This window comes from Poecile atricapillus, chromosome 8 (assembly GCF_030490865.1).
Source record: "Poecile atricapillus isolate bPoeAtr1 chromosome 8, bPoeAtr1.hap1, whole genome shotgun sequence".
Classification (NCBI taxonomy): domain Eukaryota; kingdom Metazoa; phylum Chordata; class Aves; order Passeriformes; family Paridae; genus Poecile; species Poecile atricapillus.
This window is the reverse complement of record NC_081256.1, coordinates 26,620,364-26,691,406: the sequence shown is the minus strand read 5'-3', so window position 1 is coordinate 26,691,406 and position 71,043 is coordinate 26,620,364. Positions and strand designations below refer to the sequence as shown.

Below are 71,043 nucleotides of genomic sequence, written 5' to 3'. Positions count from 1 at the left end.
CGGGTATGTTTGGGAATCTTCTAACTACAAATCATTCTCTTAAGACAGCACGAAGTTTGAAGTAAACAGTTATTTAGAGCTTAATGTTTGCCAGACCCACACCAGCACCAATTCTCATTCATGAGAATGCTTCCTGCAGCTTATGGGTTAATGTTTTTTCCCATTTATGCCCAGTAACTCTTACATATCTTTAACACAAGGTGAAGTCAGTGTGAAAGCCACAGGTGAACTGCAGTCAGTTTGTACATTTACAGAACACAGCACCATGGACTGTTCTGTTTTAACCCGCTTCACACAGCACCAAATAACTGATCTCCTGGGCAGGGTGGGGAAGGAGCAGCAGCTGGCCCTGCTGTGGGCAGCGAGGTGCCCTGGGTGCCCTGGGAGTGCTGCTGAGCCCCTGCCCAGCCCTGCCCTGCGTGGAAGGGGCTGGGGAAGCTGCAGGGCTGCTCTGGTGGCTGCCAGCCCTGTGCCAGTGCTGCCTCTGCACCCCCAGAGGCCAAAGCTCGGCACTGGGCTGTGGGAGCCCAGGAGGGGTCACGGGGAGCTTCCCTGAGCCTGCTCTCCTCTTTTGGGTGAGGAAGAACGTGGGCTCCAGGCATTCCTGGGGCGTCTGGAGCCCGACTGCACGGGCACAGCAATTGCAAACACCCTGAAGGCACGGGACTGTGGCATGTGGCTGTGAATTATTGTGTGTTCCAAGGAAGTATGTGAAAATGCTTATTTTTCTGGTATGCTGTGATTTTAATATTGTTATGCTCAATTTTTTTGTAAACGCTGCTGAAATCTGACTGCAACATCTGCAGGGACAGTGCTACCTTTGATTTGCACTTAGGTTATGTAGCTGCTTTAATTAAAGAGTAATTAATGTAACAAAAATATATTTGGGTTTGAAGTTGCAACTATTTTTAGTGGCAGCAAAAGTGTGGCCCCAGCACTGCTGGCACTGCACCACTGCGCCGAGCAACTCGTGTTGGAGCCACCCCAGTCATTATGAAACACTCCTTCTGCCTTTTGTGTTGTTAATTCATGTTTCCAGGAGATTCTTCCGGCTGTGATATGTCTTTAAAAATAGGTAATAAAAGGCTTGCAAAATATATGCAATTTAAAACCTTGAGAGGAAGCAGGCAGGCCAAATGAGAATCAAAATAAGTGAATAAATGAGTGATGCTTAGCCTTCAAAGACAAAGGAGACATGTCGAGATGTGGTGACAGAACAAGAGGGAATGGTTTTAGGCTGAGGGAAGGTAGATAGAGATCAGATATTAGAAGAAAGTTGTTCCCTGTGAGGGTGGGCAGTGCCTGGCACAGGTGCCCAGAGCAGCTGTGGCTCCCCTGGATCCCTGGCAGTGCCCAAGGCCAGGCTGGACATTGGGGCTGGAGCAGCCTGGGACAGTGGGAGGTGTCCCTGCCATGGCAGGGGTGACACTGGGTGGGATTTAAGGTCTGTTCCAACCCAAGCCATTCCATGATTCTGTGACATCTGGGGTCAGCGTTTCCACAGGTGGCACCAACAGGGGTCACACCTGTGGAGTTCCAGAGGCAGGAGCCTGACTTGCTGCCCCTTTCCCACCCACTCCAAACCCTCTCCCATTCCCAGTGTTCAGCCAGAGATGAAGCTGCTCCCAGCCCCTCTCCCTGTACAGATCAAAGCTTGATGTGTCCTGCAGAAACTGCCTTTTTCCCTCTGGCAACAGCTGCTGGGTCTCGGTTTATTGCAGGATGTTGAGGGACTCTTCCCGAACAGCTCAACGTGCCAAGCGCTGCCCTCGCTCCCTGGAGCCGCCTGCGGCTGTGCCAGCACCAGCGAGAGGCCAGTGCAGGGCTGGGTGTGTTTTATCCCCTGGGACACAGCTCACACCGTGCTCTATGCAGGGCTGGGTGTGTTTTATCCCTTGGGACAGAGCTCACACCACACTCCCTGAGGTGCTGGGTGTGTTTTATCCCTTGGGACACAGCTCACACCGTGCTCTATTCAGGGCTGGGTGTGTTTTATCCCCTGGGACACAGCTCACACCGTGCTCCATGCAGGGCTGGGTGTGTTTTATCCCTTGGGACAGAACTCACACCACACTCCCTGAGGTGCTGGGTGTGTTTTATCCCCTGGGACAGAACTCACACCACACTCCCTGAGGTGCTGGGTGTGTTTTATCCCTTCGGACAGAGCTCACACCACACTCCCTGAGGTGCTGGGTGTGTTTTATCCCCTGGGACACAGCTCACACCGTGCTCCATGCAGTGCTGGGTGTGTTTTATCCCCTGGGACACAGCTCACACCGTGCTCTATGCAGGGCTGGGTGTGTTTTATCCCTTGGGACAGAGCTCACACCACACTCCCTGAGGTGCTGGCTGTGTTTTATCCCTTGGGACACAGCTCACACCATGCTCCATGCAGGGCTGGGTGTGTTTTATCCCCCTGCACACAGCTCACACTGCAGTCCCTGTGGTGCTGGGTGTGTTTTATCCCCTGGGACAGAGCTCACACCGTGCTCCATGCAGGGCTGGGTGTGTTTTATCCCCTGGGACACAGCTCACACCACACTCCCTGTGAACAGCGCTGTCCCTGTGCCAGTGACCCACGGGTGCAGTGTCCTGCAGCCCCAGCAGCGGGGGATCCCAAGCCAGAACCGGGCAGAGACTCCCAGCAGTGGGGGATCCTGTTGTAGTGCATCGCAAGCCAGAACCGGGCAGAGACTCCCAGCAGAGGGGGATCCTGTTGTAGTGCATCCCAAGCCAGAACCGGGCAGAGACTCCCAGCAGTGGGGGATCCTGTTGTAGTGCATCCCAAGCCAGAACCGGGCAGAGACTCCCAGCAGCAAACCCATTCCCAGGGCCCCGAGTGCCTGCTGCCTACCCGTGGGAGCCTCCTTGTGTCAGAAAATCTGCTCTTTAAAGAGCTGGAAACACCATTTACCCTTCCTGGCATTCCCCTACAGCCACAGAACAGCAGAGCTGTTTATGTTAATAATTCATAAATGGCTTCTCCCTTCAGTTTCTGGCTCTTCCACACAGCAGCAGCAGCAGGATCTGCCCCGCACCCTCCTCCCTGAGCTGGGCACAGACCTGGGACGGACTGACATCCATCCAGCCCTGCTGCTCCCAGGGACCTTCCCAGCAGGGTGAGAGCCTCACTCTGCCTCGGTCCCTAACCAAAGCCAGGTCCTAACTCTATGATGAGGGTGGTATAAACCTGGCCCAGGTTTCTCAGGGGGCTGTGATGTGCTCAAGGCCAGGTTGGCTCCTGGTGGGTGGCAGGGCTGTGCCCCATGCTGTGCTGGCATTCAGGCATGTACTGACAGAGATTTCCCTGTGGAAGCCAGGCTGCTTGGTCAAAAATGCACTTCCTTCCACTGGCAGTAATGGCCTTTTGTGGGGAACGGATTTTTCTCCAAGACAGAGACTGAGAAATGAGCCAGCTGTGGAGCCAGGGCTGGCTCCGTGGGCTGGGGTGGCTGTCAGGTGCTGGGGCTGGGCAGAGCTCTGGAGGAGCTGTGCACAGGAACCCAGCCTTGCTATCTCCCAAACAGACCCAAGAGACTGGCAGAGGAGGGGAAGGGATGCTCCTGCACACAGCCAAGTATCCCAAATGCCCATGCCAGAGGCTTAGGGCACAGCCCTGGGAACAACGGATGACGATTTGCCCACTTGGTCTCTCTGGGACCCAGCTGGGAGAAGCTCTTGGGGATTATAAAACAGGTTTTGCACCAAATATTCTGTTATTGCTGATTTTGGAATTAAAAAGTACTTTTAAGACTCCACAGAAGTTAAATTCTTAGCAGATTATTGAGTTTTAATATCCTCAGTAAAAACACCAGAGTAGTTAGTCATACATTGAAGAGAATAAAGCTTTGCACTGTAGAGGGCAAATTATTTATTTGTTTGGTATTACTGGCCTGTCACTATCCCCATCCCTACTGTGGGCTCTGTACAGGGCCCCAGGACCCAGATGGGTGCAGCAGGATGGGTTTCACCTCTCCCTGCTCCCCCCACTGCAACTGGGCCAATCCAACAGGAAAAATGGCCTTGCAGGGCTTGGGAGGGGTTCCAGTGCAGGGACAGCAGCCAGGCCAGAGGGAAGCAGGTCCCGGTGCTGCCTGAGCTCCCTTGGCACTGCAGCTCTCCTCCTCCTCCTCAGCAATGTGTCAGGACACGTTTGGCACAAATAAAAAGTTGTTGTTTAACATTCTTGTGTATTTGTGAGCGGTGGCAGTGATGCTTCCTGTAAAACAGAGCTGCGAGCGTGGCAAAGCTGTTTGATGTTACAGCCTTATTTAAACAGCATTTAGATAGTAAAAGCAGTCATTCCCCTCATCCCCACATACCAGCTACCCATTAAAATTCCTTCTCATGCTCTTGCACAAAGACTAATTTTGGCAGAAGGCTGACTTGCCCTAGATTTTTAAAAGACTACTTGTTTTAAAACAAAGTCCTGTGGGGAAGGGAGAGAGCTGGGAGAGGATTGCTTCCTCCCCCTGCCCTCCCCAGTCTCATCACCTCGATCACCCCCCATCCCATCACCCCTGGTCACCCCTATCCCACCACCCCCACTGAATCACTTTCTGGCCCCAGAGGCTGCAGCATCCTCCTCCTCCTCCTCCTCCTCTCCCATGGAGAGGCTCCTGGCCCCTCCGAGGGTGATGGAGGGGAGCTTTGAGCATGGAGCAGGAGGAGACAAGGGAAGATTGAAAATCTGTCATTCACCTTGACATTGACACACTAAAAATAAAGCTAAACACTTTTAAAAACAAATTATGCCAATATTCAGGTATTACTTGAGGGACTCGACTCAGAATAAAATTCTGGGTTTTCACGCCAGCTCTCGCTACCATCAGAACAGCTTTACACCAAGATATTCCTTTGTTTCTGAGTTGTATCCTCTCCTTCAGGCTCTGGGCAAAGTGTCACTTGAGACGGCTGAGAACAGTGAAAAACCAGAAGAAACCTGACCCACAGGTGTCTTGTGGAATGCAGAGTGAGCAGGTCCAGAGAGACCCACAGAGGCAAATCAACAGGCAAACCCTCGTGGGGAGCAGATGGAGGAGCTGACTTGTCTCTTTGGCTGTGATTCAATGAAAATGTTTTCTACCCTTCCCTTTCTGCATGGGGATAAATCTGCAAAGGAAAACATTTCTTGGTGCTGTGTGCTGGCAGGGCTGGTGCCACACCAGCGGGATCCAGCACTGCCACGGCCCTCGGGCACGATCCTTACTGAGCTCTGAAAGCTGCTTTGGCTCCGGGGTCACCAACAGGCTGCTAAAACCAAGAGAGGTTAAATGCCAGTGAGTCCCAGGGAGCCCCATTCCCCAGTAAATGGCTCCAGAAGCAGCTGCCCTTAGTGCACGTACAGAAGGAAGCAGACCTGAATTTTTGGCTGAATTTGGCAGCTCTCTGCAACATGCCAGGCCATGGTGGCATCAAGGAATGGCTCCACAGAGGGATGTTGCCTTTACAGCCCCCGTGGGGACTCCTGGGTGCCCTGCCCGCAGCAGGGATGGAGCTGGGCAGTGGCAGCACCCACCCCTGGGCTGGCAGCTGCAGTTCAGCCCCTGGCTGGGCTCAGGAGGGAGCAGAGGCAGGGCTGCTGCTGTCCCCAGCCACCAGAGAGGTTCCGGCTCGGCGGCCCCCATCCCTCGCCACCAGCTTTGGCCACCAGCTCTGCTCATTTCAGCTCTCCTGTAACTGATACTGGAAGGGATGACTCAGCCCTAAGTATAGTTACCTGCACCCAAAATAGAGCCAAGCCCTGCAGCAGCTCTGGCTGCAGGTCAGCCAGGAATGTCTCCTAAACCGCTGGGAGCTGGTGGTGACACAGGGTGGCACCACAGGTGCCCTGGCTTTTCACCTGCTTTCACCCTCAGTCCAGGAGGGGATCCCAAAGAAAACCCTCAGACATCAATCCCCTCTATCGAATGTATAGAAACACAAATTCCAGTTGTTCCTTTTCTTGATCAATTCATGCTGACCAGAGCTCATGAACAGGATCAATTTACACCACATCTAAAAATACACCATCGGCTACACACAGATGGATGTGTGTGTGTGTGTAACTGTGTGCATGTGCACATGTCCCTAAAACTCTAAGATACACTTGTAATTTACACAAATCCCTGATTCTTTCCTGTAAAAGATGTGGAGGCAGAAAACACAATGCCCTGGGAGCGCACAAATGGGGCTGCTATCCCTTGCAGTGGAGAGCCTGTGCCCGTAAGACTCAGGAGCAGATCCAGAAGCATTGGAAAGTTCACACTGCTGGGAAACCTCCAGAAGGAAAGAGCAGCCAGAGCCACTCTGACCCATTGTCCTTGTCAGCATCCAAGAGTTGAGGGGTTGCATTCAGGGCTTTGCTTCGCCTCTTTGGCTGAATTGTTTGAAACAGCAAACAGAAGAATTTGCCTCTCAGACTAAGACAAACTGCAGTTAACTCATGACAGGATGTGCACAGCAAACCTCAAGAGCAATGTGCACGCTGTGAAACACTCTCAGATCTCAAGGTGTGAGCTGTGTGCCTCGGCAGCCTGGTCCTGCCCCTGCAGCCAGTGAGAACAAAGCCTGGAGCTCCCCCAGCCCAACATCTGCAGCTACACAGGTCACAGGGCAGGAGCAGAGCCTGCCCAGAGGAGCCTTGCTGGGCCATGGAGCTTCCCAGATGGATTTTGGAGCCAGGGCGCTTCCAGCAGCAGCCACAGCTCCCCTCTTCTTGCACCACGGGCGTGAGGCTGGCTGCACCCCCTGCTCTGCATTCCCTGGGGCTGAGCAGGGCTGTGTGCCCCAGAACCGCCCATGGGAACAGGGACACGCCAGACTGGGGCTCCTCCAGAGGCTTCTGCTCTCCTTCAGTATCATTGGAAGGGTATAAACATCCACAAGGAGTCACTGAAAATGAGTCATATTTCAGTGCCATCTAATTATTAGATACTGTACATGATATTTGTCAGCTCGTGCTGTGAACAGTTACTTTACATAACCCCTGGAGAGGTGTGTCAGGCTCCAGTGGTTTCCAAGGTCTCTGCTTTGAGAGGGATTAAAGTGTGGTGCTCATTTTCATCAACTCCAAACCGTAGAGCTGCTCACATGTTGTATCCAGTTGAACAAGGTGCTTTTTTGGGCAGGTGGCAGTGACACCTCTGAGAGGGCATGAGGCTCTGGCACTGCCACTTTGCTCTGCAGGATGCCCTGAGCCTGGCTGGGCACTCCCTGCCCCTCCTAAGGGTCACCAAACCACCACAAGTGTCTCAGTCCCTCTGGTCACTGGTATCTAAGCCTCGGTGCCTTTAGGATCTGCTTCATCCCCCAGGCTTGGAGGATGGTGCCATCAGGACAGAAGGGTGGCAGGGAATGGTGTGGATACCCCAAACCACGTGGGAAGTGTGGAGCAGCAAAGCACCGAGTCAGAAGCACTGACTCCATCAGCTCTCTGTGAAAGCCACTTAAGAGGGATAAAACTTTCCCAGACAAATCTAATACATTTGCCTTGCTGCCAAGTGATCATGAAGCAAACGCGATCCAAGAACCCCATTACCCCGAGGTGTGGGTGCCAGGGATGCCCAGGGGCTGCCAGCTCCAGCTCAGAGACAGGGGCTGCTGGTGGACAGAGCAGGTTCATCCCGTGGGAGCAGGGACTCCCCTCATGAGCAGCAGCCCCAGGATGATGCCGTGAGACCTGATGTGGTCCCAAACCCGGGGCACCGGCGCAGCCCCCGATTCTCCTGTGCCCGCAGTAGGAGCAGCGATGCCCACGGTGCCTGCTGCCGCTGCTGGAGGCACCAGAGGCTTTGGACAAAGCCCTCCCCAGCCTCGGGACAGGGAGCAGAGAGGAGCCGAGGAGAGGAGCTGCCGGAGCACCCTGGGCACGGCTGGGATCCCTGCCCGCTCCCGGCTGGCACCGGCCCTCGCCCTTCCCCACCAGGGTTCCTGGTGCCAGCAGCCCCCAGGCAGCCGGGAGAGACAGGGGCTGAGGGGCAGGAGAGGGGATGAGGGGCAGGAGAGGGGATGAGGGGCAGGAGAGGGGATGAGGGGCAGGAGAGGGGATGAGGGGCAGGAGAGGGGATGAGGGGCAGGAGAGGGGATGAGGGGAAGGAGAGGGGCTGAGGGGAAGGAGAGGGGGCAGGAGAGGGGGAAGGAGAGGAAGGAGAGGGGCTGAGAGGAAGAAGAGGGGCTGAGAGGAAGGAGAGGGGCTGAGAGGAAGAAGAGGGGCTGAGAGGAAGGAGAGGGGCTCAGAGGAAGGAGAGGGGCTGAGGGGCAGGAGAGGGGATGAGGGGAAGGAGAGGGGCTGAGAGAAAGGAGAGGAGCTGAGAGGAAGGAGAGGGGCTGAGGGGCAGGAAAGGGGCTGAGGGGCAGGAGAGGGGCTGAGAGGAAGGAGAGGGGCTGAGGGGCAGGAGAGGGGATGAGGGGCAGGAGAGGGGATGAGGGGCAGGAGAGGGGCTGAGGGGCAGGAGAGGGGATGAGGGGCAGGAGAGGGGGAAGGAGAGGGGCTGAGGGGAAGGAGAGGGGCTCAGAGGAAGGAGAGGGGCTGAGGGGCAGGAAAGGGGCTGAGGAGCAGGAGAGGGGCTCAGAGGAAGGAGAGGGGGCTGCGAGCGGTCCCAGCCGGCAGCGAGGGAGGAGCTGCGCTGCCTTTCCTGGATGCACTTTCAGCTCCGGCAGCCAAGTGTGAACTGGCGGCCGCCCCCTCTCCAGCACTCCCAGTTCCCAGCCTCCCTTCCAAACCTCTTCCCAAGCCCTGCTGCTGTCGCTGCTCCAGGACTATATTTAGGCGCTGCTCTCTCTCCGAGCCGCCTGGGCTAAGGGCTGTGAGGTTTCACAGGTAGCTGTGAACGCCTCCGGCGCTGTGGCTCGCTCGGAGCCCCAGCAGCGGTGGCAGAGCTGGCACAGCCGTGCCCGTCTCTGCCCGCGGTGGCACCCGGTGCTGCCGGTCCCCCGGGCATGCAGCATGGCCCCAGCCAGGAAAAAACAGGATTTTCCTTCCTGGGCTTGCCCTGGGGGCAAGAGCTGTGCGGGGCTGAGAACTGCCCTGTGGGAGACACCCAGGGGCAGAGACCGTGTGCGGTGGAAGCCAGAGCTCCCTCTGCAGCTCCAACATGTGCCATTCCTCCCGAGTCTCCTGGCATTCCTGCTCTCAGGGAGCACAGCCACAAACACAGCAGGGATTGCCCTGGAAAACACAAAAGCACGGCTGTCCTGTGGCCATGGTCATTGATTCCGAGGCTCATGGTGGAAAGGGTGTATAAATAAATACTGGTGCGTGAGCCCCCTTTTCAAAGCCACTTGAAAGACCTTTTTTTGAAAAAATGAACAGCCAAAACAGCAAACAAGTCCTAAAGGTATTGCTGATGAAGTGCAATCCACCTGTCTTTCCACCTACTTAATTAGAAACAGGACACTGCAGGAAATTATCATACTACTTAATTTCAGTAAAAAGCTTTTCAATAAAAAGATTAAACATGTCTCTAATGTGTGAAGATATGAGCAGGTTATAATTACTATTGACCTCACCTCATCAGCAGTATTTAATTGATGTCAGGGTCTTTGTCTGCCTGTGAAAGTTAATCAGCATCCCTGGGCCTCCAAAGACTGCATTTATAACCTCCTAAGGAAGGAGGAATCTTGCTGGGTTTATTCTCACTTGGTTTTTTTCTCCCTTCCCTTCCACATGTCTCTGAGCTGCTGCATCTCAGTTCTGCCGGGGCATTCACTGCCTGCGGCTTGAAATCCAACTCGGAGAGAGCTCCTGCACCTCATGCTCCCCTGACACTTGCAGCAGGATCCCTTTTTCTGGAAATGTGATTTCTCACTTTGGGAGAGAGCTGTTCCCGAGTGGGATGTGGGGTCTAGCAGGGTCTGTGGGAGCTGCACTGACCCTGGCAGGGTCTCTCCAGGTCAGTCCCCAGCCCTGCTGCCCCCAGCAGTGTGCCAGCGAGGGGCTGCCACTGACCTCCTGCTTTCCTGGGGATGCACACATCCAGGGGTTAGAAATACTCCAGGAGCCGGGAATGCAGATGGAAGGGCTGGAGCAGTGCGGGAGGGGGGCGGGTGCTGCTCCATTGCAATATCCACATTAATCTGCAGGTTTATTTAAGCATCGGGGTGGTTTTTTCCCCCTGCCGGCCACCAAGGAGCTGCTGCAGTGCACAGGCTGCTCCCAGAGCGATGCTGCAGCCAAGGACAGGATCCATGCCGAGATCCAGGGCAGGGAGCTGGAAGCACACAGAAGGTCATGTCCAGACTTCGGGAAGGAATAATTATGGGTAAACTTTCTTTAAATGAAACAGATTATCTGTATATAGCAGAACCAGACAGGACCAGGACACATCCCTTTTTGCACTGATGTGCCTTTACCATTAAACCTGCTCTGGAGAAGCCCCAAACACAGCAGTGAAAGTTCCTTGGCTGTGAGCAGGGAACCCAGCTCCAATGGAACCTCCTGTTCTGGGGGGACACCCCAGGACACTGGATGCTACCCTGGGGTCCCCACGTCCATCCCAGGTGCATTGGATCCACAGGGACTCCCACCCAGGGAATGGCCAGCAGAGACTGGGGAGGACAATGTGTCCCTCTACATCCCCTTCCCCTCCCACAGCTTTGGAGATGGCACCCTGGGGTAATTCCACGGTGAGGTCAGGATTCCAAGGTTTTCTAAAATTACAAAGCAACTTCTCCATGGTGTCTTTCATGGTGTTAAGCTGATTAGTACCACTTAAAAAGAAGAAAAAAAAAAGTAGCTTAATTTTATATCTTAGCAAAGCTTCTTTGACAAATGCATTGAGGATAAGAATCCCTCTTCCCACAGGAGCTGAAACCATTAGGGGAGATTTGCTGCTAGAGCCAGTTCCCTACAACCACTGTGTGTTCTACACTTGTTATTTATAAAAGCTCAGGGAAGATATGTCAGCGCTGTTAAGGAGCTGAAGCAAGGAGATGTCAAAGTATTTCTGTGTCACCTTCACAGACACAAACCCACTGCTGTTTTAGGCAAGTCCCACTTAGCACAACTGAAGGGTTTGAGTCTCTCCTGCTTAGAAACCTTCTGGATTTTGCTGATCTCCAGCTGGACTTCATGAGAAGCAGCAGCTCTGCCAGGAAACCTCCTGGGCTGGGATCAAACCTCGGTGCTGGATGTCAGACACCACGAGCAGTGTGTGTGGGACGGGCTGGGCATGGCTCTGGCAGCTGCTCCTCACCTCTGCTCTCCTCACTCAGCCTGACCCGGCCCAGCGCAGAACGGCTACGAGCTGGGGGCTGGCAGGGGCTGTGGGCATCAGCTCCCGTGGCAGCAGAGGGAAGAAACCCTCGGGGGTGTGGGGGATAACACGGTGTGACAGAAAGGGCAGGGACACCAACGTGTGCCCGAGACAGCGGGAAGCGGCACAGGGAAAAGCACAGAACCTGCACAGCAGGATGAGCACCCCCAAACGAGGTGGGTGGAACGGGGCTGAGAAAGGAGTCGTGATGTTTGGGAAGTACAAATTAGAGCTCTAGCAGCACACTCAGCAAACAGCCATCCCATGTGAAAGGAAATCCACTGGGATGGAGCAGGGTAAATGTCACGTTCTCCAAGAGCCTCGGCAGGGTAAGGGAGGGGCTCTGCTATCACGGGCTGTTCACGTGTGTCAGTAACAAGAAGTCACATTAAAATCATGAGGTGTTTTATTTTTGGAAAGATGATGTATTGCTCCTCCTGATCTTAACAATTTCCTAATCCCTCTAAAAGAATGATGGTCTTATGATGTGAGCTCCTAAATAATGTATCACAAATCAATTTACAAATACACGACAAAGCATCGTTTAGTGTGGAGGGGTTTTACTCCCTGTGGGAATGGTGATGCATCCCTTGGCTTGCAGTGCCTCAGGTACTGCGAGTGCCTGCTGCCTCTGCCCACCACTCACAGATGCTTGGCAACCGCTGGGTTTGTTGTTTTTGATGGCCTGTGCCTTCCAAAGCTGATCTGTCTTTTGCAGTGAGGGAGCTGTGGAACAACAGGTTATTTTATGAGTGCCACTTGCACTCTCATTCCCCTCAGGATGTCAGGAGCAGCACAGGAACTGTGTCAGGCAGTTCAAGGCAGCATTATCTCCTTTCAAGTGTGGACAGAGAGTGACACCCGTCCCTATTCCATGAAGCTGGTCTCATCCTGACTCAGATTTTCCCTGTGTTTAGCACAACACAGAGTAGTGTGCTCCTTTTCTACCGCCCAGTATCCCATGGGTAGGCACCACGGCACTGGAGACCTGGCTGAATCCCAGGATGAGCTCCCTCACCGAAACACCTTGGAATGGGGTGGCTCAGGGGGGGGTGTGAAAGCCCCTGACAAAACTTTCCAAACAGAGGCAATTGCTGTGAACCTGTTTTAGAGATTCACCCCCTTTATGGGAAGCATTACCTCGTGCAAAGCCTGTGAGGGAGCTCTCTCTGGCTGGCCCTGGCTGCTGCCCCTCCTGAGCAGCCCCGGTGGAGCCTGCGAGGGCAGGGACGGGCAGAGCTGCCTCAGGGCCCGGGGGCACAACCGTGCCGAGCTCAGCTCTGAGTCCCTGGCACAGCTGCCGATGTCCCGAGCTGCAGGGGAGCCAGCCCCGCCTCAGTGGCCAACACGCTGGGTCTGTGCAGGGCAGGGCAGAGCCCGCGCCGGGAGGGATATCCACCAGCATCTACAAAGAGCAAGAAGGGGATGAATTAAAATAATAATTTAAATAGAAATAAAAATTATAGCTAATAATTTTACTGCAAAGCAGCCTTTCCGTTCCGCTGCACTCCCCCGAAGGATGGACCCAGAGCTGCCGGTATCTCCATGGTGACTGCGCAGCGCCGGCTCCCGCGGGGTGCTCGGGGGGCTCCGAGAGCCGGGCACCTCCCGAAAGCAGCACGTGGGAAGATGGGGTTCCCTTCCCAAAGGGCTGCCCTGCACATCCCCAGCCTCAGCACCCAGCAGGGCTCGGTGCCAGCCCAGGTGTGCGAGGCCAGAGGTGGCTTTGGCCTTGGCTCTGGCACTGGTCCATGGTGGTAGCACAGCAGCGCTGCCCTGCCCGCTGGCTGAGCACAGCCACGGCCCCTCCTGTGCACCCCAGAGCCTTCATGAGAGCTGCAGCCTCGTTTATACCTATTTTTAAGTTGATGATATTGTCTCTGCACTGGCTAAATATAAAAACCTTGTAGCGTGTGGTGAGTAACGTTTGGCGAGGAGCCACGGCGAGGCAGCAGCGGCCGGGCTCCGAGGGCTGCAAACGTGGTGTGGGGGGAGAAAAATCACCCAGCAGCCAGACTGCTGCTCGTCACACCCTGGACAGACACGCGAGAGCCAGGGCTGTGCCCAGGGACACGGGGGGATGGAGCAGGACAGCTCCAAAGGGGTGTCCGTGTCCGCAGGGCCCGAGGCATTGCCGGGCTGCTGGTTCAGCGCTGCGCTCGCAGCTGCCCTGTGTGTCCGCGCTCCATCCCATCCAATATCCCATCTAATCCCCCTCCTTCCTGGGCTCTCCGTGGAGCCAGGGTGGGGTGTGGCCCATGGGGACAGACCCGTGGGGTGTCTCCGGACAGGGCCCGTGGCTGTGGATCCATGGCCGGAGCGGAGCAGAGTGTCCCTGGTGTCACCCCCTGCCCAGCGGGGTCAGTGACTCCTGCAGGGATGCGGCATCCGAGGGAGGCAAGGGACACAAAAGCCGCTCTTCCCTGGCCGGCTTCCTGCCACTTACGGGGAAATTCTCAGCCTGAAGGAATTAAATGCCACTAAATTTAATTCCATCGCAAAGGAATTAAATGCCATCGGTTTGTGGGATTAGGAAAGAACCCTCAAATTTTGGAGTTCCTGGTTTCGTTTTGAAGAGTCCCGGCTGCTCCCGCGCCGTGGGACAGATTCCCGGAGGGACGCGTGGAGGTGTCCCGGGGGAAGTGGGAGTCCCTTGGCCGAGGATTTGCCCCCAAAGGGAGCCTGCGGCACCGTCCCTGCCCCGCTCCCGCCGGCCCCGGCAGCAGCAGATGGCGCCCGCGGCGCCCGCAGCTCCTTCCCGGCCGGAGAAAGCGGAGCGGAGCGGGAGGGTGGGAGAGGAGGGATGGGGACGGGGAGGGTGGGAACGGGGAGGATGGGAACGGGAGGGATGAGAACGGCGGGATGGGAACGGCAGGATGGGAACCGAGAGGATAGGAACGGCGGGATGGGAACCGAGAGGATAGGAACGGCGGGATGGGAACGGGGAGGATGGGAACGGCGGGATGGGAACGGGGAGGATGGGAACGGGGAGGGTGGGAACGGGGAGGATGGGAACGGGAGGGATGAGAACGGCGGGATGGGAACGGCGGGATGGGAACGGGGAGGATGGGAACGGGGAGGACGGGAACGGGGAGGATGGGAACGGCGGGATGGGAACGGCGGGATGGGAACCGAGAGGATAGGAACGGCGGGATGGGAACGGGAGGGATGGGAACGGGGAGGATGGGAACGGGAGGGATGGGAACGGGGAGGATGGGAACGGGAGGGATGGGAACGGGAGGGATGGGAACGGGAGGGATGGGAACGGGGAGGATGGGAACGGCGGGATGGGAAGGGGCAGGAACGGAACAGGGGGTGCTTCTGGGGGCCCCCCGCGCTGCGGGACAGGGACAGGGGCTGGGGACAGAGCTGCGGGTCCGGTCAGAGTGTGACTCTGACCCCGCCATCACCTCCAGTGCTGCCCGAGCCCACCCACCGGCTGTGGGAGGTATCAGGAGAAAAAAAGGCTCCAGGGAGAGCTCAGAGCCCCTTCCAGTGCCTCTAGTGCTCCTGGCAGTGTCCAAGGTCAGGCCAGGCAGGGCTTGGAGCTACCTGGGACAGTGGGAGGTAGCATGGCAGAGGCTGGGATGGGATGGGCTTTAAGGCCCCTTACAACACGAACCAGTGTGGGATTCGGATATTCCTTGGATTTCAATGTCTTTTCTGCCACAGGTAGTCGATGTACTCGAGGATTTGTCGCTGGTTCAAACGTGCTTTCTCCCCTCCTGGCCCAGGATGTGATTCATCCCATCTTGCACAAGATGGAGCGAGGCTGATGAGCCCTGCCCGCCAGGGTGGGGCTGTTCAGTGCCTTATCTCTGCAACAAAGAGCACGAGACGCTGAGCCCTGCACCTTCCAACGATGGCTGGGTTAATCACCTTTGCTGTGCTGCCCTGGTACCCTGCTCTGCACTTCTGCTTGCTGTGGATTGTAAGTTTACACTCAAGGAATCCAAACCCAGAAGAAATCACTGAAGGTTTCCAGTCTGACCTTCTCCATACCACAAACTGCAGCACTTGTCCAGTGCATCCCTGCCCACCTGCAGCAGCTCCTGCAAGGAAAACCCCCCTGGTCTCACAAACACAGAAGGCCAGGAGGCTCCTTCCCGTTTTCAGGACACTGTTCCATGCTGGGTTATCTTGGCTGTCCCACTCTGGAGCCCAGCTGCTGTCACTGGCTCCTAACTCACACCCGTCTGCCAGGTCAGGCCAACCTGAAGCCTCACATGCTCCTTACTGGTGTAAGCTGTAATCTAATTACAGGAATGATCTATCTGTTAAACACAACAGGTTAAGCTCTTTAGCTCAGGGTGTTGAATGCTGTTGAAAACCAAACCCTCATTTTCGATTCCCTGACTACCAGTTCTGAGTGCGGAGCAGCAGCTTGCTTGTGGGGTCTTGTTCTTTTCATTTTTAAATATAACTGAATCTAAAACCCATTCCAGACTCAAATTAAAGGCAGAGATTTTATAACACAAACAAAAATACACGCATGGCATTACTGTGCTAAAAATGTTCAGAGGCTCCACGTAGGCTGTTTGTGCTGCCCTGCCAGAGAGCACCACGCCAGCCACCCTCACACTGAGGCTCCATCCCACAGGCAACCAGGAGCTGGACCTGATGGTCCTTTTGGGTCCCTTCCAGCTCAGGATTCCATGGTATCACTGGATCTAACACAGCTTTTTGTGCTCAGCAGCAGCACAGGGGAATTGAATCAATTAGTGCCACAATAGGTGGCTCTGGAACCTTTATGCATTTGGCGGGAAAAAAATCTGCATTTATTCCTTGCTTAAGAAAGTAAAGCTACCTCTGGCTTCCTTTCCTAATGATTATTTTTTCCGTTTGGTTCCGTACGAATGAACAAAGCTCTGGCTCCTCATGCAGGCAGAACCTGGCCCGCCCATTTATCTCTCCTGTAGCAGCCAAATGGCATTTGCTGTCTCGAGCAGGAAATGAGCAATTAAAAGGCAACAAGAGGTTATTTTTTTATTTCCCTCTCTTGCCTCCAGAATAATAAACATCTCCAAGTGAATGTGTCGTGTGCGCCGATTGCTTGGACAATTTGGTGTGAGGCAAATTGTTCTTAAATAGGATGGCAATAAATGTGTCCATTACAATTTGAAAATTCCCATTAGTTTTTCAAAATAATTGGCTTTATATCTCTTGCAGAGCACAGGGTAAGCAAAAACCTTTTATACTAATCAATAAGAAGCAAAATAAATTAATTTTCCCAGACTGCTTCAACACGAAGGGACACAACAATGTAAATGTGTGCAGTGTGTGGTTCAGGCAGGCTAAAGCTAACAGCTATAATCACAGTGTTCATCACATTCACTCCAGCCTGTTCAAAACTCCAGTCAAAAGCACTTAGGTGGAAAGACTGCACTTATTTGGCTTGGAAAGGGCAGTGGCACAATGGAGGCCATATGCAATAAAATCTCATGGTCCTGGCAGCACCTCTGGAAGGGCAGGGGCTGATCTAGGAAACAAACTTCAAGAAGAAAAGCACAGCCCAAAGAACAGCTGTCCAGCTTCGTGCTGTCCTGCCTGGCACATGGTTTGGGGCTGGGGGAGATCCCTGGCTCCAAGGGCTGCTGCTGCTGCTGCCTTCGGTGCCTGTGCCCGGCTGGGGTCCCAGCCCTGCACCCAGCAGCCCAGGCAGGGCCCTCCCACAGGCAGCCCTGCCCTGGCCACAGCCCGAGGCAGGGAGAGAGAAGGGCCCAGGGCTTATCCCAGCAGCAGTTCTGGTGTCTGTGTGAGCAGAGCAAGGGCCTGGCCCCAGTGCTGTGCTCCCATGTCCTCAGCCTGGTGACAGCTCCAGGAGCAGTTCTGGTGTCTGTGTGAGCAGAGCAAGGGCCTGGCCCCAGCTCCAGGAGCAGCTCTGGTGTCTGTGTGAGCAGAGCAAGGGCCTGGCCCCAGCTCCAGGAGCAGCTCTGGTGTCTGTGTGAGCAGAGCAAGGGCCTGGCCCCAGCTCCAGGAGCAGTTCTGGTGTCTGTGTGAGCAGAACAAGGGCCTGGCCCCAGCTCCAGGAGCAGCTCTGGTGTCTGTGTGAGCAGAACAAGGGCCTGGTCCCAGTTCTGGGAGCAGTTCTGGTGTCTGTGTGAGCAGATCAAGGGCCTGCCCCAGTGCTGTGCTCCCGTGTCCTCAGCCTGGTGACAGGTCCAGGAGCAGCTCTGGTGTCTGTGTGAGCAGAACAAAGGCCTGGTCCCAGTTCTGGGAGCAGTTCTGGTGTCTGTGTGAGCAGAACAAGGGCCTGGTCCCAGTTCTGGGAGCAGTTCTGGTGTCTGTGTGAGCAGAGCAAGGGCCTGGCCCCAGCTCCAGGAGCAGCTCTGGTGTCTGTGTGAGCAGAGCAAGGGCCTGGCCCCAGCTCCAGGAGCAGCTCTGGTGTCTGTGTGAGCAGAACAAAGGCCTGGTCCCAGTTCTGGGAGCAGTTCTGGTGTCTGTGTGAGCAGAGCAAGGGCCTGGTCCCAGCTCCAGGAGCAGTTCTGGTGTCTGTGTGAGCAGAACAAGGGCTTGGCCCCAGCTCCAGGAGCAGTTCTGGTGTCTGTGTGAGCAGAACAAAGGCCTGGCCCCAGCTCCAGGAGCAGTTCTGGTGTCTGTGTGAGCAGAGCAAGGGCCTGGCCCCGGTACCGCTGCTCCAGTGTCCTCAGCCCAGCTCTGGCAGCAGCTCTGGGCACTGCAGCGCTGTGTGGGTGTCTGAGGAGCACACACCTGCCTGGGGCAAAGGCAGAGGAACAGGCCAGGTCTGAGGAAGGAATAACCCTTGTACACTGCCGGATGCGGCTCTGTCTTGAGAGCCCAACTTCATTGTGAATCAACACTGCAGATGGAATAATGCACAAATTCCCAGCAGAAAACCAGGTTTTACTGAAACAGCTTCCTCCCATAATGGTATCAGATGGCAATCCCTGGGTTATCCCTGCTAACTCCACTCCCCAGGGAGTGTTCAGCAGACCTGCCACCTGCCCAGAGCTCTGCTGGCAGCGAGGGCCCCGTGGGGCTCCGCACTCTGCCTGGGTGAGCAGGGGATGGCGGCTCGGGGGACCTGGCCTGATGGCCTCTGGGGACCCGATGGCCTCTGGGGACCCGATGGTCTCTGAGGGACCGATGGCCTCTGGGGGCCCAATGGCCTCTGAGGGACCGATGGCCTCTGGGGGCTTGATGGACTCTGGGGTCCCGATGGCCTCTGGGGGCCCGATGGACTCTGGGAGCCCGATGGTCTCTGAGGGACTGATGGCCTCTGAGGGCCCAATGGCCTCTGAGGGACTGATGGCCTCTGGGGGCCCGATGGACTCTGAGGGACTGATGGCCTCTGGGGGCCCAATGGCCTCTGGGGACCCGATGGTCTCTGAGGGACTGATGGCCTCTGGGGGCCCAATGGCCTCTGGGGACCCGATGGACTCTGAGGGACCGATGGCCTCTGGGGGCCCAATGGCCTCTGGGGACCCGATGGTCTCTGAGGGACTGATGGCCTCTGGGGGCCCAATGGCCTCTGGGGGCCCGATGGCCTCTGAGGGACCGATGGCCTCTGGGGGCCCGATGGCCTCTGAGGGACTAATGGCCTCTGGGGGCCCAATGGCCTCTGGGGGCCCAATGGCCTCTGAGGGACTGATGGCCTCTGGGGGCCCGATGGCCTCTGGGGGCCCGATGGCCTCTGAGGGACCGATGGCCTCTGAGGGCCTGATGGACTCTGGGGGCCCGATGGCCTCTGGGGGCCTGATGGACTCTGAGGGACCGATGGCCTCTGGGGACCCGATGGCCCCTGGGGACCCGATGGCCTCTGAGGGACCGATGGCCTGACTGCTCCCTGCCCTCTGAGGGCCCAGCTGCTCTGAGGGCCTGGCCTCCCTCTGAGGGCCCGGCTGCTCTGAGGGCCCGGCTGCTCTGAGGGCCTGGCCTCCCTCTGAGGGCCCGGCTGCTCTGAGGGCCCGGCTGCTCTGAGGGCCCGGCCGCAGAGCTGTTCCCCACAGCCATCTCCCCATGGCCCCGCCGGCTCTGGCCCAGCTGCAGCAGGAGGACAGCAGCTCCCGGCCGTGCCTTGGGATGTCCTCCTGAGCTGGCAAAGATGGACAGGGGAGAAATTCTTCCCTGTGAGGGAGTGAGGCTCTGACACAGGTTGCCCAGAGAAGCTGCCCCATCCCAGCTATTGGAAAGTATTAACATAAGCGCTAACAAAAAAGAGATTCATCATATCTAATAGACCATTGTTAAAAAATATATGAATAAAATTACAACTTTTCTCAGAGCAAGTTATTCAAATACAATACTGAAATGTCAGCTCAGGCATTAATTAATAGATATTCATGGGATCTAACCAATCAAGCTGCTTTCCAGCTGGGTTCCAGACAGCAGTTCTGTTGTTTCTGTTTCGGCTGCAGTCGCTGAAAATCTCCCCCTCTCTCATTTGTGTCCCCAAGCAAACCCATTCCCCTGCTCCTGGCGCAGCCGGAGCTGCAGCCGTGCCTAATGACAGGGAGGGAGGGCAGGAAAGCCTGTCAAACAGGATTATTCACAAAAAACCCAGCTAAGTGGATTTAAAATTGCAACCTGTCACTGCCTTCTGCAAATCATTTAGGAAGAGCTGGAAACTGGAATAACAATTTTATCAGGAACAGAAAACCTAAGAAAGAAAGAAAAAGAGGATTTGTGGGAGGAGGCAGCCAGCCTGGCTGTGGGCTGAACTGTGGGTGGTGGGCTCAGGTCACAGAATCCCTGGGAAATAAGGTGGGGGGGAATGATGCCTGTAATTCCCAGGGCAGAACAGCAAGAACTGTAGCGAATACAGAATTTTAGTATTAGAATTAAATTAAAATTTAGAATTTTTAATGTGGAATAATTCTATTCTATTAAAGAGAGAAGTATGTATATCATGTATTACATATAAAAACATAATCTATATTTATGTGTTTAAATATATATTCAAAATTTGTGTATATAAATGCACAATACCACGGTTTATTATTTTTATATACAAATAAATATATGTGACTTCCTTAAACTCAGTTATTCCTGCGCCAGGAGAAATAGTGATGCTTCATTCCTTGCTGTCTCCTTCCTTTGCACCCTAAAGATCACTCTCAGGCAGGTACAAGAAATAACTAATTGAAGAGAAACAGTTTAATTCTCCAGTGTTCAGCTCCCTCCACAGCCTCTTGCAGCCCAAGCTGTGCTGTGCTGGGCCAACAGCAGAGGTCAGAGCGTGGGTGAGGAATTTTGCCCCATCCAAGGCTGTGGCTGGGTGAGTGCTGTCCCTCCAAGGTCTCAGAACCAGGCTGTGGATGGGTAAAATCCAGCAGAGTGGGTCTGTTAAATACCAAATCCCCCAAATGCTGCTGGAGCAGGAGCAGGAACAGGAACAGGAGCAGAAACAGGAGCAGAAACAGAACAGGAGCAGGAGCAGGAGCAGGAGCAGGAACAGGAACAGGAGCAGGGACAGGAGCAGGAGCAGGAGCAGGAGCAGGAGCAGGAGCAGGGACAGGAACAGGAGCAGGAACAGGAGCAGAAACAGAACAGGAACAGGAGCAGGGACAGGAGCAGGGACAGGAGCAGGAGCAGGAGCAGGAGCAGGAGCAGGAGCAGGAGCAGAAACAGGAGCAGAAACAGGAGCAGAAACAGAACAGGAACAGGAGCAGGAGCAGGGACAGGAGCAGGAGCAGGACCAGGAACAGGAACAGGAGCAGAAACAGGAGCAGAAACAGAACAGGAACAGGAGCAGGGACAGGAGCAGGGACAGGAGCAGGAGCAGGAGCAGGACCAGGAACAGGAACAGGAGCAGAAACAGGAGCAGAAACAGAACAGGAACAGGAGCAGGGACAGGAGCAGGGACAGGAGCAGGAGCAGGAGCAGGAGCAGGAGCAGGAACAGGAGCAGGAACAGGAGCAGGAGCAGGAGCAGGAGCAGGAGCAGGAGCAGGAGCAGGGACAGGAGCAGGGACAGGAGCAGGAGCAGGAGCAGGAACAGGAACAGGAGCAGGAACAGGAGCAGGAGCAGGAGCAGGGACAGGAGCAGGAACAGGAACAGGAGCAGGAGCAGGAGCAGGAGCAGAAACAGAACAGGAGCAGGAGCAGGAGCAGGAGCAGGAGCAGGAGCAGGAACAGGAGCAGGAACAGGAGCAGGAACAGGAGCAGGAGCAGGAGCAGGAGCAGGAGCAGGAACAGGAACAGGAGCAGGAGCAGGAGCAGGAACAGGAACAGGAGCAGGAACAGGAGCAGGAGCAGGAGCAGGAACAGGGCAGCTCTTTGTCCCTGCACCCCTGGAAAGGCTCTGCTTGCTTAGCGAGGAGAGCCAGCAGGGAGAGCCTGAGCTGGGAAGGGCACCAGGAGCACACACAATGACCAACCCCAGCGCTCTGGGCAGGGTGTCTGTCCCACAGAACCCACAGAACCCACAGGGATCAGGGCACTGACAGCCCTGAGCCAGTGACCAACCCCATGAGCAGCCCCTGAGCCACCCAGCCCCAGCCCCAGCTGCAGCACTTGGCTATTTGGAGTTTAAGGAGAGCACAGGCAGGGGCTGGGACACCCTGGTTATCTCTGTAGATGTGATGATAGCAGGGAGAGGCTGCAGACCTCTCTTGCTCAATTTGAAGATCTAAGAGCAGCATAAACAGCTGAGGCTGCTGGTCCTCCATGGGACCTGGCCCCAGCCTGGGATCCTCTCTGGGCACTCTGGTGCTGAGATGTTTCACTCACACCAGGATGTCTGACCAGCTCCCTCGGTGCTCTGAGAGAGCTCCAGGGGATCTGCCCCAAGGAAGCACGAAAAAAGAGGGAAAACAGGAAACAGCAATTAACCAGTACCAGGAGCCCTTGGGTCTGGTTTTACCTCTTTCTGAGTGAGATTTCATGGATTTTATCCAAAGCAATGGACAAGGAGAGCTTGTTCTGTTACTATGTGTATTGCAATAGTTTTCTCCATGAGCTCAAACTGTCACCTTCTGGTGACAAACACCCAGAGCATTGTTACCAAGTTGTAAGACACTCAGAGAAAAAAAGGCAATTTATTGAAGTATTTAGCTATTTGAGTATTGACAATACTTCATAAAATAGCAGCAAAAAGAAATTTTCTGCTGTTAGAAATTTCTATATGAGTCAGTTTTAGACAGTATCAGGCAATTATTTCATCCTAATTTGTCACTTTTCATTGGTAATTGCTGTGCTAAGACTATACTCCACAATGGCCCTCCAGTATTAGGCTCTAAGAACTCTGACATCATCAAAAGCAGAAAAGAAAACCCAGAAACAATAAGCACTGTCTCACTTTGATGGAATGTCAGAAAAAATTACTGTGACAGTTTGGATCTGGCAGGGCCACTCAGGCCTGGCTGTATCACACAGCTCCTCGTGGCAGGATCAGCTCTAGGACAGGATCAGTTCTGGGGTAGGATCAGCTCTGGGGCAGGATCAGCTCCCAGGACAGGAGCAGCTCTGGGGCAGGATCAGCTCTGGGGCAGGATCAGTTCTGGGGTAGGATCAGCTCTGGGACAGGATCAGCTCTGGGGCAGGATCAGCTCTGGGACAGGATCAGCTCTAGGACAGGATCAGCTCTGGGACAGGATCAGCTCTAGGACAGGAGCAGCCCTAGGACAGGATCAGCTCCCAGGACAGGATCAGCTCCCAGGACAGGATCAGCTCCCAGGACAGGAGCAGCTCTGGGGCAGGATCAGCTCCCAGGACAGGAGCAGCTCTGGGGCAGGATCAGCTCTGGGGCAGGATCAGCTCTGGGGCAGGATCAGATCTGGGGCAGGATCAGCTCTGGGGCAGGATCAGCTCCCAGGACAGGATCAGCTCCCAGGACAGGAGCAGCTCTGGGGCAGGATCAGCTCCGGGGCAGGATCAGCTCTGGGACAGGAGCAGCTCTGGGACAGGAGCAGCTCTGGGGCAGGATCAGCTCCCAGAACAGGATCAGCTCCGGGGCAGATCAGATCTGGGGCAGGATCAGCTCTGGGGCAGGATCAGCTCTGGGGCAGGATCAGCTCCCAGAACAGGATCAGCTCTGGGACAGGATCAGCTCTGGGACAGGAGCAGCTCTGGGGCAGGATCAGCTCTGGGGCTGGAGCAGCTCTGGGACAGGATCAGCTCTGGGACAGGATCAGCTCCCAGAACAGGATCAGCTCTGGGACAGGATCAGCTCCCAGAACAGGATCAGCTCCGGGGCAGATCAGATCTGGGGCAGGAGCAGCTCTGGGGCAGAATCATCTCTGGGGCAGGATCAGCTCTGGGGCTGGAGCAGGTCTTGGGTTTTACTGCTCAGCTCCAAGTGGTCACTTCCACTCCCTGACTGTGCTGTGGGCACAGTGGACAGTGTCCCCTCTGTCCTCTGAAACGTTCCTTTGTCATTAATCGAATTCAGCTGGATGCCTCAGCTGCTCCCTTACATTCTCATCCGTGAACTATGAAGCAGCAGTGGTTATCTGCTGAATTAAGTAGTTCAACTAAAAGAATCCCATATATTGTTTCCAGTCAATGGGCACTATGAATAGATTTTATGTAAAATTACTGGGAATGCATAAGCCATTTTGCCTAATGTTATGGAATTTCTTCTCCCAAACCCTGTGTGAAATGTAATTCATGTTCAGATACTGACAACTGAATCATACTCAGCATTCATATATAGTGCTTTATATATGCAAACTGCCATAAAACATTAATTAAGCAATAGATTTCCTAATGCTAAGAAAGCGTACTCACACCAGGCTCGGTGAGTTAAATGTTTAAATACTGTCAACGCTTAAATACTATTTACAGAGTTTCATTGTGCTGTGAGCTCAGTTATTGGCAGGGCTGTAACAGTCAGTGGCTTCTCCATACGGTAAGTAGGAGTAGGAATGGTGGCTTGGTCTTTATCTACACCAAACTTTACTTTGAAACTGTACTTTTGCTACCAGTATGCTATTTTAAAAGTGAAGTAACTGTAGTAAGAACACAGGCTGTCTGTTTGCAGACTCCTGGTACAGCTACAGTGCAGAGGCAACACTACCATTTATCGAGGTTTTTAATGTTCTGGGCGACTTTTGCTCCTTTTTCCCAATCCAGGCTGTCCAAAGCCACAGGACACGTTCATCAGGGTGCTGGGACATCCTCTCAAGCAGCTGAGTGCCCGTGGTGTCCCAACCCCGACAGCTCCCAGCTGGCTGCTGAGGTGGATGCAGGGCTTGGTGCTCTCCTGGGACGGCAGAAGGACGCTCGGTGAGGTTTAAGTCGTGGGGTTTTGTTGGGTTGCCACTGATTCATTCTGTTCATTGGTCAGGAAAAAGGTGAGATTTGGCTGCAGCTGCCCTGAGTCAGCACCACACCTTGTCAAACGTGGCAGCTCTGGCGTGCTCTCGTGCTCTCCCATTGCCTGCACTGCCCAGAGTGGCAGGAGAGGCTTTGGGTGCCAGCGAGCTGTGACTCACGCTGCGGGGTATTTGTAGCTGCCAGGTACTGGTACAGGTAGAGCAGATCCCACACACTGCCTGTGTCCCCGTGTGCCAAGCCTTCCCAGCTGGAAGCTTGGCAGGAGCAGCAGACAGCCCTTCCCCAAAGGACAGGGACCCTCCCTGCTCAGCCCCGAGCCTTTTCACAGGAGAGTCTGTTGTCAGGAAGAATAACAGGAGCCTTAAAATCATTATTTAAGCAATGACAGTGCAGGCTGAGGTCATGACAGAAAAGTGATACATTTCTTCCAGGTCCCAGGAGTCATGAGATCCCAAACCTCTTCCAAACACTTCTCCAGGCTGTGCAGACCCCAAACGCTTCTTGCTTCAGGTGCCCTGCACTACAGAGCTGGGTGCTTTGATTTAAATAGTCAGCAATAAAAAGACTTAAACTGATTAGTCACTGCTGCCATGAGTGTCACAGAGTTTACTTTCTTGTTCCATGAATGTATTTGTTTATATTTGCAGAAGGATTCAATCTGATGTAAACTATGAAATATGTTGTTTACTGAACAAAGACAGGTTCCAAGGCACTTGTTAACACTGAAATCAAACCCGACTCTCAGATATCTATTTGCATTATTCAGTCACCTCAGAGCCCACAAACCTGGCTGAACACTACAGCACTTCATCAGTCTGGGAAAACACCTAGAAGATAAACAACCTGTTTAAAAAACTTCTGACATGTCAGTAGTTTGCCATGAAACTGGAAGACATACCAGAGCTTTGTCTATGGTTTGTATTAGTGCCTTGAAAACCAGAGTGTAAACCCAAAATTTGCTGATGCTATCAAGTTTTCTGTCAGCACCCTGGAGAACAGAATTAGAATTTTCAGTGATTTTGATAAACTGGTTTTTGACAGACATTTGTGCCTGGATGCCATCTGTGACGGTGCATGGAGTTTTCACTTTAGTTCACCATTACCCAGAAAGGATCTGCTGGCAGGGGAAGCAGTCTACAGGCTTTGCTCCTGGGGGAAAACCAGGCAAAAATCCTTCAAGAAGGAAAACTGAAACTCTGACCATCCTGACATTTTATCTTGCTGACAGTGTTAAAATGCCACATCTGTCTCAGTGATACTGAGAGAGCCTCAAAGTTCATCTCTGCTTGAGCAGTCAAAAATAAAATGAACGGCAGCATTAGCAGGATTAATTGGAACAGGTCCTAGGATCAGGGATCTTGTTGGCTGTTTGCAAGTGGAACAAATGAGTTCAACTCTGTCCTGGGAAATATGCTTATTGTAATAAAATAACTTCTGTTTTCTTCCCCAGCCACTATGGAGCAGCTCCTGATTGCACACGGATCTTCTTCCAATCAGCCACGACTGCCAGGTCAGCTCCATCCACTTGAGGTGCAGGTCCCTCCACCTTGTGATGGACCACAAACTGAATCAATTCATGCTTGAAGTCATTTTTACCCTGTTTTTTCTGGTACATGACAAGACAGCACTTCTCCCATGACAGGACTGGTTTGGGTGTGTTTTGCTGGGAGCAGTTGGGTGCCACCAGTGGAGGTCACTACACTTAATGGAAATATTTATGACAAAATAAAGTATACAGGAATGGCAACGTATCTCCATTCAGGGAGAGCTAATATTTCATACTCACTGCTGCAGCTGTGGACCGTGGCACACAGACAGGAACCTGAGCAGCGAGCTCCACGGTGTGAGGAGCCCGCAGGGACACGGCCCTCGGGGAGCCGCTGTGTCCTGACAGGCTGTGACAACAAACAGCCCTCACACAAATCCTCTGGGGGCTCGTGGTCACATCAGCATTCCTGACTGCCCTGCCTGACAATATGGAACATGGCTCACAGATCAAGTGGTGTCCACATCACTGAGCCTTATCTGCTCATTCTCAGAGCTCAGTAGTGCTGTCCGAACCCGCTTATCTGCAGGGCCCGTGCTGCAAGACTCAGTTTGCTCCCATGCTCACCTTGATCTGGCCCAGCAGCTGAAGGCCTGGAAGATGAAACAGTCTTTAGGCTGGTGACACAATCAGTGGCCAGTCACAATGATCCCTTCAGCCTTGAGCAGCCAGAAACAGCAGCAACCCTTGCAAAACAATCAGAAAGCATAGCTTTGTGTTAAAGGATTGCAAGAGATTTGGAAGCTATTGAGGCTACAAACTACTGACATCAGACCGAGCCTAACATGGGCCTCAAAAATCCTTATCTCCTTCATTGATATGTTTACCCCCAGATTACTTTAAAATGGTCAAATACAATCAATATTTACACCTGGATGCTTTGGAGGACCCAAGGCAGCAGAGCTGGGTACAGCGGGGGCTGTTCTGTGCACTATATGCAGCACAGCCCATGTCTCAGAGCTGAAACAATGCCACCCTCCCCAAAACCTGGTTTTGGTATCCTCAGCTGACTGAAGAGTAGGGAAATTCCCCAGCCCTCGCTACCTACCAATACCCCCAAGCCCAGGTGCACAGCACTGACCCCAGACCAAAGGCAGATTGTTGCAGTGATTCCTCACAGGAGGCAAAGTCCAACACCTGCTGACCCACGTGCTGGTTCTTTGGGACCTCTGGAACACTCCCATCTCATCCCCACAGATCCCAGCTGGAAGCACTCCTCCCACCCTGCCCTGACAGAAGACTCTGTCAGTAAAACTCTTTGCTCCTGGTCAGGAGACTGAGGAATTTAACAAACTCAAGGGTGAAAATTCCAAATGATAATTATCTGCTGTATCTGAGCACTCCCAGCAGCAGAGTTAAGGCTGCAATGTGACACAGTGCCACGGGGCAGTGAAGAAAAGACATTTTTCTCCAGAAGGGCTTTTGCTGCAGACAGGAAGTTTGATTTTGAATTAGTCACCAGTTTCACTCCAGGCTGATTACACTGGTTTCATTACCACACAATAGCACTGTTTCCATGCAAGTGCTATCAAGATTACGTTTATGGTTCCAAAAGTTGTTTCACCACACCTACACACAACCTGAGTGCTGCACACAGGAACAGAGAAGGGCTCTCCCTGCTCTGTGCACTTGCCCAAACCCCATAATCTTTCAGGTAAACTGCTCCTGGGGTAGATAGAAGGGAGTTGACAACAAATAATGAACACAGAAATAGACCTGAACTTTGCCAATTATGCATATTTTGAATATAAACATCACGTCTAGGAGTGGGATAGAAGCACGCCATGGAATACATTCTTTATAAAGAAACATAAAGTGGCATTATGACACTGATTCAAGGGAAACATCTGATAAGTTCTGGCAGCACAGGCTACTTTAGCAATAGTGATAAGATCTCTGGCAGGACTTTTGATAGAAATAATGAACTCTTTTTCTGTGTATGTGTGTCACTTTTTTCTTTTTTTCTTTTTTTCTTTTTTTTTTTCTTTTATTTTATACTTTATTTACACCCACCAGCAGCTGTGATTATTTCTTGAAAAAAACACAAGTTTGGTATTTTGCATTTGAGGATCTTTTGGCAGAGGAAAGTCCCCATGGGGCTGCACTTCCCCAAGCCAGGACAGGAGCTGAGTCACCTGCAGCCTGTGACACCAGGGCCTCTGGGGCTGCCCCAGAACAGCCTCACCTGTATGAAACCTGCCCAGGAAATCACCCTGGCTGTCTCCTTTTACTCCCTGTGAGCACACCCTGATTCTGGAATGAGAATTGTTAATGCCACTGGATTAAGATAAACACACATTAGGCAGTCTTACTGCAGATATGCATTCACATATGGAATTACCGAGAATTACTCAAGGTGCAGATAAGTTAAATATTGTATTTAAATGCTGTTGGGTGCCAGGTTATTTTTGTCATCTTCTCCTTCCTCAACCCCTCCAAAGCAACCTAAATCACCCTGCTGCCAAATCCAAAATAAAGGCTTCTTTGTACACCACTGCACTAAAAACCAATTCAGACCCCAAAATCTTGCTTAATTTCATACATTCAAAAGGAGTAAACATTGAAAAAATTCTCCATTTGTTCAATGCCAGAAAACATTTGGTGCAATTCTGCTCTTTGAACTCTGAATGATTATTTCATCTTAGTTTCCCTTGGTAATTATTCTCCCTTTACCATTAGATTTACTATTAATATTAATGTCACATACTGACAGCATGGGAGTGACAGAACAGCAACTCTTCCCCAAATGATTTTGAATCTTCTCAGTTTAACTGTTTTATATTGGGTTGTGAGCCAGCTAAGTCATTTAATCTTAAGTGAGTGGTGAGGTATATCTGTTATATCCAGGGAACATTGCCATCTTAGGAATGAAATGATGTGCAGTATCCTTAGCCCATGACTTCCCTTGGGATTTTCTCAGCAGCAGAGCTGAGAAATTAAAATACATCATTTAGTGTGATTTGTAGCTTTACAATTCAATTACCACCCTGCCTAGCTAGTACCTGGCAAAGCACTATGGTCTCAGAAGTCTCTTTCACAGTCCCAAGAACTTCCCACTATTAATAAACCTTATTTCAACATGTGGTCACTAACAGGGGCAGAGAAACTGACTGAAGGCAAGCAGCTCTTTCTGCCCAAGAGCTGCAGCTTCAGATTTCAGACAGGCACATCCTCACCCTTTACTCTGAGCACGTTCTCAGGGTCCTTTTTACCCAGGGCCCTGCATTTCCCAGATTGCAGCTCAGTTTCTCTTCCAGAGCTCGGGCCTTCCGAGATCCAGCAGCAAACGCTGTGCAGAAACACAAATACCTCAAAACTCAGCCCACTCCTCACAGCATTCTCTGTTCCTCAGGTGGAGCACAGCTTTTCTGTAAAATCTCTTCCAAACTAAGCTCAGTGGGACTCGCTCAGGTCTCTGGAGGTGACACATCCCTTGCTGCCACTGTGCATCTTTAAAAAGAGCTGCTTAGAAGGTCCCTGCAGGAACACCAGCACGTTTTCACTTTTTGTACCATTAAATCTTCTTGTCATCAGGCACTGACAAACTTTCAGGGTACTCAAACTTTACATATTGCATCTGTTACTGATCTAAACTACCCTTGTTTAATCTCTGCCTGCAAAGTACAATACATTAAAAAGCCCACCCAAGGCCACTGCTTAACTTGCACAAAGTATCTCTACCAGCAGCAGCTCACGACTCGCTCTAACTATGCACAGAAATAACCTCAGCCTGTATGAGCAGTTTTACTGAACAAGCAGGGTTACTCAGCACACTCAAAGCTGGTTATACATGTAAATATTGTATGGTGAGCTGCTTAGTAACCAAATTTATGCTTTTCAGCTGATTTTTATTTTGGCATTTTTAAGATAGCATCAAATCATCCTAAAATTGTTTTTAAAATATGCTTGATCATTTTGAAAATCAAATTAATACAGCCAACTCTGATGATTATATTTTGCCTAGACCCTGCTGCATTGTCATGCCTTCATGTTGCCCAAGCAGAGCTTGTTTCAGGAAAACATTAATTTTTTTCCTGAGAAGCTAAACCACTACCATTCATGAAGCACAACCACCCAGTGCAATGCACGCTTCATAATTCAAATATTATGTGCTGCATCATCTCATGATTTATTTAACTTCTTCTGTGTCTGAACCCTCAGCCAGGGATTTTCAAACTTTCCAACCCACAGATCCCTCAGTGGTCTGTAGCCATGCACCAGAATTCATTTCTAAGAAAACCAGACTTGATTCTTTCAGTTACTTCCCACAGACTCCTTGCACTGCAGACTGACTAATTACCTAGAGCTGGCTGGTAATGAGAGATTCAATTAATACATGTAGTAGGGCACTGGCACTTGAGAAATCATATTCCATATTTAAACTAACAGCATAAAGATCATTCGTTACTTTGAACGCTATACATTTCCTTCTTCAGAAACAGCAGCAATTAATAGCATAGTGTAGAATTAAAAATGGAGAGTAATTTTATTCTGTCACTGAAAAAAACAACACACACCACAATCCAGCAGTGAATTGGGATTAAATAGACAGGATTTAAACCAGGATTACAGTCTGGTCTTTATAGAATTGGCTACTGGCATGTTGGGGAGAAAGTGTAACGTGAATAATTTAGGTGTGGGTTTGCTACAGAAGTGATGAAGGTGAGCAAGCCCACATCATACCCAAAACCTGAGCACAGAACAAGAAAATAAAAATATTTCTGCATTTACACTGTGGCCTTTCAGCAATTCTTACAGCTGGTTTTGAAGAGAACTTTGCCAGCCCTTGCTAGCAGGTGACTGATTTAGGCTGGCTCACAGCAAGCTGGGTGATGTGGAAGCTCTGCTCCCAGAGTACTGCCAGGAGGGGGAAAATCAGATGGACAGCAACAGGAATGAGAACAAGTGGAGAAATGGCTTAAAAGCTCACAAGGGAGCTCAGTTACTCAGTTTCCAAAGGATGGGCTAAGCAGCCATGGGCAGACAACTCACAGAACAATGGGTGTGAGTGCTCAGGTCTTGCTCAGTGTTTCTGGAACGGCTCTGGGAAACCACGGCCCACGAGCCTGGCACAAGGAAAGGCTTCCATGGGCAGCAGGCAGAGCCCAGAACAGACAGGGGACCAAAGGCCAGCCCTGGGGCTGCCACAGGAGATAGAATACCTGCTGCATCCCAGGCTGACCTGCACAGCACCTGCAGCAGCTCAGGAGCAGCCGGCAGCCCACGGCTTTTGTAGGTGCTTGAGAAAAATGTGCAGCTGGGAGCCTGACAGACCAGAATCCTTCCTGGGGACACTCAGCTGCCAGGAACAGGACAAGGCTGCAGCCACACAGCACACACGGGCACACGGGTGGGTCTCACACAGAGAGCACACGGGTGGGTCCCACACACGGCTCTGTCCCACACATGTGACATTTCACACCGTTCCTCCAGCCACTGCCCACCCCACAGCAGGGCTGCTGGAACACGCTTGTGCTCCTCAGGAGAGGTTTTATTTGCAAAGACTTACATGGCAGCAGCAGAGGGGTTCAGTTTGGGCTCCAGGGGATCACCACGGGCACAGTACTCACCAGAGGATCAGTGAGCACGGGGGTGAATGCTCCCCCCAGCATTTGAATGCTGCAAAAATAATTTCAGTAGAATTTAGCCTCTGTGAAAATTGTTCAGGAATAAGAGAACATTATTTACAAAACTTATGTTAAATCCTTTAGACTTTGCCTGCCCCAGCTGCTGTGTTTAGATTAGGCTTGAAAACAAGGTGTGGTAGAAAGGATCTAAATGTCACTATTATGTGAATAAATACTGAGAATTGTAAAGAACTGAGTAAGATGCAACAGCAAAGACTGGAGTGTGCCAAAACAACTAATGACACTTTCTTGAAAGGAATGTCTCATAGAAAGTCCAAGGGACGACTTCTACAAACAGTGGCCCGTAGCCAGTCCCTGTGACTCAGCCCTGCCAGGCCACGGGCCACCGAGTGCCAGCAGCGGCAACATCTGGCAGCGGCCACATCTGCCCCCGGAGCCATCAGCCGCTGCCGCTCCGCAGCACGGGAAACCGGGAGCGGGGCCCGCGGAGCCTCCGGGGCCAGCGGGGCGAGCTGCGGGCACCCCGAGCCCGGCTCCCCGCGGCCCGGAACGGGCGGGGGTACCGGGCAGGGCACCGGAACGGCGGCACCGGGGTGGGGCACCCTCACTGCCCGTCCCACCCCGGCACCACGGCAGCGCTGGCTGCGGGAGCCCCGGGCCGGGAGGGGACCCGCGGTGATCCCGATCCCGATCCCGGTTCCGGGCCAGGAGGGCACGCGCGGTGATCCCGATCCCGATCCCGATCCTGGTTCCGGGCCAGGAGGGCACGCGCGGTGATCCCGATCCCGATCCCGATCCCGGTTCCGGGCCAGGAGGGTCACACATGCAGGGCGGGGCGCGGGCGGCTGCCGCTCGCCGCCGGCAGCCAATGGGAGCGGGCGGCGCCACACCGCAGCCAATGGGCGGAGGCGGGCCGCGCGCCGCAGCCAATGGGAACAGGGCGGGCCGCGCGCCGCAGCCAATGGGCGGGGCGGGCCGCCATGGGCCGCGGCAGCGCTGTCCCGCCGCCGCGCCGGGGCCGGGGCCGGTAACGGCAGCGCTGCCGTCCTCTCTCCCGCCTTCCTCCTCCTCATCCCCTTCCTCCTGCTCCTCGGCGCTGCCCGGCGCCGGGGCTGTCCCGGCGCCGCTCCGCAAGGCGCGGCCGCCGCTTCCCCGCCCCGGCGCGGGGCCGTCCCTCGTCCCCTCCCTCCCTCCGCCCCGTCCCCGCCCGCCGCGGCAGCCCCGAGCGGGAGGCGGCGGAGGGAGGCGGGAGCCATGCGGGAGTACAAGGTGGTGGTGCTGGGCTCGGGCGGCGTGGGCAAGTCCGCCCTTACGGTGCAGTTCGTGACCGGCTCGTTCATCGAGAAGTATGACCCCACCATCGAGGACTTCTACCGCAAGGAGATCGAGGTGGACTCGTCCCCGTCCGTGCTGGAGATCCTGGACACGGCGGGCACCGAGCAGTTCGCCTCCATGCGGGACCTCTACATCAAGAACGGGCAGGGCTTCATCCTGGTGTACAGCCTGGTGAACCAGCAGAGCTTCCAGGACATCAAGCCCATGCGGGACCAGATCATCCGCGTCAAGAGGTACGAGCGGGTGCCCATGATCCTGGTGGGCAACAAGGTGGACCTGGAAGGCGAGCGCGAGGTTTCCTTCGGGGAGGGCAAAGCGCTGGCCGAGGAGTGGAGCTGCCCCTTCATGGAGACCTCGGCCAAAAACAAAGCCTCGGTGGACGAGCTGTTCGCCGAGATCGTCAGGCAGATGAACTACGCGGCGCAGCCCAACGGGGACGAGCCGTGCTGCGCCTCCTGCGCCATCCTCTGAGGGCGGCGGCGGCCCCGCGCCCCGGCGGACACGCTCGGGGACAAAACATCGGGGAAAAAATTTCATCGTGGTGGAAATGTGGCTTTTCTCGGCATGTACGTTTCGTCCAGTCTTGGTCATGGCATATTTCCTGTCAGTGTCGGCGGCGGGCGCGAGAGCAGCCGGTCCCGCCGCCCGGGGAGCGGAGCCACGCGGGGAACCCGCCCGGGACAGCCCCGGGGAGCCCGGCCAGGAGCGGGGCCCTCAGCCCGGACAGCCCCGGGGAGCGGTGCCCTCAGCCCGGACAGCCCCGGGGAGCGGGGCCCTCAGCCCGGGGAGCGGTGCCCTCAGCCCCGGGGGGCGGTGCCCTCAGCTCGGACAGCCCCGGGGAGCGGTGCCCTCAGCCCCGGGGAGCGGTGCCCTCAGCCCGGGGAGCGGTGCCCTCAGCCCGGACAGCCCCGGGGAGCGGTGCCCTCAGCCCGGGGAGCCCCGGGGAGCGGTGCCCTCAGCCCGGGGAGCGGTGCCCTCAGCCCGGACAGCCCCGGGGAGCGGTGCCCTCAGCCCGGGGAGCCCCGGGGAGCGGTGCCCTCAGCCCGGGGAGCCCCGGGGAGCGGTGCCCTCAGCCCGGGGAGCGGTGCCCTCAGCCCGGGGAGCGGTGCCCTCAGCTCGGACAGCCCCGGGGAGCGGTGCCCTCAGCCCCGGACAGCCCCGGGGAGCGGTGCCCTCAGCCCGGGGAGCGGTGCCCTCAGCCCGGACAGCCCCGGGGAGCGGGGCCCTCAGCCCCGGGGAGCCCCGGGGAGCGGGGCCCTCAGCCCCGGGGAGCCCCGGGGAGCGGTGCCCTCAGCCCGGGGAGCGGTGCCCTCAGCCCGGGGAGCGGTGCCCTCAGCCCGGGGAGCGGTGCCCTCAGCCCCGGGGAGCGGTGCCCTCAGCCCGGGGAGCGGTGCCCTCAGCCCGGGGAGCGGTGCCCTCAGCCCGGGGAGCGGTGCCCTCAGCCCCGGGGAGCGGTGCCCTCAGCCCGGAGAGCGGTGCCCTCAGCCCGGGGAGCCCCGGGGAGCGGTGCCCTCAGCCCGGGGAGCCCCGGGGAGCGGTGCCCTCAGCCCGGGGAGCCCGGCCAGGAGCGGTGCCCTCAGCCCGGACAGCCCCGGGGAGCGGTGCCCTCAGCCCGGGGAGCGGTGCCCTCAGCCCCGGGGAGCCGGGCCCGTCCCGGCACCGCTCCCCGCGGTCTCTATGCAAGCGGGCGGCGGTGCGGGGCCGTCCCGCCCGGAGAGTTGCACATGGAACTGGGACTGTGACCCGATCGGTGCTGCCAGGCACGGGGCGCCGGGCAGCGCCGCCGATATCCCTGGAATAATGCTCTATTTTGTTTACCTGCTGTATCGGATGGGAGTTTGCAGGAGAGTGGTAGCGTGGTGGTTTTTCTCCTGGTTTTGTTTGTTTTGTTTTGGTTATTATTTTTTTTTCTTAATCAGCTGTGAAAATGTTACAAATCTGCACAATTTTTTAGGTGTGCGTGTGTGTGTGATTTCGTTGTGGTTTTGTTTTTGCCTTTGGCGGGGAGGGGGGGCGGTGGTGCTTTTTGTGCCGAGGGGTTTTGGGTTTGGGTTGGCAATACCTGATTTTGATGACTAGCTCTCTCAAGTGCAAAGACTTCCCATGAGCGATGCAGGGCCAAGAGCAGCCCTGTGTCTGTAGAGTGCCTTCAAAACTCAGCTGTTCCAGCCGGTGCCAACCTGTGAAAGCTCCACAGAATCCCATTATCTACTACTCCAAAAACTACTTAACAGTTTCCTTGCAGTAATCACACCGAGCAAGCCAGGACAAAAGGGCCTATTGTTAGTGGAATTTATTTCTTACTTCCATCTGAGCCTTTTAACTGTTATTTCCATGTCTTGCAAGTTCGGGCTTCATTTACTTCAAATTTACAAGAATTTAGCCTTTTGGGATTTTGGGGGTGAGGGCTTTATTTTTTTGTTCTATTTCCCTTTGATTTTGTCGTGGGATGTGCCTCCAGTCAGCAAAGAAGGAAATCTTATCGTTGTTATGTACCAAGAAAATTCAAACAACTGTCATTTTAATTGCGGACATGCATTGAAGAGATGTCTATCCATTTTAAGAATTTTAATACAGATGCTGTTTTTTAGAAAACAACTTTGTGCATTGTTATGTATCACATGAAACACTGACTTTTACACAGGCTCTTAATCCAGATTTATATCTCAACAGCAGTGGAAGCTGGAGGGGTCGATTTAGCTAAGAGCAATGGTTAAAAAAGGCAAACCACAAGATTGCTGTTTTACCTAATATTCAGTCATTTTTGATGCAGGTTTTTGCTTGTGTTCAGGCCCTGGCCCAGTGTGATGCCAAGCTGTGAGAAGAAGGCTGTGCTCAGAGGCAGCTTTAAGCAGGTAGTGTGGGCTTACTGCAACAGGCCCCATAAGATTAGGCCATTTTTCCCTCCTGGAAGCAGCATGGTTTATTGGGGTGAAGTTCTAAAGGTCAATTATTTATGAAATTTAAGCTTTTAGTCTCATTGCATTATCACTTTAAAATGATAAACCAGACCTTTTTGTTTTCTGGTTTGCAGAGGGGCTGGGGTGGGAGGAGACCTGTGCCTCCCATCAGCTGGAAGATCCAAGGAGCTTGTTCACCTGCTTCCTTCCTCTCTTTGCCCCTTCTGTAAAGGTCTGCACACAAAACCTGCAACACTCTTTTTCCTTCCCCCCATATCCCAAGAAGTCTTGAAATTATCTTACATCTCAAACACAAAGGTTGAGCGATGATGTGTAATGTAAAGGGGTTTTTAATCGGGCCAACTGAAAAGTAACTGCCATGATTCCTCTGGGAATCTGGTAATTTCTTCTATTTTAAATGGGAAAACTTTGTGCCTCAGCCCTGGAAGATGAGTGTGTAGTGTCAGTTTGATGCTACCTTTTGAAATCCCACTGATTGAAATGAAATTGCCATTTGTGCTTTAGTCAGACTTGGATACTTTTTGTAACCTCAAGTATCTACTGAAAATTTGTAGCAGGCTGTGTGCTGGAGGGGTGTTTCTGCTCCTGAGCTCAGGTGTGTCCTTCCAGCAGGGACCAGTCAGTGGGGCTGTGTCAGTCTGGGTGATACAACTCAGAGAAAAACCGAGAGGGCTGGAGAAGCAGCCCCAGTGCTGGCTCCCTCGCTGCTGCCTGGGCTCTCCCTGTAACACACACGTTAATTTACCCCCGTTTTTAAGACCTTGTTGCAGCTCATCCTCCAGAAATTCCTAAAAATTCATTAGAAGCCAGGGGACTCCCATGCTGGGAGGACAGGGGACTAACACTGACAGAAGGGGTTCCTTTTAACCCAAGTACTGCATTGAAAGCTAAGGAAGCTTGACTGCTGCCACAATCTGCAGCTTACAAACTGCATGTCTGATGTTAAAAAGAAATAAATTTACATCTCAGTTACTGCCATGGTTCAATTTTGCCTTAAATTCAATTGGAATGTGCAGTTTTAGCACCCAGCAGGCCTCGCTGTAGATCAGTGCCCTGACAGCAGCTTGCTCTGGTTGATAAAAGCAGGTATTTATTTATTTATTGTGCCAGGAGCCAGCAGATCCCTCACATTCCCCAGTGCCTCTTTCCCCACTGCCTGAGCTGTGCTTGAGGAATAAAGCAAAAGTGGGTGTTTGTAGCACACAAAGGCCAGCTTTGCTCAGCCTGGCAGAGGCAGCCAGCTGAGCTCTGTGCTGTGCTGGGCCTTTCTGTGGTACATTCTAGTTCTGGCCAAAAAGGTGTATTTGTTAAACAGTGAAGCATTCATTTAAGCAGCCATGGCACTGTCTGATCAGGGTTTTGAATGTATTTAGGCATTCCATGTTCTCTGTGACTGGTGAGGACAGTACAAAGTGTAGAGCTCAGTAGTCTGATCTTCCAAATACTCTGAAGTGTTTTGGTGCTTGTTAAACATAGGCCTTGTCTATAAAAAGTCTGAAAAAAATCATCCTGCTTTAACTTGACTGAGTGATGAAAGCTATATTAGCTTCGACACTTGAGGGAAATGTTGTATCAATATAAAGGTACTCTTTATTCCTTTTCCCTGTGGGAATATGTTACACCCGTGTCAATACAGAGGTGGTATATCACTCTTTTCACAGTGAGACTTGCAAATATTTACTTGTTTTGGAAGAAAAATTACATTCCCGGCCAAAATACTTCCTGACATTGCAGAAATTGTGTAAACAAGGCCTTGGTTTAAGGCTGGTCTTGTGACCACATATTTTGCTGTATATAATGATTGTATTTTTAAAACTCCAAGCTTGTTCTATTGCAAGAAAGCGTGTCTGGCATCCCGGTGTCTGTGACTGTAATGTGTGCTCAGCCCCAGGCCCAAAGCAATGTGCTTCTGCTCGACACGATGCTCAGGATTCGCTGATCTGATGGTGCTGGAGCTGATGTGGAACTGTGGCTGTGGGATCCTGGTGGTTCTGCTTCTCTCAAAAGAATGTACGGCAAGTTGTTTGCAAAGGGCATTTTAAATAAAGGGCAGCTGGCTCTTTATGACTTCCTCACTTGGGTACTCATTGTGTGCAGGTGTTGTTCGGGGTCAGATTTCCTCGAGGAGTGACAAAATGCAGAAACTTGCATGTTCTTTCAGAATTTTGTGCTAAAAGGAGTGGCACACGTGCACGGAGTGCATGGATGGCTCCCACGAGGTAAATGGAAACCAGCTGGAGCTCTGCTGCCATCGGAAGCTCTGTCCCCATCCAGGTTTGTACAGCAACCCAGGCGCCTTCTGAGTGAGCCCTCGCTCTCCCCTCGGGCAGAGCTGTTCCTGTTCTGGTCAGATCTGAGACCTGCTCGAGAAGCAAACGTGTGTGAGCTCAGTTCCAAGGGGAAATGGTTTTAAATATCGATATTCACAGCTTACAGCCTGTTCCTACAGTGTTTACAGCCTTGTGCAAAATGTGTGTGTCAAAGACTCTCCTTCCTGTCACATTGCTACAACAAGGTTTGAGAACCTCCTCTTTGCAGGAATCCAGCATCTGCCCAAACTGTACAACTTTGTGTTTGGGGCTGACAGTCTTTGGTAACCGTGTGTGCAGCAGATGAGAGGGATTTGAAAGCAAACTTGTAGTGCAAAAAGCCAAAGATATTCAAGTGAGCTGTAGTGATGAGAAATGGAGTGCAAGTGTGTTGCTGGGGCTGCATGTATTGGGGTTTCAGGGGGTTTTTTGTTGATTTTGTGTTTTAATTTGTGTAGACTTTGTTAGTCCGTAATCAAAATTCTTGCTGTGTTTCCCAAGGGAGAGTGTGTGTGTCTGTGTGTGTGTCTGTGTGTGTGTGTGTGTGTGTGAGATCTGACTTCACTGGGGGTGGAATCAGAATTCCTCCCTTTCCACAGATGATCTCAGTGATCTCAGTTCTGGACCCTTCCTTATGGGACAGTCCTTATGGAACAGTCATTATGGTGCTGAAGGAGCCCCCAGCAAATCCTGGTCAATGATGATGAGCAGGGATGTTTGTGCAGAAAGCTCCAGAACAGCCATCACATTTTCTCTGTGGCTGTTCTAAATTTCTGAAGGGTCCAAGTGCTCCAGCCAGCTGAGGCTGCTTTGCTGCTGTCCATGCCAGAGGTGCATATGGTGCATAAAGCAAGAACTCAAATCCTTAATCTGCACTATCCAACAAGTCCCAGGTCCTGCATAAACCATTGTAAAATTACAAGTCAGTTAACTAGAACTTGCAAGTTGTTCAAGTAAGTCTTAAAATATTGAAAGCAGCTGTTCTGTATTGACTCTATTTTTAGTTTTGGCAGTCTTGGGTCTTTTGGAGGTTTGTGTGAAGAGCAGACTGATCAAGAAGCCATAGCTTTGTTTTGTAGTCCTTGACAGAGAGAGATTTTTAGGAAAATGGTGCCTGACATGTAATTTCAGCTTCAGTTATTTAAACCCCATTTATTTCTACAAAGTTCTGTAAGGGAACATTATAAAAAGTGCTAAGTTAATAGATTTGATGTCCAGGTACAGACAGATCCCAGATGTTTCTCCTCTGCTTGACAGACCAATAATGATTGTGCAAGAAATGCTGCAGCAATGAGACTGGACAGAATGATCAAAAAATTGCTACAGTTTTTGCCTTTTGATACAATCATGTTAATTTATTACACTAGTGTGAAAGGGGATGTTTTAGGTTGCTTTTGAGGATGATTCTAATTGGACTTCTGGGTGAAAACTAATCTGAAATTAAGTTGGCTGTTCTTCCCTCTGAATCAGGATTGCAAAAGGTACAGGTCAGTATTTATAGCAGATGTGCCTTCCCAGTTTCCCATTTGTGGGTACATTCATCTAATTCTTTGTCTCTATAGTGTTCCTACAGTTATCCCAATTTCAGCAATCCAGGGGACAGGTATTGTATCCACTCCTGTCCAGAGACGTAGCTTGGAAGAGAAATCTCTGCAGATATTCCAAAAACACTTTCTGTGGAAGCATAAAATGAGTACATTCTGGAGATCAAGACTGCATGTTTCCATGCTCCTTAAAAACACAAAATGTGCCTTGTGTTTCCCTTCCTCTGCTGGGTGCTGCTGGTGCCTTCCCCAGCGGTGCTGCCTGCGGCTCCTGAGCTGGGGCTGGAGGAGCAAGCTCAGATGATGAAATCCTGGCTGGGCAGGGTGGGGATCTGCTAAGGAGGACTGGGGGGTGGTTTGTGGGGTGATGTGTGGCAGGGCAGGGAGTGGGATGTCTCGCTGGGAGCTGGGGAGATGGGCTCCATTCTTCTGTTTTGGGTAGAAAACATCCTTTTGTGTGTGTCTTATGGATTTACTGGGTTTTTTCCCTCCTTACATTGCTAAGCTGATTCCAAAGTGCAAAAAACATTTGTCCAACGTGTTCTCTCCACCAGGGATGAGTTTGATGTTTAGACTGAGCTTCCCTACACCACTAATCAGCAAAATCTCTTTTAAGCTGTGTGGAACTTTCTGGTGATGATTGTTGCAATGTGACTCGGGGGACTTGGGAGCTGTGTGTGCTGAAGGATGAGATTAGAGATAATTTTATCCCCTGAATGAACTACAGCAGTATCACGTACCCCCATTTCATATGGGGAGTTGGCCAAGTTTACTGATGATTACCAAAGTTAAGATGAAAGCATGCTAACAAAGTGCTTGAGTAATTGTGTTTCTAATGTTTGCAATCTTGATTTCCCTTCTTCTTGGGATACTCTGCTGCATCCCAGATCGGCTGTCTATTTTCTGCTGGGTTTTTTGTTTCAAATGTTATGTTTGCTTTAGTGTGGGTTTTGCTTTCCCTTGGTTGTTGGATCTTTTGGTTTCTCCTTTAATTAAAGGGAAAAATAGAGAGGAGAGTCACATCTGAGTTGCTGTATAGCACAGGCTGCACAGATTCCAGAAATACATGCCATGTCTCCACATATTTTTGCAATAAAGTTTAAGGAGAGCACTGTATGTTTAAGGTATTTCTAAGGCCTGGACTCTCAGCAGAGAAACAGCTTGGAAAAGATTATTACCAAAAGAACTGGGTCAGCCTGGAGTGAATTAGAGTTCACAGATACTGAGGCATTTATTCCCTTACAGAATTACTGTACTTCAGCCTGTGCAGTGACAGTTACAGATTGCTGAGCATAAATATTTATGCATATGTACAAAGTTGTATCTGGTATCCACAACTTGGGAAACATCCACGTTTTTCTACTTCTAGCACAGAAAATTAGGAATTGTGTGCCTGCACTCACTGAATATCAGGCCAGTAGCATAAGAAAATGAGGTGTTTATTTAGCCAATAATAAGCACCTAAAAAGAGTTTTCTGGGTTCTCTTCAAGCACTTTTGACCTGGCACAGATTAGTTCAGCATTGCTAAACCAGAAGGTCCCCATGGTGATTAAAGGTGAGGCCTTGACCTGTCCGACCCGTCGGGTTTGTGGCAGCTCGGTCTGCGAGGAAGCCAGGCTTGTGTCACCTCTGTGTCCTTGTGACGGGGACAGGGAGCCAAACCTGTCTGATGAACTGCTGAGAGCCCAGGGACAGAATATTCCTGGACTCCTTACAGGCTTTAGGAGGCTGGGGTTGCTCGATGTGCAGCTGTTCCAGGTGTGCTGAGACACTGAGGCATCGCTCCTGTTTTCAGCACTCACTAGTTAACAGCAATTAACTGATGAGGAACTGGAGTTCATTTGGCAAACATGTTTGTGCATACTCACTTGGAGACATAAACTGTGTTATTCCAGGATGTAAACACACCTAAGCAAATGTGTTTGGTGTCCCCACTGCCAACAATAGAATTGTTAATATAAATTCATGACTGAAGTTCTGTTTGTGCACTGACTTAACACTGTTTGAATTAGAACTTGACATATTCTCTCATTCTGTGGATGTGTGTCCCTAATCAGAGATTTCTAATTGAAATCAGAGCCTTATTTAGGCAAATTTATCCACAGCCTCAATTTAAATATTTCACATGCACCTGGTAGTGTGATTTTTTTTTCCAAAAGGTTGTAATTTCATTATAAAAGGAAGCTTTCTTCCCCTGTGCCTGTAGCTGAATTCTCAGTTGTCTGCAGTGTAAACTTCAACTTATTTTTATCCCTTTCTATGGGTGATTTTACCCTGAGGTGACACTGGGTTCATGTAAATTGTGACTCTATCTTGAAATGCCAACAAGGTGTATTAGATTTTTTTTTTCATGTGTTTGTTTCAAAAGGCAGAGATCGTGTGGAGCAGTGGCAGTGGTGGCCAGGCAGGAAGAGAAGGGTTTGGAGCCTGGTGGGGTGAGCAGCTCTGAGGAACATCCCCTCGGAGCAGGGATGGGGGCTGCATCCCAAACGCTGCCTCTGCAGCTGCTCGCTGCTCAATCAAAGAGCACAAGTTACACAGAGCCGTCACTTGATTTTTTTTTGATTTTTCAGTGGCTGCCAAGAGCTACATAAGCCCCTGAACTATGTCAGAACTGGAGGGAGAACAAAGGTGCCCTGAGTTTGCCTTTCCCTCCTGCCCTGCTGCCTCCTCTGCACCCGGGAGCTTTGTGAGCCTCTGTGGGTCACTGCAGGGGTGTGTGGTCACATAGATGAAAACATACATGTTTCTAAACTAAAAAAAACCACAATTTTCAGCTCTATGCTTCAGGAAGCAAGACTGCTGCGTTGCCTTGGTGTAAGTACTAAACTGTAGAAACTTCTCAGAAGGAAAGATGAGTTTCTTTGGGTGGCCTCACCCTCCCCTCTGAATAAAACTGGATATACTCTCTGGGATCCAGAGGTGGGATGGAAAATGTATGATGTGAGTAGGCTCAAAATTGAATTAATTAGAAACTCTTACAATTTTTAGTCACTTGAAACGGGGTCAATTTCAAATCAATCTCTTTGCAAGATGAAACACACTGACTTGAAAATGGGCTTTTGTGGTAGTACATCACAGCACTTACCAAATTAACAAAGGGCTGAGCCAGCAGGTAACGAGGTACTCAGCTGGGGCTGAACTTTCTTCCAAGGGCAGGTATTATTTTTAAGTCTAATAACTACCCTCGTGGAAAAAGCAAATGATTTTTTTTAAACCCTCAGGAAAGGTTCAATGTGAAAAACAGTGATTGCAGGACTCAGGGAGGATTATGGTAATTTATTACAATTAATTCAATGCAAAACAGATTATAGATCACTGTGCTTCACCATCTTGTGGAAAATCTAGCATTCAAAATGTAGCATAATCAGATTTTGATTTATGCAAACTCTCTAGGAGACACTATGCCGGTCTCTTGTTTTGCAGCGATGGGAAGCCGATGTTTCCCTGAGGATGTTTCCAGCGAGGCTGGGCTGTGGGAGGGCAGAGCTGCGCCCACCGAGCAGGGCAGTTCTGGCAGGGCAGTTCTGGGAGGGCAGCTCCGGGAGGGCAGTTCTGGGAGGGCAGCTCCGGGAGGGCAGCTCTGGCAGGGCAGTTCTGGGAGGGCAGTTCTGGCAGGGCAGCTCCGGGAGGGCAGTTCTGGCAGGGCAGCTCTGGCAGGGCAGTTCCTGCAGGGCAGCTCTGGCAGGGCAGTTCTGGGAGGGCAGTTCTGGGAGGGCAGTTCTGGGAGGGCAGTTCTGGGAGGGCAGCTCTGGCAGGGCAGTTCTGGGAGGGCAGTTCTGGGAGGGCAGTTCTGGGAGGGCAGCTCTGGCAGGGCAGTTCCTGCAGGGCAGTTCCTGCAGGGCAGCTCTGGCAGGGCAGTTCCTGCAGGGCAGTTCTGGGAGGGCAGCTCTGGCAGGGCAGTTCTGGCAGGGCAGCTCTGGGAGGGCAGCTCTGGCAGGGCAGCTCTGGCAGGGCAGTTCTGGCAGGGCAGTTCTGGCAGGGCAGCTCTGGCAGGGCAGTTCCGGCAGGGCAGTTCTGGCAGGGCAGTTCTGGCAGGGCAGCTCTGGCAGGGCAGCTCTGGCAGGGCAGTTCTGGCAGGGCAGTTCCTGCAGGGCAGCTCTGGCAGGGCAGTTCTGGCAGGGCAGTTCCTGCAGGGCAGCTCTGGCAGGGCAGCTCTGGCAGGGCAGTTCCGGCAGGGCAGTTCTGGCAGGGCAGCTCTAGCAGGGCAGCTCTGGGAGGGCAGTTCTGGGAGGGCAATCCCTGCAGGGCAGCTCTGGCAGGGCAGCTCTGGCAGGGCAGCTCTGGCAGGGCAGCTCCGGCAGCCCCTCCCGGGATGTCCCCCAGAGCCCGGGGCTGTGCTCAGCAGCCGCTGCTGGGCACGGGGAAGTTCTCACCTTCTCCAGCTCGGTGCTTTCCAGCGGCAGCTCGGGGGGCCGAGGGCACAGCAGCGCTGCTCTGTGTCCCCTGCTCTGCTCTCCACTCCCTGCTCCTGCCCCCTCCCTGCGGCTCTGCAGGGGGAGAGACTGAAGAACTCGGGACACTGCTCTGATCTCGGCTGCCTCAGATCTCCCACTTCACACACACAGACAGGACAGACAGACAGACACACGCACACTCACACAGACACACCCACACATGTACACACCCACCCAGAGTGCACAGATACACACACAGTGCACACATACAAACACATAGGGTGTGTCACACACACACACACACACACACACACACACACCTACACACACACACACCTACACACACACACACACACACATACCCACCCACACACACACAGTGCACACATACAAACACATAGGGTGTGTCACACACACACACACACACACACACCCACACACACACCCACACCCACACACACACACCTACACACACACACACCTACACACACACACACACACCCACCCACACCCACCCACACACACACAGCCACGCACACATTTCTGCTCCCTCCAGTCCTCCCCCAGCAGGAACACATGCAAGGTTCGCGGTGCCATTTGGGGGTGCTGGAAGGAGCGCACGGTGTCGGTGCCCTGGGGGTGTGTCCGGAGCCCCGGGTCCCTGTGGCACACCGGGGTATCCCGGAGCGGGGACACAGCCTGCCCAGGCACACCGGGGTGTCCCGGAGCGGGGGCACAGCCTGCCCAGGCACACCGGGCACAGCCTGCCCAGGCACACCGGGGTATCCCGGAGCGGGGGCACAGCCTGCCCAGGCACACCGGGCACAGCCTGCCCAGGCACACCGGGGTGCCCCGGAGCGGGGGCCGGGGCTCAGGGACTCGGGCTCTACACAAGGCTATGAACAATGTGTATTTCCCATCACCGCCGCTGCAGTCCCCGCTGGTTTCACGGGTGTGGAACAGGTGCTGTGTGACAGCAGCTCTGCCTGCTCTGAAACACAACCCGCTGCATGAACCGCTGTGCCCCCGCCTGGCTGGGACCTGCGAGCCTCAGCCTTTGTGCCGTGCCGAGGGATCTTACAAACGCTAATATTAAGTAATAAATGCTGATTAATAATCAGGCTTTAAGCTATTAAAAGGGTTTGTTCTGATGAGAAGCAGTCACCAGGCTGCTGACTTCCCTTTGGCTGTTAAAGTGTTTATGGTTATTGAATTATTTGTAACATAATGATAGATAACTTTATATATTTATTGTTTATGGGCTACTAATTTCTACTCTTTGTTGATCGTGTTGAATACGTGTTTCTTCTGCGTGTTTCTAGGCACAGCTGGGGGAGCAGGGCTGGCGCTGGGGTTTCACTCGGAGCTCCCAGGTTTCCCGGAGGAGATTTCCTGCGCTCGGGTGTCCGCAGGGTGTTCTGCTGCTCCGGCCCCGTAACATCCCGAGTGCGCTCCGCAGCCGAGCTGCCCGCAGAGCTGCATCAGAGCTGTGCCGGGAGCTGCCGGCTCTTTGTCAGCCTCGCTGGGCAGCAAAGAGCAGCCAGGCGGGCGGTGCGGTGCCCCCGGAGCCGGCCCGCTGCTCCTGCCAACATCTGCTTCTGCCAACATCTGCTTCTGCCAACATCTGCTACTCCTGCCCTCCTGTGCTCCTGTCCACCTCTGCTTCTCCCAACCTCTGCTGCTCCTGCCCTCCTCTGCTCCTGTCCACCTCTGCTCCTCCCAACCTCTGCTCCTGTCCACCTCTGCTCCTGTCCACCTCTGCTCCTGTCCACCTCTGCTCCTCCCAACCTCTGCTCCTGCCCTCCTGTGCTCCTGTCCACCTCTGCTTCTGTCCTCCGCTGCTCCTGCCAACCTCTGCTCCTGCCCGACGCGGAGCCGTGCTGGGCTATCAATGCTGCCAGTGCTGCCAGGGCTCCCGGTGCCGTGCTGCCAGCGCATCACCTGGCCCAGGAGCGCTCCCAGGGACAGGGACAGGGACAGGGACAGGGACAGGGACAGGGACAGCCCAGGCCAGGCCGGGTTCATGCTCAGGGTGGCCCCAGCCCCTGCCCGGGCACAGCCTCCCGGGGCTCACGGAGCAGCTGCTTTCAGGAGGTTTGCAGCTGCTGCATTCGGCCTGGGGAGCTGCAGTAATTGCCTTTGGAAAAGAAAATCATTGTGTGTATTCTGTCCTTGTTCTCAGCCACACTAGTTCCCTAATATGTTTAGGAACTGGCATTTATGTTTCTCCATTTATGTTTCACCAAACTGGCTGGCTTTTCTGAGCCTGTTTGGGTAACAACCGAGAGTAAACATGTCTTTTAAAATGTTTTTTTATTTTTTAAACTTAGATCAGTGTCTGCTCTCAGTTGTACTTGACAGGTTCCAGGTTTGATTCCTAAAGGGAGTAGGTGCATTAACTCGTGTCCTCAGCCCATCACCTTCCCCGACAGCCGCAGGGGAAGGTTTTCAAGAGGAAGGTACTTGATGTTTCTCAGCTGGAAAATGCCAGCCAGTGGCTTCGTCTGGATCGATTAACGAGGTTTGTCCTCTTGCCAGGGCTCATTTTTATTATCCAGACTTCCCTTCTGGGAATAGCCTAAATAGATGGAATCAGTGCTTCTGCCTTAAGTGTGTGGCAGTTGGGATTTGAGGTTGTTTCTTCACCAAGCCTCCCTCCCTCACTTTCTGATTTACAGGTTTGTAAGGAACTAACACTTTTATAGAGAGACAAGGATTTGTGCTATAGCTCATGAGGACAGTGAACATGAACTTCTACACGGGTTACACAATCAGCAGTTATCAAGTACAGAAACTGAATCCCTTTCTTTTCTTGGCAGATGTGCCTTTGGCAGGGGGCTCAGCCTGGAGAAAAGGAGGCTCAGAGAGGACCTTCTCACTCTCCACAACTCCCTGACAGGAGGGTGCAGCCAGGTGGGGGTCAGGATGAGAGGAAACTGATATTTCAGATATTTAGAAATATTATGTACTTTGTGTGTATCAGTCTTTTAAAATGATCTTGTGTAATTACTCAGTGGTGACTGCTAGTATTTCAGTAGGGTTTTTTGTCCTCTTATGAGTTCTCAGCTCTCCACTGTCCTGCACAGACATCCCCAGGCTGGTGAGCGAGCTCTGGGCCTCTGCAGCACAGCCCTGACACCCCAGTCCAGAGCAGAGATTTCTCTCACCATACAGTCTGCAGTTTCTGACATGGATGCTTCCTTTCACACACGGCTGGGCAGGCAATTTCTGAGCTGATCACCATAGAAACCTGCAGATCCATCACTTGGTCCGACCGTTCCCATGCTGTAGCTGGGAGCTGGCATCAGAAAATGCAAATAAGGGGCGGGAGAGAAGCTTGGTGAAAGTGGTGCCTTTCTTCTTTATTTTAGCAAAGCTGATCTTTATTCTAAGCTGCCCCTATTCCTGTTTAACCCAAACTCAGGCTTTCTCCTTAATAATGTTTTTGTGGAGCTTCCCTGAGCAGCTGTGCTGTCCCTGCTGCCTGTCTGGGATGGGGCTTTTGTCACAGACCTCAATGTGGGAGTGGTTTGGTGTTTCCTACGTCTGATCAGACCCCACTGGGGTCTTTCACAGTACCTTGAAGTGTCCTGAACCATAGCTTGTCTCAATTGGTTGTGCAGGATCTCAGGTAATTCTATTACTGATCAATAATTTCTTCAGTGCCATATTATTGACAGCTAAAACATAAATGATTCCCAGGAATACTGGAAAAGGGGTTGATTATCTTAAAAAATGAGAAGATGAGGAAAGGCTGATTTACACTTGCATAGACTGGATAAATAGCCACAGTACTTGCCATTACAGCTGGCCTGCACATGAACACTGAGAGTGTTTTAATTGCAGCTGACCCTGGATGCTCCGAGCTTCCCACGGCAGCCAGGGCTGTGCTCAGCGCGGCTCTTGGAGCCAGGAGGGGCTGACGGCAGGAGCAGGCTGCTGCTGCTGCAGGAAAACAGCAGGAATGTACAGCAGGAGGAGAGGGAGGGTTGCTCTAGAGATCAGAAATGCAACAGATGAGGCAGCCCCCACTGAGGATCCCTGGCAGTGCCCAAGGCCAGGCTGGATGGGGCTTGGAGCACCCTGGGATAGTGGAAGGTGTCCCTGCCCATGGCAGGGGTGGGATGGAATGGGCTTTAAGGTCCCTTCCAACCCAAACCATCCTGAGATTCTGTGATTAAGAAGTGTACCCAGCAGTTTTTAGTCACTCACAAAACCAACAACCAACCACGGCTGTTGTTCTGGCTGATGGTGCCTTTGTGTCTGTCAGGTGGTGGGAGTTCAGAGTACGCCTAATCATGGTAACTCTGAGACTTGTTTCTGGGATTATGTAGCAAATCAGCCTGGAAAAAACTGGAATAGGAAAAAGACATGACTCTTCAGTCTGCCTGTAAGTCCTAACAGCAGTAGGGTAAACAGCCAAGAAAAATATACTCTCATAGCTTGTTTACTTTTGCCTGTAATGCTCCTGGCTGAGCATTTCCAATTGGGCTTTACAGACCTCAGTCAGTCTCACAGGGGATCTGAATAAAAATAGATCCTAAATGATATCATGGTAAAGCAAAGAGAAATCATAAAGAGGGGAATGAGAACATTGCCAGCCTGCCATGCAAGCAGGACCTGGCATTCTCTGTGCCACCAACAGCCCCACGAGCTGGAGCCTCGAGCTGGGCTGAAGGGCTCCACTCAGGCTTGTGCCTGGAGCAGCGTGTGAGGCCACACAGGTCAGCCCAAGGGGTCTGTTCAAGAGGTTGGTTTAGGTGGGATTTTATTTAGATGGGAAGAACAAACACTTTCCAGGTACTCTGTGCAAGGCTGCTCTGCACAGCAGGGTCTGGAGGAAGGTCTGTGACCAAAGGCCCCTGGCAGGTCAGTCCTGTTTGAGCTGGCTGTGGCCATAGGAAATTCCCAAACACGATCCCTCACCCAGCACATGGAGAAGCTGCTCCCAGGGATGGGTGGCTTTCTGTAGTTCCAAGAAACCAACACTCATTTATGAAGAAAAACTCCTGGTCACAGCTGAGTTGAAATTTGCTGGCTAGAGGTGATGTGCAGGGGGTTTTCATTTATCTTTGTAACAAAAAAAAACAGCTAAGAGAGTACAAGTTAAATGTGTAGATCTGGGTTCTCTTCAGGAATCAGTTTCCCTCTGTGCCAGGGGGATCAGATGTTGTCCCAAGATCTTGTTTGCTGTGTCAGCTTCACTGTTGCAGGCTTTAAACAGGGACTATGTCAGCCTGGGCCTCACTCATTTACTTTGGGTCAAGGTAAAGTCCAGGATCAGAGAAATGTTCTGAAAGAAGAAATCTGGCTGGTTTTCCTCCCATGTGTTGCTCATGCTTTGACTTACAAGCACGGCAGCTTTTCAGAGATTCTGCGAAGTGCTCGTGTGAGATGAGAAGCTCTATATTTAGTTGCAGAGTGCTTGCTTCAGCGTTGGCGGTGCTGAGCGAGCCGCCCGCCCGGGGCTGTGGGGCTTGGCCGGGGTGTGCAGGAAGGAAGGGCGGCTCCGCCGGAGCTTTCCTGTCCTGCTGCGGGTGCTGAGCTTCTCTGCTGCTCTGCTCTCGGCTGCCGGGGTCACCAGCGATGGCTGCACATCACATGGGGCACATTTGCCATCGCTACACAGCGAGGCTTTCCTTTTCCAGGAGAGCTGCTTTCCCAAAGCAGGAGGGATAGAAACGAGGCCCTGGGAATTTGTTTTGGCTTCTCTTGTGATTTATTGCAGAATGTACAACAAATAAAGTCTCGCTGGACTGTCCCAGGTTTCCATCTCCCCTTGCAGGATTGCTGTGCCCTTTGCTGTGCCACTGCATTTGTAGAGGCCAGGTCTCACAGGCTCTTTTCATATTTACACATCTGTTGTGAGTGGCCACGCGGGACAAAGCACAGGGGCTGCTGCAGGAGTACACCTGATGTGGGGATGTGGATCTGCTCCAGGATCAGCTGCTCTGGGGCACCTGGCACCTCCTCTGCTCGGGTGTCACACAGGTGAGCACCTCTGGTCCCTCCAGCGGAGCTGCTCTGTGACCTCTGCGATCCTTCCCACCAGAGCACAGCTCTGCAGGGGCTCTGGGCTCAGCCACAGGGCTCCCAGGGGCCAGGGACAGTGAGCCCCTCTCTGGACAGCTGTTTGCAGGCTGCCCCAGGGCAGGGCTGTCCTGCTGTGGAGACCCAGCTGCAGAGCTCGGTGTGATGGGTTATTGCTACAGTATTGTGCAGAGCTCAGTGTGATGGGTTATTGCACACCCTGTCGGGATGTGTACCTGTGTACCTCTGTGGCTGCACCGAGAGAGAACTCGAGCGTGTGGAGCTGTTGGGGTTAAACACAGAACGATGCCACAGGAGTTGTGAGCTGATTGTTCTGCTGCAGTGCACGGAGAGGCTCTGCCAGACACAGAACGATGCCACAGGAGCTGTGAGCTGATTGTTCTGCTGCAGTGCACGGAGAGGCTCTGCCAGACACAGAACGATGCCACAGGAGCTGTGAGCTGATTGTTCTGCTGCAGTGCACGGGGAGGCTCTGCCAGAGCAGCCGAACCAGGAGCGGCGTCTGTGAGCTTTGTTTGTGACTGACACCTCTGCGATGAATGATTGTCATCTGCTATAAACGCCGACTTGTGCTCAGTCGCCACATCAAACCACTGAACTGATGAGAATCACATGCCAGAGCACGTCACTGGTGCTCTGTGTGACCTTTGCAGCTGGCCCTGAGCTCCCGAGGCTCCCCCGGCCCGGCTCTTCCTCACCCCGGAGCGCTGCCCAGCAGCCTCCAAAGGGCAACTTCTTAACTCAGCCTGACCGAGACTGAAAAGAGCCGCTAGCAGGGAGCTCCCACACGGGAGCAGATGAAAGCTGACAGCGGGGAACGGAGAGGAGCTGTTGGGTGGAAGTGATGGGGAGAGGTGCGAGGGCCAGGAATCCTCACCCGGAGAGCCTCGCAGGAGTTTTCTGACTCTAAAGAAATGCTTGCAATGGCTGTAGGGAGTATCAAAGAAAGGAGAGCCGTGAGACAGATCAGCTTTCCATTCACCATTTTTGTCTTCCCGGTGCAAATGGCCCCTTTGGAGGCTGGCAGGGACTGGGGTTTGGACACCTGGAAGCGGGTGAGTCTCGAGGGTTTGGGGCATCTTGAGAGGCTCTGGCATTCTTTCTCTGCCAGCCTTCAGATGGGCTGTCCCCGCAGCTGCCATGAGCCAGCTGCAGTTTCAGATACAGTTTCAGTTGATCCCTATGGACCTCAGGGTGAATTTCCAGATGTTCTTTTGATATTTGTGCTCCTGGTTTACTAAGGATATGCAAGAAAATACTCAGTGCTCAGTTTCTATTTTGCAGCTCTAAAATCAACGTTACAGGATTCAACCTCTCCTTGTATTTTCCTTTAGATAATTTTTTCATGACCCTACTGCTTTTTTCTGTCTACCATTAGAGATCTTTTAGTTAAAATAAATTATTAAAAACATAACTGTCAGAATCAATTCCTGGAAACATGCTTTGATTTGGGGAATCTGAAGAAGGGTTTTAAAACCAAAACTCTATTTGAATGGTCCCCCTCAGCTCCATCTTTTCCTGCCTGAGCATCACAGACAGGACAATGCCACAAGCCACCCAGCCCATTACTTCCCCCTCCCTCCCAATACTGTTTTTTTAAATTTTCTGTTTGCAGCTGGCCAGTGGAAGATGAAGATGAGCCAGCACTTCTGCTGACAGGCTGTGTGGAAAAGGCTTTTGTAGGGTAGAGCTAAGGAATCTAAACAGCTCTAGAGATCCTGCAACATTCCCTCTTCCCTGGCAGTTACATCTGGAAAATAAATAAATAGAACAACCTCTGCTCCATTAGGCTGTGCCTGTTCTCTGCCTGGGGGTGATCCCAAGGAGTGTGGAGCCCCTGCCATCCTCAGGGCTGGGCTGGCTCCTGCTGATGCTGGGTGGTAGCCCTGGGTTTGCTGGCTCACCTCCAAGCCTGCTGGACTAACACTGCTGATCAAAGCAGCATGTGGTGTGACGGGTGTGGACTCGGGCATTTTCAGATCTCATTTAATTTCTGAGGCTTAACAGGATTTGTCAGGCCAAGCCACTTTCACCGAGCTGAGTGACAGTCACGGATGATAGAGAGAAGGGCTCATTAGAGCAGCAAATTCAGAATTATGCATAAAGCAGCAATAACTGGTCCCTTAAAATTCCCTTGGCGCTTTGACACCAAACAGTTCTCCTAATTGAATGTCGGAAGGGAGCATTTTTGCTCATCTTTCCAAGCAGAAAATGATCAAATGCCCACCAGCCAAGGTTGGGCAATTATTTTCTAGACCCCACTAATGCAAGAGCTCTCTCCCAGTGCAAGGACGGAGTGTGGATTGCTCCGACAGCCTTCACTCCTTCTGCTGGCTGGGAGTGTCAGGTTTGTGTTTTCCTCAGCCTGACTGAAGACTTTGGAAGGCTGTTACAGAAAATGAGACACTGCTGATGATGCTCCTGGCTCTCAGAAGTGCTCAGGAGTGTGCAAACCACAGCAAATGCCATGCCATGTTCTGACAGAGTGGGAAGCACTCCCCTGGTGTTCAGTAGGCTCTTGGGCTGGGATTCATCATCACCTGCAGTTGCAGGTGGGGTGGGGGGGTTACATCCATGTCAGGCTCCTTCTCACTCCTGGTTTTAATAGTGAAAATCTTCAAGGTCAGTGTTTTACACACTGATTCCTATATACTGTGCTAGGTCCCTGGAACAGGTAGAAGATACATTTTAGTTGCCCAAATGTCTGTTCATGCCTCATGCTCACTGTTACAGTCCCACAGCTCTCCCCAGAGAATGAAATATCTGCTCATTAAAGGCCAAGCACTGTCTGCACTCTTTGTTGTCAGGGATTGCCCCTGCTCCCGAGAACTCTCTGCACCTCCTTGGTCACTGAATTTTCTGCAGTAATATGGAAAAAGGATTTGCCTCTTGATACGGGTGGGAGTTTAATGTCTTCTTCCATCATTTCTAGTTTTCACTGGACAGGAATGGGAGAAAGAATTTTTGTATTTAAGCCCACCTGGCATTTCTAGCCCCTCTGCTTTTGTCACCTCAGGCATTCTGGCTATAAGGCTGGGAGCAACGTGCCTGATGTAAACAAAGACCAATGGATGCTGATAAACTTCTTTACAAGGCAGACTGTGAGGCAGCTGGACCAAAAAGTCCCATTTAGAATTTGGTCAGGCTGTCATGATGCTTGATTTGATTAGCTTCAGACTAATCACAAAAGAAAGGATTCTGTCTGTTTATTTCCATTTTTAAGTCAGACTGTTTGGCTTGCAGCACCTCTTCTAATTTTTCATAATTTTCAACAAATGCAAACTAACATTAGAATAGGAAGAATGCCACCTGTCACTGCAAATCTCTTAAAATCAGATCTGTGGTTCATTTTGGTTGAAGAACTCTCCCCTGAGATTTATTTGTCAGTCCCTTTCATAAGCTGGAGATGTGCCTATGAAAGGTGTACTTATGTGTAAGACTGTCTGTCAGGTCTTTGATGGCAATTTGACTGAAGTTTGTTGATTCAGAGAGCTAATAAATAGTTCACAATTATTCTACAAGATCTGCATGACATGTCATTAACCAAACCAAAGAGAAAGGTGGGAGCTGGGGCTCCACTTCTGTTGTTTGAAAGGCTAAAACCAAGGAATACCAACAATAATAGCAATTTTTGTTGAAGCGTGGTTCCTTTTGCTTAAATATTTATTGCTATGATGCTCCTTTTCTAAAAAACCCTTCATCTTCACCAATATGATAAATGTTTGTTGGGCATTGGGTGAGCTGGATCATTTCCCAGTGTATTTGGAAATAGTGAGAAATGCTTGAAACTTCCTGTGATGATTTGAAAGTACTCTTGACTCCTTTTTCTTTCGAGTAGCTCTTTTGTCATGTTCCACTGCTGCCCAAAGCCTGGAAGTTCACAAATAACATGTTCTGTCTGGAACTCTGCTGTTTCCCACGTGGAGAAAGCGCTCATTAAGCTGATGGTTCTTGTCCCAGCCCTAAAGGCACAGCTGGCAGAGAGACACGGTCAGTGGCCAGGAATTTGGTGACACTAAATGGTTCCATGTCACTCCCCACGCTGGGATGTGGCACCTGAAGTGCTCTGGTGCCAGCTGCTCACAGAGATAGGAAGAATATGTGCATTTCTAATTTTTATTTCTTTCTATGTCAGTGTAGAAACCCAGGTGAAATGGCTTTACAATTCAGTGCCATTTTCCTCTTTGTTCCAGTGTTGCAGGATTTGGGTTTTATTTTTGTCTAAGAGAGTTTGGGAAGCCAGTGACTGCACGGTAATTAGAGACCCCATTTGGCTGCATTTAGACAGTTTGGAGGATGTAATTAACTCCCGAGCCAGAATAAAGATGTACATCTCCAACTGTACTTCATCAAAAATGTGACTTGGTCGCTGCTCAGTTTTGGGCTTTAATCTGAGGTTGTCTGCATATTGCAATTTGAGTATCTGCAGGATGTGTGTGTGCCATCCTGTCCTCCCAGCCCATTCCCTTAAACTTTTTAAAATCTGTTTTTCCTTTTGACAATCACACCACAAATGTTCTCTGGGAACTGCAGGTGCCAGGATCAGCTTGGGTGGCATCCTGGGGACACCCAGGTGTGGGTGTTGGGTTTCCAAATTCTCCTTGACAAAGTCAGTGAGAACAGAACTGACAAAAGTTGAGTCCCTCAGAACATCCTTTCTGTGTTTTATTTCCAGTCATGGTTAACTGGGACTCTCATACATTAGACAGTACCCAGAAACAGGCCAGAGGAAAATATAAAAACCAACAAACCCTTATTAGTGATTCTTTCTGCAACTTCTCTAACTCTGGGACTCCTGCCCAGCTCAGCCCCTGACCAACCCTCTGCAGTGTGAGCCCAGAGTCACTTTTCCATGCCCCAGTGGGGATGTTTCCACTGGACTTCAGACACAAACAGGAAAACCTTCCTTCCGGCCACGGTAAACAACATTACCTCATCTCTGATACAATTCTTCTCCAGGGTGGTTTATTGTAAGGGGATGTTGGACACAATGCCAAGAGGTTCAGCAGCTCAGTCCAAGGTCTGTGAGCCCTGGAGAACAGGAGGAGTATCCACCCTGTCCCTGCACTGCGGGTTAAGAACCCGGCCAGAGAACCTGAAGGATGTAAGAGTGAAGTGTTGGGCCTGGCAGAGAGGGTTCATCCTCTTTAAAGGAATGTCAGTAGGGGATGAATGCTCTCTGTGCTCCCAGCAAGGCTCCCTCCAGCGCCAGTGAGGGACCAGAGGTGCTGCTGCGGATCCAGTTCCCTGGAAAACAGCCGGAGACAGAGGGAAGCGCAGGAGGAACGGGCTGGGCTGGAGAGCAGAGATCAGCCAGCACAGGCTGGGGGAGATTTACCCTGGGACTGCTCACTGCTGCCAGCCAAATCCTGCTGCTGGAACACAAACCTCTGCTGAGCGCAGAGATCTCTGCTCCATGAGAGACACTGCAGTCTAAGAAAGACGTGTTTAGTTGTTCCTAAAATGTTTGAAAGGCTATAAAAGTCTCTAGACGATATTGCCATTTCAAAATGCACTGTGAATGACAAAAAGAGCCCAGGGAGGCTGGTTTATTGTGCTCAAAGCTCTTCTGAAAAATCTTCCACTTTAAACATAATAAACCCCAGCACTTCTGAATAAAACATGGGTATATAAGGTAGGAGGATGTATAAGTTTGCTAATATTCCTGCTTACTGTATAACAAAGTATATGCTCCTATAAACAAATTCCTACCTCAGTACAAGAGGGATCTGATGGAGAACAACATAAAAGAATAATACATAGAGAGAAGGTTATTTTTATTAGAAATAACAATTTAAGAAAATTATTATCCCTTTTATGAAATTAAAAATACTTGCAAACACTTCTCAAATTAAAATGTATTTTTTGTTAAAGAGTATTTTAATAGAAATGTTGTGTGTTTTGAACTTTAAAAAATTAAGCTGTAATATTTCTAGTAGCCCATTTCCAAAATTTAAAATCAAACATGTTTTTTTCATTAGAAAATTTCATTTCTGGTGGTGAAACAGCATTAAATTTATCTAAAATATCTCACACTTCCCATGAAACCTCAAAACTGTAATCACAATTTGAAAATTCATGGGTTCTTAAAAACATTCCAAAAATGAAACTTTCTGCGGCTGATTTTTATCAAGCTAAATGTCTATTCCTGTCACAAGAATTTCAAAGCATAACTAGTACAAAAGTGTGGTGTTTTTTGTTTTTTTATGTAGTGTCATTTAATTTAAATGGTGTTGACTTAAAATCCTGCTGAGAAAGATTCTGATTGATTCTGGCTCTTTGACTTTGTAACAGAAACAATCCTGGGATGGATGAGGATGAAGTGCACGTGAGAAAGGGAGTTACATACACTGTGGTTGTTTCTGGAGGGTTCATTCATTTACATGTAAAGGAAAATTCTGTCAGGTTTATTGTAAATACTGTTGTAAATAATTTTAATGTTATTGGAAATAATTCTTGCTGATCAGCCCTTGGTTTATGGCTGTGCTTTCTTCTTCAGACACAAAGGAAATTATCATGAACACAAAGTCTTAAATTTCTTTTATGAAGACAGGTGTTGTTGATTTATCTGCAATTCCCCATGAAATACTGGCTCGTGGTTCAAATTGAACCTAACATTATTTAGGACTAAGAACAGTTTAGAAATTTCTTGAAACTGAAGATCCTAATAGGCACAGACAAAGCAATATGCAAAGCAGGGAAAACGCATTGGGAAGCAATTGCAAATCAAATTATTTCAAGAAAACAACAAAATGCTGCTGGCAACACTTTGTGTTGCCAGAGATGACAGGAGAACTGCACAGAGCTTTAGAATGGGCAACCGAGCAGGAATGTGCTGTGGCCTGCAGGGATGGGTCAGGGCTGTGCAAAGGAAGGAGTGAAAGAACAGACACAGAGCACCTTGGCTGCAGTCACCCGGCAGAAACACCTGGAAAGCACCAAAGACCCTTCACAGCTACGGCTGTGGCAGAGAAAAGGGGGCTTATTGGGGAGAATGGGGGTAGAATCGTGAGTAAGCCAAGGACAGAATAAAGGAAGGCCTGTGGGTTACACACAGAGTTCTCAGGTGTTGTACTCAACTTGGGCAAACGGTCGAGCTACTCTAAACATCTCCAAATGCACTGAGGATAACACTTGGACTGGGGCAGAGGATTTGGAAGGTTAAATGTATTTGAAATAAAGGACAAAATTCCTAACAGTGATGTCAGTGTATAAAAGCCTATTCCAGACAGATTCAATCTATCAAAAGTGCTCGTTGACAGTCCCAGATCTGAGCTGTGCACACCTGCACCTGTGGGTCTGCACATTTGACTTCTCACCAATTCTCGAGCAATTGCTCCAGACGAGTCTTCCCTCTCCACTCTTTGCTCCTAGTTCCGTGGGGTTGATGCTGGGGCAGAGCTGGGTGGGTGAGAGGTGGGTGAGAGGTGGATGAGAGGTGGATCAGTGGGTGAGAGGAGGGTGACGCAGAGGTGGATCAGTGGGTGACAGGAGGGTGCCAGAGAGGTGGATCAGCAGGTGAGAGGTGGGTGACAGGTGGATCAGTGGGTGACAGGTGGGTGAGAGGTGGATCAGTGGGTGACAGGTGGATCAGTGGGTGAGAGGTGGGTGAGAGGTGGGTGACAGGTGGATCAGTGGGTGAGAGGTGGATCAGTGGGTGACAGGAGGGTGACACAGAGGTGGATCAGTGGGTGAGAGGTGTATCAGTGGGTGAGAGGTGGGTGAGAGGTGGATCAGTGGGTGACAGGAGGGTGACACAGAGGTGGATCAGTGGGTGACAGGTGGATCAGTGGGTGACGGGAGGGTGACACAGAGGTGGATCAGTGGGTGACAGGAGGGTGACACAGAGGTGGATCAGTGGGTGAGAGGTGGATCAGTGGGTGAGAGGTGGGTGAGAGGTGGATCAGTGGGTGACAGGAGGGTGACACAGAGGTGGATCAGTGGGTGAGAGGTGGGTGACAGGTGGATCAGTGGGTGAGAGGTGGGTGAGAGGTGGATCAGTGGGTGACAGGAGGGTGACACAGAGGTGGATCAGTGGGTGAGAGGTGGGTGACAGGTGGATCAGTGGGTGAGAGGTGGGTGAGAGGTGGATCAGTGGGTGACAGGAGGGTGACACAGAGGTGGATCAGTGGGTGAGAGGTGGATCAGTGGGTGACAGGAGGGTGACACAGAGGTGGATCAGTGGGTGCAGCACACCCTGCCCTCAGCCAGCCCTGTGCACTGCTGAGCTCCTGGAGCCAGGCGTGGCTGGGGAAGGCAGCAGGACAGCAGCGTGTGCTGCACCGTGCGGGGAGGGGACAGCGATGCCAGCCAGCCCAGGGCTGCCAGCTCCCCGGGAAGTGCCTCGGAGGGATGTGCTGGAGCCGCTTCTCTTGATCACACGTACATGAGTGCATCAGTCTGGCTGACAGGAACAACTCCGAGACCCAAACACTGCACCTCCCTTTCCTCAGTCTGTTTCCCAATCCAAATGAAATGTGAATACCTCAAGATGAGAATGCGCTGCACTCCCACCTGTGCCTGACTCCCACGCCTTTCAGTGTGAGTCTATTCACAGCAACAACCGTATGAAACAGCCTTGGAGAATCTGACTCTGGATAGACTTATTCTCGTGTGAACAGTTTGTGGAACCAAAAATCTGGGTTTGGATTAAGTTGAATTAACTAAAGAGTTTGGCTGAGGAGTATTTCTAAGGACTAATATTTCATTTCAATGGTTCTCAATTTCACATGTTGATTTTTTTTTCAGAGAATGAACTGGAATTAATAAAGATTAAAACTAATATATTTGAGAGAAAAAAGGTTTTTCTCCTGCTTTCTTGATGAAACTAAGAGGGTTTATTGTGGAGTTTTTGCTGCCCCTGGATATTTCCCTCTCACACTTGTGCTGGAGCACTGCTATGATGGATGGCTGTCATCCTGCCTAGGAGCAGCAACACTGGCTAAGGACAGGGATTCTAGAGTGTATCCATGGGTCAGTTGCTCAATCGCCTTTTTTCACTCTATTTTGCAGTACTCTGTGACACAGCAAATAGAAGATAAGGCCTAACCAGCAGAATCTTGCTGATTCTTTGAAGGAAATTGAGAAGCCACAATAGAGAAGGGCAAAAAACCAAAATAATTTTGCAGCTGTATCTGGGTGCACTGAAAGAGGAGAGATGGTATGGCCAAGTTCCCGTCGGAAGGGAGGTGCAGGGAATGAGCCACAAAATTAACACAGCGCGGATCATTTTGGCAACGAAGTCTAGGAGGAAAAATTTTTGAGAGATGATGTTTAAGAGTAAGGGTGGGAATTAACTAATGCCTGGTGGTAAAAAGGACGTGCAGAAAGAGGAGTCATGGCTGACTGAGAGGTTACAAACTCAGGTCAGGAAAAGGACAGCGGGTGTGAGCCAGGAGCGGGAGAGGAGCAGGGACAAAGCGGGGGACTGAGGAGGCTGCGGGAGAAGCAGTGGGATTTGGGGGCCCAGCTGAATGGAGAACAAGTCATTCAACAAAAGAAGTAGAAAAGATGATTAAGATATAAATCAGGATCCTTTGGGGATCTGAGCAAGAAGTAAAACAAAGAGAAGTCAATTCAAGGAAGTAAAGAAATGTGGGAGGCGCAGAACAGAGCGGGGCAGCCTGCAATTGCTCCACAACAGAGCACGCCACAGAATTCTCACAGAAACACATTCAAAAAGATATTTCAATTATTTTATATCATATTAAGCTGAGTAAGGGTTACCAATATTTCTCTGTTTCATTTTACAATTTTCCCCCCAAATATCCTAAAAGCAGAGAATAGAAGCTGAAGAGCTTTCACTTTGTGCAAAGCACCTGCTCAAGGGTGTTCTGAATGAGACCAAGTGCAGAAGGGGGATTGCTCAGGATGGTTCTGCACAGTTCTGCTCTCCACCCCTGCAGGAGTCTGTGTTAATGTGTGAAATGTTTGGATCACTGACAGGAATGTCACTGGTTATGGAAAGCACAGAGAACGATCTTTCCAGAGCTCAGCTGTAAGCAGAGGTGGGAAACAGAACTTTGCCTCAGGTTCCTGAGGCAGGTTGGAAGAAAGGTACCCACCAAACACTTGGATTTTGTATTGGGCGCTTTTCGTCAGAGTTTCAATTCAAGAAAGAGATTAAAATGAAAGCACAAGCACAATCATAAAATGTAATGTATCATGCATGTGCTGTAGGCTTTAAAAAGTATGAAATGCTTTCCATTTTGAAAAGCCCATTGTGATATCCCAGCATAGGCACTGCAGAAAGAAAATTCTGGAACATGGCTGTGGCAAGGAGGTTAAGGAAACAGACTGGAGGAAGTGTGAGGGTCCCTTATACCCAAAATGTTTGTTTTAGCACAATTAAGATAAGCTTGCAGCAATAAAATCAATGATCCTGTGGTGAACTAATGAGGAAAAGTGTGAGAAGATCTGACTAATAAAAAATGGAAATTGCATGCTGTGTGAAAAGCAGTTATCACCTCCAGGTTGTGCAGGCTCTACTATTCTATTTATTAGTAGAATACAGTAGCATACCACCACTACAAAAGGCTGCACTTCACTCCTTTGTAGCCTTCCTCTGCATGAAAGGAAAGTTGAATTCCAGCCTAGCCTTGAGTCTTGTTTTCTGTCCCTCCAAATTGTTAGAGAAGGTGATTTATAAGCAGATTCCCCCATAGGAAATAGAAGAAATGGCTGTAAAAATCTTCCTTCCCCTTCATTTAACCCAGACTTGTTCGTGACTCTCGGCAGGTGCCTGCGCTCAGGAACAGGTATCACTGTGCAATTAATATGAGCTAGTTATTTAACAGTATAAGTTTATCAGAATAAACATGTGGAAAGAACACATCTTGTTTGTCATTTACCAGTCATTTCCTCAAGAAGGAAAATTTTTAATAACCAGAGATAAATGCACATAGTTTTTTTAGCTGGCAACGTATGTAGATGCAATTATCTTTGTGAATTTTACATTGCAATATTTAAAGAGCACTGGGAAGCTGAGGCACATTAATGACAATTATTCAGAGGTGTGTTGGTGTCACAGGTGCCTGCGGGACACTGGCTGGGGCCACACAGCTCAGGTACATGTGAACAGCAGATCAGCCCTCAGCAATATTTGCTGCTCTCTGCTGACATTTCCACGGGGCAGACAACAGCTCCAGCCTTGGCTCTGGAGCTCATCTTACCGAGCCCTCAGCGCGCCTGGCCCTCACCGTGCCACCGAGGGGGCGGGCCCGCCCCCGCCCTCTGGAGTACTGCGTTCCGATTGGGCCAACGTTCCCGCGCCGTGTGGCGATTGGTCCGACTTTCCCGCGCTGCAAGGCGATTGGTCCGACTTTCCCGCACCGCGTGGTGATTGGTCGAATTTCCTGCCCTGAGCGGTGATTGGTCCGACGTTCCCGTGCCGCGTGGTGATTGGTCGAATTTCCCGCCGTGAGCGGTGATTGGTCCGACGTTCCCGCGCCGTGTGGTGATTGGTCGAATTTCCCGCCCTCAGAGGTGATTGGTCCTACGTTCCCGCGCCGTGTGGTGATTGGTCGAATTTCCCGCCCTGAGCGGTGATTGGTCCGACGTTCCCGCGCTGTGCGGTGATTGGTGCTCTCCGACGCCTCGGGGAAGGTGCGGGGCGGGGCAGGAGCTCAGGCTCTGAGGGGAGCAAAGATGGCGGCGGCTGTGTGAGGGGGAGTAAAGATGGCGGCTGCTGTGTGAGGGGAGCGTGTGCGAGATGAGGACAAGTCGTAACACTGCGCTCACCCTGAGCTCCCATGAGCTTGACCTGTTCCCACAGCCCTACAGCCCAGTGCAGTTTGCCCTAAAAAAGCTTGGCTGCCACTCCTGTTCTTCTCCATAAGCAACTTCATTTTCAGCCTGTGTCTTGCTTCAGAGCTAGGCATGCCAGCTCCCAGAGCCACTGAACTGCTGCAAAAAGTGAAAGAGCTGTGAGGGGTGATATTCCCCTTCAGGTAAATAAAATTTCTATGTGCCCCTGCAGTCTTGACACACCAAAAAGTGACAGGTTGTAATAACACAAGATACCTTGTAGGACATAAAAGCTGACTAATTAAAATTATCTTAGCAGTCATACTGTATTTCCAATATCATACAACATGTTTATTGCTTCTACTTCAGAGTGCAATACTTGATGAATTTTAAAATGCATTTATTTAAACATAACCATGGATGCAGAAAAATTACACATTCTGCTGAGGAACTTCTGATGAATTTCTCAGCTAACTGCACTCTCAACCTACCACAATTTTTGTGTATCCCCTTCTGTAGCCTGAATTACTGAGTAAAATACTTTAAAAAAACAAGTTTAAGGAGTATATGAAAAAGCAAAAGCAAAATTTATATATGGTAAATTGAGTAGTGGAGACATGAACTTGCCCATAAGAGTGTAACTCTCGCAATGTTCTCTTGGAGAGGTTCTGTAAATGAGCTTTTTTCACAGAATCAGGATAGAGGGTGAGACTGTGTGAGACTGAGACCAGGCTGCAGGTTTGCTGTGGCTGGGCTCTGGGGGAGCTGAGTGTGGTGAGCCATCGGTGGTGTCCTGCAGGCTGCACACTCAGGAGCTCACAGCTGCAGAGTGGGGAGCAGCAGAATTAATTCTGCAGGTGAACTTGCCAGTCATGAGGACAGCTGAATTGTTTGGTCATCATTCGTGCTGTGTGCTCTTCCCATGCTTTTCTAGTGCTAGGCACTGCAAAGAGGAGAAACAACTAAGATGCATAGTCGAAGAAGAAGAGAAATTCCTCTTCTGATGAGTCTTTTATATATAAAAATATATACACACATATTAAGTTGTTGCGCCCTAGCACAGTGTTGTAATGCTTGTGCTGCAAATGCTCCAGAATAGTATCCAAATTTGGAGGAAAAACTACTTAATGATTGCTCGCAAACACGAAAAGCCACAATACAGACCATTCTGCAAGTGTAACACCTGTGTGATTGTCAGCCATCTTCAGTGCTTCATTTTACATGTTTGTTGTAGATTTTGCACAGCAAAATGTAAAAGATATGCTGAATTATAAACTGTTGTACTTATAACATTATTTAGAACCACTTAGTTACTAAAAGAAAATTTTCCCCCTCTCAAAACCTCACTTGTTAGAAAGGAATAGAATTACAAAATCTTTATGCAGGGGTTCTAAAATACATGACAAAGATTTTATCCCTTAAGTATGAATGCCTAGATGCAATCTGAATATGTTTCTGGGAAGGTTTTAATTGCACACTGATAACAGGGAGTCTTTGTGGCAACACTCATTCATCGGATCATGATCAAAAAGCAAAGGAGTTGAATTATGTAGAGACCAACTTCCTCCTTGCTGTATTCCCATTGCTGCTTTCAGGGCAATTATGATGTGTTTCTGTGTTCCAGACTTTAGGGGAAAGAGGATGGGGGAGGGAAACAAAATCCTTTGGTAGATTTGACTCATAAGAAATGACTTTTTATTCACAGAGAGGTCTGGCTCTATTGCTATTCAGAAACCAAACAATACCCAGCTCAGCAGCTGGAATGAACCGGGGGTACTGGATTTGTGCAGAGGGATGTGGGGTCATGTGTGTCTGAACTGGCCATGCTGATGATTATTTTCAGCTTTGTGATTGTGGTTCAGTAGCAAAATACGTGCTGAGGTCAAGGAGCATGGCTACCCAAAGACTTGCAAACCCCAGTAATGGCCCACAGAGCATTGGTGAATCTGAGCAACTTATATTTTGTCTTCTTTTTGAGGCTTCTGAACTGTGGGAGATAAGCTGATCTGGTATTTCAGATCCATGGTGAGATACTAAAAAAGCCATTGTTTAGTCTGGCAGCTTTATAAATGGCGGTGGGAATTGTTAACCTGGTTCTCCTGCCTGTGCTGGTAGAATCTGGTGCTGGTGCTGAATGCTACCGGATCTCTTGTGGCCTTGGGAATGCAATTAGGGACAGCTTTTTTCATCTATTAATTTACCATGTACTTAGAGATAAAGTTTTTTCTAAGTTCATTCTATTCTCAAGGCATTTTTGGTGTGATCTATTGTTATCCAGGTTCAGAATCTGTTTTAAGCAGCATTACATACCCAAGCATGGGACAGAAGGAGTGGGCAGGAGACCTTTTCCTTAAAGCTGGGGATCCCTCCAGCAGGCACTGGCCCTGGTCAGTGAGGAGTCAGATCTTTGGCCCCCAGGCTGTCAGACACTGAGCACCCTTTCATCCTTGTGACTTCAAAGTGCTGCTCAGAGCTGGGCAGAAAGAGGCTTTGAGTTAGATCTGTAATTGAAGCGGGTCTATTAGTCTGCCCTGCCTCGTCTTTCCAAAGCGTGTTGTCTGCAACTTTACAGCAAACGGATGTGTTCAGGTAGCGCACGGGCTCGTGGAATTATTGCAGCTCTTTTTAGCTGTCTATAAATGCACCTTCCTGGTATTTCATTTGAGAGGTAAATCAAACACTACCTCATCTCCTGTTACACATACTTCAAAAATATTCAGGGCTCTCAAAGCATTGGAAGTGAATTGTGTTATTACAAAGTTGGCCTTAGCGTTTTTGACGTGGCCCTGCAGATTTGATCCTCTTTATCCGGAGGAGCTGATCCGTGATCAAAAAGCCAAACGTGGAGTTGTGTTCTGGCGGTGCAGGTGCCTTGCTGCCAATGGATTGTCAGAGTTCAGAGCATGATCTGCTTTGGTGTGAGTTCAAAGTGCTGTTGGCACAAGTCCTGCTGCATAGAAGGGCAGCAGTGATTGGAGGTGAGGTGTCAGGGGTTTGGCCCCGCAGCCAGCCCGGTGTGTGCTGGGGATCTGGGACCACACCGGAGTCCCCACCATGGGCCCTCACACGTAGGGCAGGCAAGGCACACGAGGGCTCCTGTTCAAATCATGAGCACTGGCCAGCTGTGTGAGTGCTGCAGGCTGCGATATTCTGCTGCAAATAGTGTTTCTGTATAAGCTGATCAAAATGTAAGGCAGCCTTGCTGTCTGAGGTGGAAGTGAGGTGTGTGAGAGTCTGGGTTCTGTCTCACTGGGAGCAGCCCCTCTTGGGTTTCTCTGATTTAATTGCAATTAAATTACAATCCTCTGTTACATATTATTCTGTGAGATTCCTGAATAATATGTAACAGAGGAGAATTGCAATTAAAAATAATCATGGTTGATCTTGAAGGTGGCAGGAAAGGAAGTGCCTTACAATGCCACAGGACTTGGGTTCTTTAAAAACCCTGTAAATAACATTTTTGGAATTTCAGCTGCCTGCTAGGGATACTGGTTAACCCCAGCCACACACTGGCTAGAGTCAGTGGCTATTGAATATCAATCATCAGCTGCAGGAGGCTTGAGGTCTAGCAAAGTATTCAAGAATTCCTGAAGCTGACAGTGAAGAAATAAAAAGGAGAAAAGATAATCTGGGATCTCTTACTTACAGGAAATTGGGAAAAGCACACATCTCACTGAGAAGCCAGGAAGCACATATATGTTCTTACTGCTGAATTTTCTTAGCGTTCCCAGCCCATGGGAAGTTCTAAAACACATTTGACTCCAGATTCAGTTTCCCTCAAGCAAAGAGCACTGCTTTTCTGCCAGATGTGTGGCCAGAGTCACACCAGGAGCTGACAGGGGAGTTCCTGCTGGTGATGTTTGCACTGTCCTGGCTCAGTCCTGAGCCGTGTTGGGCAGGAGCCAGTGGCAGCACCGTGTTCTGGGCAGAAGGGTTTGCTCTGAAAGGGAATGTTTGCATCTTTGCACTGAACCACTTCCTTCTCAAAACCTCAATCTGTGTCTTTTAGGGATTACAAGGTTCCATGTAGGAAAACATAAAGCTTTTGTTTTTCTTTTTACCAGAGGTGTTGTTTTTCCTTTGGAGGCTTTGCAGATCTCTGTGAGACTCCAAGCTCCCTCTGAAAGTTGGAGCTGTTTCACAAGGGTTGCTAAGGTGATGTGGTGGGAAGGAAATGCACTGGTAATTTGCTGTTAAGTTGTTTACAGGAGAATATGAATAAAATTTTACCACCTGAGCAAGGCAAGTGTCTGTGTCTGAGAGAATTCCAAAAAGGCTTCACTAGAGAAGAAAATAACTGTACAAATGCTCAATTCATTGCCCCCAAGGATGATAAAATGTGATATCTGCAGGGTAGAGGCAGAAACATCTCATGTCACCTTTTCAGCATTTCAACTGGAATGTGAAGCATTTTCATTTTGCTCTCTTTTCTTTGATTTTTAAATGTATTTCTGTATGTGAATGGTTTGTCAAGTGTTTACTGGGGAATATTTAGTGTTCCAAAGTAGATATTACACTGAGTCATCACAAATAGCTTTACAGCTATGAACAAACCCTGCTGCCCCCATGCAGCTTTCCTCCCAGGAAAACAAGAAAGCACAACAACTCTTCGGTGGGGGAAAAAATTCTTCTTGAAGTCCAAATATCAGGGCTGCCTTATTCCTAGGATATGGTAATTCCACATGGGATACCAGCATGTGCTCAGCATCCTGCCTTTTCCAGTGTTCAGTCTGTCATGTCTTAGAAGGAAATAAAGTTATGGCTCATGGGGGAGGTTTGAAGAACAAATAGTCTTAAAGTGGAGAGCCAATGCAAGGAAGGTCTCAGGTGTGTAAATTCTAGAGGGGAGCTGTGGCAGGGAGAGGCTGTTTGCCACTGTGCCATCTCAATTTTACCTGCATTCTTCATTTCCCTCTGCAGAACTGATATTTTGGGATACTGATGATTAGGTGTGGTCCTTCAGCTGGGCTTTCTGACCCAGCAGAAGATACAGGTGATTTACCTGTCTAGATCTGTTGGCTCAACCTGTAAAGAGACTGCTGGAGAATTGTGGATGAATTTCCCCACACATTTAAGGACAAACTTGAGACGTGGCTGGAGCTGTGAGGTTTGCAGCCCTGTGCTCTGACCGACAGCTTGTTAAAGTCAATGGGACTGGTCATGAATGGACTCAGTCTGGGCTCTCATCCAGGTGTGTGATCACAGGGGTTTGGAACACAGTGATGGGTTTTACTAACCCAGAAGACCTGGCTCCAAGTAAAAACACTCAAAATAAACACCATGAAATATTTACTGCCTTCTGCAGAGCGAGTCTGAGCCATCTGAAAACCTGTCAGAATTCAGACATTGCTGAATCTCCCGAGTCTGCCCTGCATTTGCCTTAGCTGCAGTCTCTGTAATTAAAATACATTTCCAAATCTTATGATTTTCTCTATTCTATTTCCTTTCATATTCTCTTAATTTGTTTTGCTCTATTACTCTTATTTTCAATACAACTTTGAAAGACAAAAGCATTCCCATGTCTAAGCCTTGACTTTCTGGACATCAGATTGATTTCCCCCATGTTTTGGGCACAGTGGTCATATTTAGAGTTTTAATAAAGAGGTGAAGAAAGGGAAAAATAACTCAGTACTTTTCTGATAAGGAATGCAGATGCTGTGAATTTGCAGGTGAGATATTAATAAACCCTTTACTGAAGCAAAAATATTCCCACTTGTATCTTTTTGTGCAAATTCTTACCAAGGAGAGTTGCAAAGAGGGCAAGGGAGAATTTTACAGCTTCTTCAGTTTCTTTATGATTACTAAGATTTCCTTTATGTTCTTCCAAGCAGAAGAAGCTGTTGTTTATTTTTTTCTTTTTCTAAAGTAGATATAAAAAGCTTCACACCTTGCATTCTGTGAGTTTCTGTAGCTGTTGTAGGAGCATGCCTGGTGAAAGGAAAGCTGCTTTACACAACTGCTGTGGCAGTCGGACTCTAGAGCAGAGAGGGATGGCTTTGGAAAATGAGTGGCATTTGTGTAAATAGAAAAACTCTCATTTCTTCACTCAACAAAAGTCCTCCCGAGAAAAGATTCTTCTAAATTTTAGGCTTTTGAATGAAATACAGTCTGAAAATTCAAATGTTGCTTGGCAAGTTCCATTTGTATTCTGCAGAGAGCTCATGCTAGCTCTCTGCATACATGCAGGTCTCATTCTGAAGGTAATTTAGCTTTTTTTCTCACATAGTAACTAAAAAAGCAGCAATTAACTCCGTCTGTTTTCATCAGAAAAGGCAACATAAATGAGATTTCAAAGGTGCCAAAATGAGATTGAGAGGAGATTTCCATTGGTTTTACCTGGTTCCAGGACACTTCTGCTTCAGTCTTGCCAAAGATATCACTGGAAATATTTTATTGATAAAAATAGTCCTGTCTTGCATGTGTTTTTCCAAGGACATGCCTGCCATTTTCTGGCACTGCTCTGAATTTGAATCATAAAGAGCAGCACAAAGACAAAGCTGATGGAAAACAAGTTCCTTTAAGAACAATAACTCCTTATTCACCGCACACTGATTTTGGAGGTTGTTTTTTTGTTTGTTTGTTGGCTTTAAACACGAATGAATCTGCTTTCTTGTTTCAAAGGCAGAGAGTTTTGCTGTGGTGAAGCAAAGAGCAGAGGCAGAGTGCAGGGTGGGCAGGCAGCGAGCGCTGCACAGGGCAGGAGGGGCTGGGAGCTGCTGCAGGACACAAGGCAGCACAGGGCTCAGCTCCCTCTGTGGCACAAATCCTTCCCTTTCCTCCTTTCACACTTACTGAAGGTTGTGTTGACGTTGTAATGGAATCACACCGTTCTGTTCCACTGAAACAACACCCCAGGCCTGCTCATTGAGTAACTCAAACATCATCTTCACGGGCTAGTGTTTCAGATATTGCTTTTCATCCTGATTTTTGTGTGATATGCTATTAAATCATGCAAATAATCTAAGAATAACAAGCTAAGTTAGCAGGACGCTTTGACTTACCATAGAGAAATCCAAAATGCCAATGTAATTTTCTTTTTCAGGTCCACATAATAAAAACCTTTCTTTTATGATGCCTTTGACTGAATCAGATTAGGAAGGTTATTAAAACCGTCAAATTTCTTGAGAAGATGCTCTATATCATATTCTTCCTAAGAATGTTTAAACATGCTCTTGATATAATAAAATAATTTGCACCTATTTTGATATAATCAGAAGTTTATGTATCAGTCAGACATTAGTAAATGGTGCTCAACAATGCATTCAGACTTCAGAATCCTGCAGGGCTCATCCTCCTTTTGCAGGACAGTAAATACCGTTGTCAAAGAACAGAGTAATGCAGAGATTCCAGCTGCATGCTGGAGGAATTCGGGTTAGAGAGTGGATGTGGGGGAGCTTTTGTGTCTCCTAATGCACTTTGGTAGCTGAAGGAGAAGCAGATGAATGGAGCCGACACTCCGGTGCTCTGTTGTGTTGTTGTGTCAGTGGAATGTAAAAGCCGTGTGGAGCTGCACGCTGGAGTTTCTAAAGGATGGGGGTTACCATGGATACACTCAAGCGACCAGATTGGTGTGAATGCAAAGCTCTGATTTCTCTCTGGCTGCAGGAGGATTTGTTCTGATAAGAAACTTGTGCTGCCGCTGTTTCTCCTCCCCCTGCTACCGTGCCTCCTCCTCCTTGCTGGAGCACTACAACTCTCCGATGCTGTGTGTGATGCTGAGGGACAATTCTGATCTTGTTTCTCTGAATCTGCTGCCCACAGCTGGGATTCTCACATGTCAGGGACACTTCACCTAAATGTTATTTCAAATGAATGCTAGAACTAATTAATTTTGGGTGCTGTGAATTCCTAATGTTGTGAGAACCCCCCCTGTTGTCACACTGTGAGTACACACGGGTGTGCCTGTCCTTCCACGGCAGGGGGAGAGGTGCTTGTGCTGGAAAAAAGTCTCTAGAGTAGATAATAGAGCTAGAAATAAGATAGAGGGGGAAATACCAGAAAGTTCGTTGAGTTCATGGCTGGTGTGTTTTTCTTGAGAGTGGGAGTCCCAAAGGGGCTTGACAGGAGGAAATACTTCTTTGGAATGCGCAGAGAATTGGTATTGTGAGCAAAAGGGCTTCAAAGTTGTGTGGGAAGAGGATTAGGTCTCTGAACTCCTGCTGTAGTTCTGAAAACTTGTCCTGTCCTCACTGCTTGCTTTGCTCTTGTGTGAGCTGCAGTGCCGAGGAAGGGTGAGAAGGGCTCTCATCTCTGCCTGTGCTTCCGTTCTCTGTTCAGCTGCTGAACTCCTTGAGAGCAGAGTCTCCATTTCCCGCAGCTGGAGCCAGGTGAAGGTGTGGGGAGCAGCCACATGCCCAGATCTTGTGATGCCCTGATGGGCCCTGTCTGTGTGTTCTGACAGACCGAGGAGTTTACATTGCATGGTGCAAACAGCTCCTGCTTTAAATGCTGTTTCAGTGATAGAAGCACTGATGTCTGAATTGAATAATTGACCCCAAACTGTAGCACATGAGAGAGAGTTGCTAAAGTACACTGGCTGATGTTGATAGTGCTGCTAGTTCTGGAAGTATTTCTTCTTGATCCAGCAAAAAAGTTGCTGAAGTCCTGCTGTTCCTCACCATATTTAGGGATTTCTTAGTTCAGTTGATTCCAACTTGGCTGCTGTACACTAAATATCCAGGTCCTTATGCTTTACATCCCTGCTGTTGGCCTGTGAGTCTGTACTCATTAAAACATAAGTAACATAACAGAAGTAGTCTGGATGGTGGAAGACCCATGTGTTAGCCCTCATGGGGAGACAGGGGGAACACAGGAAAAACCCCGTGTCCACTTGTATCCCTGCCAAGGAGATGGTATTATTTCAAATGTAATACAGCCAGAGCTGGAATGTTTCCCTTGCTAAATGCCTTTGGGCGGATGCTGCTATGAAATAAATTCTTGAACAGTGGATTGGTTATTATGAAAAATACTTTTCCATAAGGACCCATAATTTTAGAAAGCACTATCCCTTGGAAGAATAATGCACCGTGGTTGGTAAATGATTTCCTTTTAACTCTCACTATTCAGATCTTATTTTGTGAAATTACAAAAACTTTCCAGTTAATTTTTCCCTTTCAGACCCCAACTAGATCCGA

General features: G+C 50.5%; 1 protein-coding gene across 1 annotated transcript; it reads left to right on the top strand.

Annotated features, from left to right (window-relative positions):
• The first annotated feature begins 32,565 nt into the window (after window positions 1-32,565).
• RAP2B (RAP2B, member of RAS oncogene family) lies at window positions 32,566-33,749 on the top strand. The gene has a single exon (XM_058844332.1). The coding sequence runs from the start codon at window positions 32,861-32,863 to the stop codon at window positions 33,410-33,412; it is 552 nt and encodes a 183-aa protein (XP_058700315.1). The 5' UTR covers window positions 32,566-32,860; the 3' UTR covers window positions 33,413-33,749.
• The last annotated feature ends 37,294 nt before the right edge of the window (window positions 33,750-71,043 follow it).

Excerpts from the sequence above, each read along its gene's own strand:
- RAP2B (XM_058844332.1), top strand. The coding sequence starts at position 32,861 with ATGCGGGAGTACAAGGTGGTGGTGCTGGGCTCGGGCGGCGTGGGCAAG.